The sequence below is a fragment of the Pempheris klunzingeri genome, chromosome 5 (genome assembly GCF_042242105.1).
Source record: "Pempheris klunzingeri isolate RE-2024b chromosome 5, fPemKlu1.hap1, whole genome shotgun sequence".
Lineage (NCBI taxonomy): Eukaryota > Metazoa > Chordata > Actinopteri > Acropomatiformes > Pempheridae > Pempheris > Pempheris klunzingeri.
In genome coordinates, this window is record NC_092016.1 from 11,784,415 (window position 1) to 11,856,503 (window position 72,089).

A 72,089-nucleotide genomic window follows, 5' to 3' on the forward strand; every position below is an offset into this window, starting at 1 on the left:
GGCACAGTAAAAGCGAAACACTGATGATTTAATTATGATACTGGTTCATTCAGTCACCGAGGTTAGGTTTCCAGTCAAGGGTGAACTGATATGAGCTGAGTTTGGTTTACGTTTACAGAAGCACATGTTGGATCCCAAGCAGATAACATTTAATCTCCCTGGAAGGCCAGCCAGAGGGTGTGGGGTCTCAGGGTGGAAACGTCCCGTATTGGTGCCCCACTCAGCTCTGTGCAGCTAAGCCTGTCGCTCTGCTCTCAGAGGACTAGTTTATTCATGATATATAACTATCCACTGTCTTGCTACCTGCACCGGTTCATCTCCTGCCCAGCAAAGTGAGTGACGCACCTCACTCTGGGGTATTCAGTTACTTAAAAAAATGCTTCATAGGTTCCTGACTGACTGCTTTGATTAATGGCTGATGTCTGCACCTGAGTGGGAACTATCATAACTGATAATCAACTCAACCCTGATAGTTACAGTGCTCACTTAACCTCTAACTTCATCTTACGTAAGATACTGCAATGTAACCAACCAGCTAGTGCTTGCTTGTCATTGTCTCTCGGAGCAAATCGCCCTCACACACAATTGTTCGGTCTGTTGTGACTCCAGGGTCCTCTACACTTTTTAGTTTGATGGCTTGCTCCTCCTTTAAACAACAATCAATACCTTTAAAGCAAAAATCGCATTTCTTAATTAAAGCAAGAGGGAGATATCAATCTGGAGCCATTATGCACCAGGCCTTATGGTGTCTGACATTTAGTTGTGATTACACCAGTGCGTGTATACTGTCATGGAAGTCATTAGACTGCTGTCATCTCAACATGTTTTCCTGGCCTCATTAACACTGCTTTCATATTGCAACGAGACTGCTACCTATAAACTCAAACTTGTAGGAATGGTTACTTTTGCTATTAACATTTTTACTGAGGAATCATTCTCGATGGAGGACAATAATGTTGGATTGTGGTCCAGACTGACATATCCCAAAAACTATAGAATGGATTACACTTAAATTTTGTGAAGACATTCATGGTACCTTGAAGACAAATCCCACTGACTTTATTGATCACCTGACTTTTACACCATCAGCATGGCCAAATTTCACTATGTCCTATAATACTTTGAGCTTGTGACCAAATACCTGCAAAACTAATGACATTCCCATCAGCCTCAGCTGTACTATGTTTAATGCGAATCACCAAATGTTATGCTCTGTCACCACTGTGTGGCACAGCTCAACTGTACATGACTATACTTGCTTTTGGCACCAAGTACTTTTCCTAATTTCTTTTTCCGCTGCTGATAGTACCCCTTAGTGCAGGTGGGATTCTTCTCAACAATTCATTCTCAACACGACACAAAGACACAGAAACAATCTCAATACGTGCTGCTCCATCCCTTGCTGGATCCTTTCAGAGGCAACCAAACAGACCAATGTCTGCACATGATCAATTGATCACACCATGGTGTGGAGGGGGGGGCTGCTATTTTAAAGTTCTAGGTGGGTATGCGTTGAGTTGAGTCAAGATGAGCCATACCATAGAGTGGAAAAAAGGCATTAGAATGGTAACATGCTAAACTTTAAGACTACCTATTTAACATCATGTTAGCCTTGTCATTGTGCGCATGTTAGCATACTAAGGTTAGCGTTTAGCTCAAAGCATTATTGTGCCTGATTACAGCCCATGGATATATAAAGAAAACTGAATATAGTTGGAGGCAGGGCCCATGGGTCATTTTGCAATGCTCAAAAAAAGTGTATCCACCATTTTACAGTTGCCTCTTTTCCCTTGATTGCATGTGGGAAAAATGTTTTTTGGGCCCTAACTGAGTCCTAACTTGTCTGTGTTTGGAAAAATTCAACACCCTGTTGAATTACTTGGTAATGCTGCAAAAGTTGAGCCTGTATGAACGACCTTGTATTGTTTTGCTGGAGCCCTCTGTGTAAGCACCCCCACTGTGTCGACGGACTGGCTTAATTCAACTGATTGAGATGGCTGCGTTTCTACTGTTGGGCTGAACAAGGCCATGTTGCTTCTCTAGGGCCTACAGGAGATGTGCATATAGCAAGGCCACATGAAACAGTTATGTAGTGAGCCTGACAATTGAAACATTGTCCCAGTTACCTGCATCTTATTTACACTGAAGTCTGGGCTGCAGTGAATGCAACATCAACTATTCATGGTGCTTTCTAAAAGCACCCATCAAATGACAGTCATGACCCCAGTGAGAACACGGAGCTGTGTTACAAATACTCACATCTCAGCTCAACATAGAAAAGAGTCTTATTTTAAATTTAAACTTTTTTCTCCACATGGTCATTGTTTTCCTCTTTTTCTTTTGTGAAACCTTTTGAGGCATGCTTTGCAATATTGGGATGTAAATGAAGAATAAATAAAACCTGACTTGTCTTTAATTGAAAGGAACACCATCTGCTGGGCTAATTAAAGACCATACACACTATTCTGTTCAACCACTTCCCTGAAAGCCATTTTATAACACTAACTTGTGAAAAGGACAGCAGAGAACACACATCGAGATCTTGACACAAGTGTAAGACTGGGGAATTATTTTTAAGCAGCATTATGGTTCCTGAATGACTGAATTTAGGTTAACATTGGTAAAATGTTCGGTTGAAACTAGCTTGTAAAATAAAGCAACATATTTCTCATCTAAGGTGCAGTTTGCAACAGTACATATTCTTTTGCAAGCACTAGTTCTCCCTTAGCTGTTTTTGTTGTTGTTTTAATTAAAAAGACACGTGGGTGAGTTTAAAAAAAAAAGTGTATTTGTGTGTATTCAAACAGTCCTCTTTCTCCGTGTAACTGCATGCAATTCTGTCTGACAGATACACAGAGAAAAGCCCAATAGACCACATGGCAGAATTACTTTCCAGGAAAGCAATCTAATGTAATATCCCCCATGACCTGCTCCATACAAATAACCCAGGCGTAGCGGTCAGCCTGGTTGGGTTTTTGCAGGAGTCGCTGCATGTACATGAGGTGGAGCACAAAACAAATTATAAAACAGGTAAATGGCCACAAGGCTCGGCCTCACAAGCTATTCTGAACACAGTGTTGCACGCTGGCTGCATGCAGTGGATACATCCCACACAATATCTATCCTGTGGAGGCCACTGGAAGCTAAATGATATTGCTGGAGTTAATAATCAATTTTGTGGGATTAGTTAAAAGTGGAGGACAAAACACCAACAAATCAGGTGGCTTCTTCTAAAACAGCACCATAAAGACATAGAGCTGCAGAGCGTATAGATTTTCCATGGGGCTCAATTGTGTGAGAAGTTGTTGGGCTTGCATTATTGACTTTCTCAGTATGGTGGAACCGTGGTAGTTAGGTGCCTTTCCTCAACTCTAATTATGGTGTCATAAACAGGAGAGACCATTAATGAAACCCACTCATGGCTTTAAAACCACAGATAGGATTTGGAGAGGAGAGGGGAGGGGGGCTAAGAGAGGTCTCAGAGTAGTCATGGTATCAATCACAGCAAACTGCTCCTCTGTTGAGTAACGAGCATGAGAGCTGTTCAATAAGTCAGCCAAAGACTGTAATAGAGACACAGCAGAGGATGGGAGACAGAGGTATTTGACCTGAGACCACCTGTCATGTTCACGAGGCGACGGCTGTGCATCATCGAGGCGAAAAAGTCAGCATGCCAGATGCCTGTCTGCAAAAATCAATATCATACAATAACACTGCATGCCATGTATTTCCTAGAACAAAGTGATCAAAAATAAAGTGAGAATTTTCTGCTTGTTAGTCTTCTTTTGGTTTGCAAAGTACTGACCTTACAACCCGTTCTATTATATCAACTTCTACACAAATTACATTTAACTAACAAAGGAAACTTGCAAAGGTCAAGCTGAATGATTTATGTGCCGAGGACATACCTCTCCACCTCAACACATTAGAGCAGGAAAGCCTCAAGTTCAGCTGCGATGAGAGGTTGAAGATCAAGATAACATTCACTTTACAATAAAACCATACATCCAGGGAGAAATAGCTGACTGACAATCTAGTAACAATTTTGTTTTGGGTAAATTTATTTAATCTGATTTTGATTAAAGTCGTTAGGACAGAATTTGCTAAACATTATGTGAGAAAAGGAATATTTTGTTAGTTTGTACATAGAGAATCACTAGACACTGTTAAGGGTAGCACCAGAAAAAAAGGTGTTTGTGCTGACTTTTTATCATCTGGTCAAACGCCTCTGGTTAAGAGCTGTTTTATAAGAAAAAAGTAATCACTGTCTTGGCTGCTGACAAAAAGCAGCAAAAATCAATGGCAGTTATGAATGTACTTCCACATATGAAGGAAGATAATACGGCCACCAATAAAACATTGTCAAAGGTGGTCATTTTCCACCGCTCCATGGCTACATTTCTACAACTATAAAACTACTTTGTAAATAATATAACTGACCAAGTGTAAAAATAATAATGTGAAAAAGTGCATTTGCTCAGCTTGTATACAACGTGTGAAAATCTGTTGAAAAAAATCCCCTGCAATCTTTCTCCACAGATGAGATCTGATGATAACAAAAAGCCTGATTTACATATTATTCCAAAGACAGCAGTTCAGTACTTAGTCTCTGCAACTTAACTATATCATTGTTAATGATTATTGATGAAATGGTCTGAACTTAGCTATGAGCAGAAAGGTGACATTTTTGAGCCAGTATTGGGGCGCATTCAAATAATTCTTTCCTTATTTCAAGATGTAATTTGTAACTATTGCAGATTAGGAGGGGGTTTAAGGCTACCTGCTACAATGCATCTTGTAGGAATAAACCACAATGCTGGTGAAAATTAAAAGATAATATTTCACTCTGAAAACCCTTTAAACAGAGTTTTAGGTAAAACCTGAATTGCAATAACATTCACTAAGGTATTTCTTTGAGTGCCTCCTCCACTGATGGTGTGACACGTAGCACGTCTACATGCATTTACAATATGATGGCCGCAGTAAAGCTATTTTGATTTTCTAGAGTGAGAGGCAATAAAATGTAATTACAACATGTTTTACTATTGACTTCAAGACGGAGTCACAAACAGCCAAAGCAATTTAATGCTGCCTGTAAAAACAGTATCCAACGAGAAGGAAAGGCAGAGTCATGGTTGAGTGGCAGAACAGAGAGAGAGAGGCATTGATAGCCCTCCGTGGTCTAACCATAGACCAGACACACACACTGTATGCCTAAACTAGACAAATCTATTTCAGACACATATTAGATAAATATTTATATACCATAAACTGTATCAATAAATCCCTCGGGGGAGGGAAGCTATTCCGCAACATGTCAATAACTGATTTCACCAGCAGATAATCATTTTTCTCTCAATGGTGGAGCTTGATATGACGTCGATACATGCTGTCAGAGTCCATTTTGGCTGTAGCAGTTAGAAGGAGCATCACTGGGACGATATGGCACTTTTCTATTCAGGTCCATTGATTGGGAGGCTGTGTGTTAGTGGGGGGGAGAGGAGCTGGCTGTCATGTCTTATGTCTTATTTTGTGGGCTGTATCAAGATGGAGGGAGACTATGAGCCGTGTGGAAGGTCTACAGCTCCATCTGACCACGGTGTTACCAGGACACAGGGGAGTCGGCCTTTTAATTGTCTCATTGAGACTTGGCCAGGTTACATAGGCGAAGGGGGGGGCAGAAGAGGGTTCATAGGTCTGAAATGGCAATTGCACAACAGTACTCTGATACAATGAACATATACAATCAGTCAGGATAAAGATCTCACCCTTGGCGGCATGAAAGGGGGAAGTGAGCAGCTCTCAGGAAAAATCAATACGGAACCGCTCATTTTGGAGGGACATGTGTGTCACAGTCAATAGGAGTTAATAGGCTGGGTTGTTCAGTGAAGACAGGCGGCTTGGGAGAGCAGCCCACTCTGACAGCTTAATACATACTGAATGGCAAGCTGGTTGCATGTAACAGTCACTATGGACACATCAAGTGTGCAATGGAACCTGATGGGTGCAGGCAAAAGTTAATTATAGAATAGAGCTGAAGGTCTTACACACAGAAGTACAGAATTACCCATCCAGTAATCAGAACAGACACATGCAGCTGACCCACAGTATAGACGTAACACAACACATACGCTTATTCTCTATTATTGACAATGACTGTAATCACTGGTTCTCACATCTTGTACTTAAGTAAAAGTAAAAGTACCACAGTGTCAAAACATACTTAAAGTAAAAGTAAAGTAAAGTAAAAGTGCTTTCTATGCAGACTGGCCCATTTCAGAATATTATATATCATGTTATTGGATTATAATTATTATTGAATTAATACGTACATCACTTTAATGTAGCAGCTGATAAAGGTGGAGCTCATTTTGATTGCTTTGTACACTACTGTGTAGTTTAACTTATAATACTCCCTCATGTATTAGTTGATTTATAGTTTGTATTAATCATCTAAATCCATAAAGCAACTAAAGCTGCCAAATAGGTAAAAAAGTGCAGTGTTTCCCTCTGAAATGTAGTGGGGTGGAAGTACAGTATTAAAGCACCAAAACTGTACTTTAATACAGAAGTTCAGTAAATTATTATACTTATTTATATTCCACCACTGACTGTAATACACACTGTGGAAGATAATTTGTTTAAATCTGATGAATGTTTCAAAGCATGACGTGCATCATACTGTGTGCATGACTGAGATGACTCTACATGAACAGTGCAGGTGCTCGTGTTTGGGTGCACACACGGGGGAACAAAGGCATAAGATAAAGGCTAAATACCAACTTGATGAGCTCTCCACAGCATCACGTGTAGATCCCTTCACTGCTCTAATTAATCAGCGTTGTACCAACAGGCTCATCGCAGGTTAATTGGCTCAGAGGACGGGTGAGGGACCTTGCAGCAAAACAAACAGAAGCATATTTTAACAGTTTTGTAGCATATTTTGCCTTCATTGAACGAGCTCCAGCTCAGCCAAACACAAGGAAATGGCTAATAATAACTTAATTAATTGGGGTCTGCAGGTCATGCTGTTTGATTCCATAAAGAAGGATTCTCCTCTTAATTAGTACTCATTAAGATCTAATTTGGATTATTATCATCTCTTAATTTTATCCAGCTAATTAATAATTAATTACAATTTCAGTATAGAGTAGAGTTCAAATCTGCTACATTTTTATTTTACAAATGACAGGAGAAGTACAAGTCATGGATAAATACAAAGAAACATTAAGAAGCTAACCATCTAAACCATTACTACTCTTCTGAGTTGTGAGTAAATAAGCTCTGTGAGACAAATCACTACAGGAATAAATACCGTTTGGAATCAAATATTATGAAATATCAAACGTTTATCAAAAGTTCTCTCCTTTCAATATGGTTAGGACAAGCGATGCAGTCATACTGAGAAAGAGTGAGAAGAGAAGTAAAAGGGTCTCGGCTCCAATTGACATTTCAATAAGTGGAACAGAGCGTTAGCAATCCATTCCCAACTTTTCTGAAACAATTATTGAGATGGTACCTCCAGGCAATGTGTGTTCCTGGTCCCCGGAGTCCTGCCGGCTGAAACAGTAATTGACTAAATTGTGGAACACATCGGGGCCATTTACAAATTTGCCAAAAATGAATCGTTTAAAATGAAATGAGGGTGACTCTCAAATTAGCAAGGAGTATGATTGAGATGTGGCTCTGGGAATTAAGAAACATGATTTAGAGCTCTGCAGAAAGGAGCATCTGTGAATAGTCCAGTGTTACTCACCACCGTGCTCTGACTCGTATTTAAATATCACTGTGGTTTAACAGATGCTCAGTAAAACACGACAATTCATATTTAAATGTTTGAATTTACTAGAGATAGATAGATAGATAGATAGATAGATAGATAGATAGATAGATAGATAGATAGATAGATAGATAGATAGATAGATAGATAGATAGATAGATAGATAGATAGATAGATAGATAGATAGATAGATAGATAGATAGATGAGCAATCAAATTGTATATACGCATGACATCAAATGCCTGACTGACATTGAAATGAAAAAACAAAGCAAAACAAATAACAGAAACTGCTGAGCTGTAACACTGAGATAAAAAACTGCAAAGAAATGTTAATATTCAAACACATTTGTAGGGGGAAGTGACTTCAGGCTTGAATTGAGAACTTTGAGCTCATGAAACAGTTCCTTAGCTAAAAATAACAATTTTTCTAAGAGCAGTGTGATAAATTATATGACTCAGTTTATCATTGGTTTAAAAATATTGTGCTTCAAGGTGTTTGGGAACATGATCTTAGCTACATTTTACAAGGTGTACTCATTTCTGAAAAACACCAGCAAATTACTCTGACTGTTAAGGGCCTGACAGTTTTGATTGATTGTTGTGCAGACACTGTGTTGATTGTTGCCTGTTGTGCCATTCCTGTGGCTCCCAGCAGCCACTGCTTTCATCTCACCCGGGCTAAACTCTTCCAACCAGTGATGAGTAATTACTAAGTTCATTAGCCACGCTAGTGGCCTAGAGATTTATTAAGACAAGATTTTGCCACCAACTCTCACCACTGCTTTTGATTACCCTGTCTCCATTTGGCATTCATGTAGGTAAATGATATATTTAAATATACTCATTTCACTAGTGAAACAGCAAAGATATCTGATTTAGGAGAATTGGAAGACAGTAAAGGTTAAACTAAAAATGCTCTGATATAATGTCCAGTGTCAGAGAAAATGTGTGATAATACTATTTATTTGGCATTATTTAGTGCTGTCACTCAAACTGCATAATCAGGTCACCAAATAAACTGCCTATAAAGTTAGAAATGTACATTTATGTACTGTGTTGGTCTGCTGAAGATCTAATGCTGACATGATGCATTGTCTCAGTGCTTTAGGTCATTTTCTCTCCTGTTGTAATGTGGATAAATCAGTAAAAAGTTAGGCTGTAACAAACAAAATATCATTTTCATTATCGATTTAGTTAGTTAATCATTTAATCTATGAGGAGTAAAAAAAGTTCTTAAAACCAAAGGTAAAGTCTTCAAATGTCCTGTTTTGTTTGACCGACAAGAGTCCAATAGTCAACGATATTCAATTTTAAATGATATAAAACACAGGAAAGCAGCAAATCCTTCATTTAAGAAGCTGGAACCTGCACATATTTGGAATTTTAAGTTGAGGATATTTAATTTTTCTGTTTTTCTGTTCCAGCTCTAATAATTACAGATGGATGGAGATAATCAAGTCCGGTCAAATCAGATGAGACATAATTGGTAAAGATTTTTCTACAGTACATCTCCCAGTAAAAAGACAGTGACGTAGCTGACAGTCAATCGTGTGACGACTAAAGATTTGTTTTTGTGGTTTTGTGGAAACTACAACCTGATGCAATATTTGATGTCATGATATTTGTTTGCATATTAAACATTTTTTAATATATATTCATAAAGCCTTTATTTTGATAAATACCATGGGATCCAAGTTCAAGTTTCTTTCTCCCGTCTCCGCTTGGGAAGAAAAGCAAATAACACAAACCGTCCATCAACAGGAGACCTTTCCCCCATAGCTGGTGTGAAGTGAAAGAGCCACAAGCTATCTTAGTGCAATGTCCAAGTAATTTTTCTTTAATAGGAAAATTGTTACTTATTGATCTGCACTTTGTAAAGCCTTCAAGCAATGCTCCAATCACCAAAGCTGTCAAAACCATGGAAATACACTCCGTTCCTTTGCGATTTGATGGCACACTGATTCCCATTACTGGCACATTTCCAATGTTAATTACCTTCAACATAACATCATCTCCCTCAAAAGAGTCTCGTACAGGCCACTAGCGTCCCACCAGAGGACAGCGGGGGGTAAGAGTGATAGGGTGAGAGTGGAGATATCATGCTTTGCCTGTCTAGAGCTTGTGTTGAATCTGTGCACCACTGAGTCTGGCCATTAGGCAGCATGATGGGCTTTTCTTTTCCAGACCATTTCCCGTGGTCAAAATAGCATAAAAACACCATTTTGGTTCAATAGCAAAGACTTCAACTGAATAATCACAAGGGTGAAACTGTAACTATTACAGAGGTACCTCTGGGATAACCATACATAACAGGGGTGTCAAAAACACTGTAGGTTTTCTGGAGGGCAAAGTGTTTAAAGTGTACGCTGTTGGCTCTTGCTCCAACATCTGCTTTTAATTACTCAATTAGCGCAATCATTTAGTCTCCTTGACATTCATCCAAATAGCAAATCATAGCCGGAAGTTGTTCTGTTTAAACAGAGCGTTAAGAGGAGTCATGAAAAATGCATGGACGATAATGTATATGGATACTTAACTAATTGAACCAATTAAAGGGAGGGTACTGGTTGGATTGAGAACAGCGCCGGCATCGCCCTCCGGGATGAAGCTTTGACACTTCTGATCTACAGCCTCCCCTCTCCCTATTCACAGCCCTGGGCCTGAGGTCATATTTCAGCAGACAAAAGGTTTTTGACTTCAGTCATACAGCAACAATGAACCAAAAATGTAAAAGCCATGCAGAGTGAAGGCTGTATAGAGCATCAGACGGGCCATTATAGTACAAAGTAATAGCGTGTCTAGATTCTTGAATTGGTGTTTAGAACACCTAATCTGTCCTCAGAACCTGGAGAAAAACATATGCAGGATTTGTTAATGCACATACAAATTACATGTCTGTCTTAATCTCCATGGAAGTCAATGCCATTGCTACCACTGAAGTGAACTGTGAAGTTTGAAATGCACATTAAAAGCAAAATCCTTTCTTTGTTTGAACTTTCGGGACATTTGTTTGTGCATCACAGTGAGACTCCTCTCTCAGATGTGAATATATGTATATTTCAGGACAGACACACCAACAGATCAACCTGAGGGTTAAATGAATATCTGCTCAATTTAAGATGAGCTAGCTTACCTCCTCCCAAAGTTAAACCAAAGCAATCCCCCCACCAAAAAAAAAAGAAAAGAATGATTGTACCCCTGCGGTGGTGATTTCCTGCATGCTATGGATGCATAAATAAACATAGGCATAAATACACAGAGGACATTGACTGGGACTAGCTGGCCAAGTGGGGCAGCTGTTATTAAAAGGGCTATTTATCACTGTCACCCCTCTCAGGTTCCATCCCTCTCTGCCCTCCAGCGATGTCACTAGGCCGCACAGGAACAATGTGGCTCATCCAACCAAACCTACCCCCTCTATCATATATACACAAATGCATGCAAACACACACACGCTTATGGTCACAGACACACACAGAGTAAACATGCATGGCTTTACCTGCTTGCATGTGTTTATTGTGTGCAGCATAAACTGGAATCGACTTCTCGTTTGATGACTTGGCTGAAACAAACACAAAAACAAGAACCTCGCTCCTTTCGATTTCCGTCAAATATCTACAACACAGCTACACAGCACACACCGTTCATTTTCTGCTCTGTTACTTTATTGATTGTGGCCACAATTATCCACTTTTCTGAAGCACTGCATTAAGTGAATTCCCCCTTTGTTGGACAATAAGTACAGAAGGTTGGCTAAGTCATGCTATTCCTCAGCCTAAGGGGACAGTCTACTTCTCCTGCACCCTCATCATCATTAGCAAGCCCAGATAAAAACACACCTCAATTAGTCCACCTCTGCTAGGGGAGCAACATCAAGTAACGCAGACGCCTCCAACTGACCCATGCCATAACTTCTCTTACGGCCGTTCACGCCATGTCCACACTCAGGGCCGACGATTACATTATCGAACAGTCACGCACTGCTTAAAGTTGTCAGATTGAAATTAAATAAAATCCCTGCATTTTCAATGTGTCTTGCAGTAAGTTGGAAAATATTGTATGACTTATACAAAAGACGAGATGCGTGTTTTACTGTAGTCAGCAAGGCTCTGAAGGACTTTAAATAAATAATATTCATACCAAGGTTATGTTAGAAAATAGATACATTAATGAGCATTTGCCATAACATATACAGCACAGTTATTCCTGATAAACCTTTCACCAATTAGTTATTTGGTCTATGAAGTGTCAAAAAATTCACATCCCAATTTCCCAAAGCTGAAGGTGACTTCTTCAAATGTCGTGTGTTCTCTGACCAAAACTTACAAGTATTATTGTACAACGATATATAACAAAGAGAAGCAGCAAATGCTCCCATTTGAGTAGCTGAAACTGTAGCACTTTCTAGCTATTTTTGCTAAATAAGTCACAAAAATCATTAATCACTTGTTAAAATAGTTGCAGATTATTTGTCTATCGGCCGTTTCAGCTGTCTTTTATGTAGTTTATATATGATTTCTTGTCTACATCTACCCAGCACCGACCAGCTTTTTAATTCAGATCACCCTCCTTTTCTTTCATCTAAGTACAACTGTGGTCTACACCACCTCTAAACCTCTCACCCAAAGCAATCCACTCACGATTAATGAAGTGCTTACTTAACCAATTTAAACCCTTAATTCCTATTAATTCAACATAATAGCCACCCTCTCTGCCAGAATTAACAACACTCTAGCAGAAACTCACAAGTCTCTGCAGGCCAGAAAGAGTCCACCCAGCAAATTCTGTATTCTTTGATAAATATGTAACAGTATGTATATCACAGTTAAAATGCATAACCCTCGTGTAAGACCCCTATCAAGTCTGCTTTACACCTGTATTACATTTCTCCCTCAATCAGCAGCTTTTCTGAGACACCGGCCTCCCACGAGGAGCAGAAACCATTACAAGGGACTGCAGCTCATTTGCAGAAAGATTGGAGATCACGCTGCATCAAAAAGTATGTGAAGCATTTCTGAGAACAAAATTGATTTATTCCATTTCTATGTTTGTATGCAGCATCAGTATCAGTGTATTTAATGTAAATCCCCAGTCTAGTATTGGGTTGCTGTGTAGGTTGCTGCTTATTGTGCAAGTAAGAAGCAAGGCAATCAAATAACACAAGTAGCCTGCTCTGGTGCTAAATCATGGTACATGCAATATTTTTCATATAAAATATTTTGTCATGAACTGAATGATAAAACATATGTGCAATGTAACAAATGATATCAATCAAACAAAACTATGCATTTTGCCCTTTTTCTGATTCACTGATGCCGCTTGTTTAAGCTACAAAGACATTAGGCTGCTTCTTGGTGAAATAAAAGGCCTAAGCAAATAAATAAATATTTCTGAATATTTCAATTTTGACTTAGGAAAAACAGATCAAGCAGAGCCCGTGGCTAGAGGAGCCTGACTGCATGCTCGTGGGGGGTAAAAGACAGCCTGGGGGGTGTGGAGGGCGTCTGTTTTTTAATGAGCTGAAACTTTAAATACTGCATAATATATAACAAAAATGGATAGTTCATTTAACTCTCCCAATAAGTCATGGAAAAACTATTAAAACCCATTACTCTCTTAATGTCAACAGAGTAAGCATTAAGTATGAATGAAGTGAACATGATACCACATCGTCGACAAGATAGAAAAACAAAACAATAATCAGCTTTGACTGAGAGAAAAAAAGGATATGGGGTAAAGTTAAGTGGACAAGCTTAAGGGCATCAGCTAAACACAGTAAAAGCAGTGACGATTTTATATTAAACTATATACATTTGCATCCACTATAAGAATACAAAACTAGCATGTTTATGATTCTTTAAGCGTGAAGTGGAATTTAAGGAATCTCAGTAAAATTCTTCCGTATTTTTATTTACTGCATTTACGTAGTCCTTATGTCAGCTGGGAGTGGCCTTACACCAGAAAAGCTAGAAGAGATGACTGACAGACATTTCAGCCACCCACTGGCAGTAGCTTTGGCAACACTGATTGGCACAGCAGGCATAGTGTTTCAATACTCCCCCTTCCCCCTACACACACACAGAAACACACACACACCCCCGTCATAAAGATAAAGAAGGAAGAGGGGATGTAAAGAAAAGAATTATGGTGCGCCTTGTCATCCCTTGGGTGAAGAAATGTACCATAATAGATTTTTAATGGCTTCAGTACGCCAGCCCCACTCCAAAGAAAAAGAAAAGGTACTGATTCAAGTGCCAATGACAAGAGGTCAGCCATTGTTAACTACTGAATTTTCTAACAATCACAAAAAAAATCCTTTTGATGCATCTCACTCTGCTTAAGTGTTAAGTATTACTCCTTCAGAGCTGCATATGTCTGCAGCTGGAGATGTTTCTACTAGAAAAGTAATGAGCTTTATGTTTCAGTTGTCACATTATAATTCAGAAAGTGCCATTTCACGGTGAATATTGTGACAATGTTGGCTGACACCTCTGCATTAACATGTAATTCCAGTGTGATCCTTAAAGTGATCTGAGTGATGGCTCAGGTACCCCTGCTGCTCGTGGAGCAAGCACGGCAACGGTGCTGGTGGCCGATCCAGAGGCTTAATAATGATAACCTCGCCAGTATTAGCTGCAGGGGTTGTTCACACAATAATTGTTTCTGCCAAGCCATATATCTATATGACAGAGAAAAAACACTGGCGTGACTTTCCTGCTAAATAATTGATTTAAGAGTCGGATACATCAACTATTTCAAGGAGATGAAAATGGTTTGTACTATTTTTTTTTTAACTGAAGAAACTGAGAACTTATGAGCTAATTAGAAGATAATTACAAGTCTCTGCAAGTTGATTAGCAATTTCAGTGGTGAACATTAACAATTTACAGCAACACTACGCTCAATTTCAGCACTTGTTTTGCTTTACTTACCTACATTCTAAACAGTACAAGTATTTAAAGATTTCACCTTGACAAAACTTATTACCAGCGTCAGCATGCAATTAAACTTGCCAAACAGGCATTAATTCTTTGGTCATTACCACATTAGATGTGTTGGGTAATTTAGAAACTTCAATACAGGACGAGGCTACCGTGGCTATTAAAAGGCATCAATCTCGCTCCAAATGCAGATATATTTTGTTGTTAGTTGCTGCAGCAGCTCATTTGAAATCCAGATACCCTAGACGTGCTCTGCTGGTGACTGAGGTTCAACGTGTAACGCTAAGCCTGTGCCCGAGCTGGAGGGGTGCCCTCCCCTGCAGGTTAGAGTGACTCAAAGGTGAAGCCCTGAAAATGAATACAATGTACTCACATGCTCCGCAGTTTAGATTTCACTGGCTCACATCATCCTGTAATAGCCGCACACAAAGCTGCGGCCAGTTGCAACCCCATGACATTGTGCCTGGCTGCACGGCTGTATCAATGCAGCTCATGGGTCAAAGGGTCAATGAGTAATTAAGACATGGTTGCCTGAGCATTCCCCATGCACACTTTCAGCCCTGATGAAAGGTTTGAAATGAAAGGAGGTGGATTTAAGTGCAGCCTGATACTGTGGATCAGATTTCCATAAGTGTGTCTAAATGTTCCTTGTTCAAGGCAATTAGTATGATTAACAGATAGTGTAGTGTCATCAGGCTAAGACAAGCACATGAATTCTGCATCAGGTTTAGACATTTTTTACACAACAAAGATTACATTGCAAGTATAAACATTTACAGCAGTCGACTGAAATTTTGTTGAGGTGTAAATTACTGCACATCCAGGGAGCTTAAATATCATCAGAAATAACTCTGATTACTTTCTGTATTTCTTGATAATACTGCTACTGTAAGTGCATTCACTGCATTCATTTGTAGAGTTAGCCCTACAAAAAAGGATTCAGACTCCATCTAAAGAGGAGGAAGGAACATTTCTTTCATAAATTCAATTATGCAGTTATGTGTTCTTTCATAGGATAAGCAAGTTTTACAAAACAGCACATTCATGAGGAGGCTGTACATCCTGAAGAGCATCTAGGCCAATATCACTGCCTTCAAGTGCAAAAAAAGGTCGAAAGGTGAATTGATTTACATGCACAACAAGAAATTATTTGTTCTGCTTTATTGTTGCTAAAAATGAAGAGGCCAAGGCCAGAAAATTGAGGTTGCTGATAAATGCTATTAGTAGGAGATGCTGAGGGAAGAAATCAATATGGCAGTTTGTCACCCTGCCTCTCAGAGGGAGCAGGACTCCGCTGCGGAGGTAAGTGTGCCCTGTCAGCAAAGGACATTACCAGAAATCAAAGGCCACAGAAGGCCTGAAGGAAGGGATGTAGCTGTCTCTACACAAAGGCCACACTTTGGTAATTAAAACCTATTTTATCAGACCTGTCTTGTCACTGGTTTTTCTCTAACAGTATTGACTATCTGCTGCATGGAGAGTGATCACTAATTCACCTTTAAATAAATGAGCTGGGGTTATTTAAATTCCTGCATTTGTCACACAAAATTAAGCCAAGGACATTGAAGTAGCAAATAAATTACACCACTTGTATGAATTATCAATAATTCTGAAGACTTGGACAATAAAGGAAATATTGTCTGTCTTATTGGACTCATACTGTCTTACGCTGATCAACACTTGTTAAACCCTTCTGCAATAAAAAAAACATCAAAGTCAAATCTTCTGCTGCACTGTCAATTTATACGCTTTAATATTTGTTTCAAATATATACTTTTACAATGCAGTGACTTTGCAAACACACACACTGAAGACTGTTCACGGACTCTGCTGTGAAAACATCCAGGAAAAGGGTGTGGTGTCAAACAGTGTATTCTTCCAGAAATCCTACACTTTACATTAAATTTTAATGGAAAGTTAGCTTTCCGAATAAACGCTGTCAGTATTGTATGTCAGTGTGATAACATGCATAACCGACTCCTCCAGTGTAACTTTTGAATCTTAAATAATTAAACACAAATGAACCTGTGCAGTCAGACAACAGGATCACTAATAACACAAGATGGCACTTTTGTCAATAGCTCCACGGGAATATCACCTTGGTAACTGTCGTAAATACAGCATCCTGGCTGATGAGTTTCTTGAAAACACATTGAAAACAGTGTTTTCTTCACTTTTGTTAGTACTGTGCGCCTTCTTCTTCTTTATAGGCGAAATAGACGGTGATGGGTCCAACACTTGTCTGCACTGTTTCTGCAGCTCCCACTACCATCCAGCAACCAATGCCATAGGCCAAACAAGGGATCCCTGCAATAAATGGGTACAGTGATTATGAGGTGTCTGCAGTGTTTAAAAACTACAATCACCATATATGTATCTTAGAGGAATAAGGTAGAACATTTAATGAATTTACTGACCCAGATTAATAACTTTCAACAAAGTGAAAAACTTGTTCTCAAAGTCCAGGTCCTGTGGAGGCGCTTTGGTACAGTGATATTTTATGAAGGGGAAGCAGCCTGTTCTCAGTATTTGGTAGTTGGATCCCTGAACTGCCCAGTTAAAGTTGGACAGTCCAAACTGGTCATTGTGGACGGAGCTGTAGCGCACACAGTATGAAGTCCATGGCGGGAGTTTACGCTGCTGCAGGTGGCAGGTCAACACCTCTGAGGCAGCTGGCCGCGGGCCTGTCCTGCTAAATGTGCTCGGAAACAGGGCGACCCTTACAAAGATGCTGTGTAGCTTCCTCAAAAACTCCTTCATGACTTATGTAAAAAGAAGAGCGATTCACCTTTGCTGCTGTTTGTTTGTTTCTCATCTGGACTGCATGAAAGTCAGTCACAGGCAGAGCTTTGACTAACCATAGATTAAATGTACCGACATTTAAAAACCAGCTGATATACAATAACACACCAAGCTGCCTTCATGTCCTTCTAAGCAGTGGAGAAAGGACGATGTTGCACATAGGACAATTTACATGAGCAGCTAAGCTAGGGTTAGCAAACAAGCTAGTCCCCGTTTGCTAGCTAAATAAGTTACCCAGTTGAGGATAGTCAGCCACACAGGCTAAAAGCACACTCATACAATTTGTCTTAACCCGCTAAAGGACCTGAAAAGTGCAGAAGTGCGGATTTCTCTGTGCTCAAACCTGCTGTAGTGTTGGCTCTGACCTGGTACACCTGCTAAAGTCATCCGGCTGGAAACACCGCGCCGTGCAGTTGTTCCTCAACAGCAAAGCGACTGTTACCTGCATTTAATTTACACTGTATTTATCCAGATATCAGTCAGGTGTCCTGTGTGAAGTGACGACCGCTCTGCTTGCACCACACGCACACCTGACAACGCTATTAAACAACAAAGGTTGAATTTCCGTCTGCTTTTTATACCGTACTTTTCAAGATACGCATGATTAATTTAGGTATCAGCTGCCGTAACCATCGCTGCAAGTAAAGTGTTTTTGTTGGTCCCACACCACATGAACACCACCAACACATCCCCTTGTAAATGCAATCTAGATCCACTCAAAGGCGCTGCACCATTTACTCAAATATTTCCGATCAACACTCAATGCTGCAAATCAGCACCATAGACAGTAGCCCACAAACAGCCAAAGCAAGCAAGCAGCAAGATTTAACACTGAATACGGGCTGAAAAGGCAAACATGTTAAGTCAAGCTAATGTGCAAGCACATATATTATGAATATACTCTGGATTTATGTATATTTTGCATATGGAGAAGTCTGAGTGGTTTATGTGGGCTATAAGCAACTGATGGCCCATCTACAGAATATGAAGATCATTTTGTCTGATTTTAACTGTACAGTAAAGATTCATAAAATTGTTTGTTTACCCTGATTAAGTCCACTTCAAGTGATGTCTCTTTTGTTTGGATGTCAAGAGATGCAGGAGAAACAGAAGAAGCCCTCTGGACCAACTGAACTATGTCACCTCATCAGGCCCTGGATGAAATAAAACACACAAACATCCCTGCTGCAAAAGTTTTTAACTATGTCTACATTTATGATAAAACACTGATTTGATATCTTGACTATGCTATCTTTTGCTATCTTAGTGGCTATTTTGCACTGGTACTGTAGTTAAATGTGGAATTAGAAAACAATAACAAATTGTAATAGTGGATAATTAGGAACAGCCTACATCAAGTTAGCATATCCCTCTGTACATTTTCAACAAAATACTGTATTTCTGAAAACATGTTGTATTTCACAATATACTGTATGATAAAGAAAAAAGTGTCCTTTGACAATCTGATTTCAGAAAGTACCACTCACTTTCTGATCAACTCACCAAAATGATGTGTGGTCACAGGTTCACAGAGGTAAAGAATTATTAAAATATTTCACTAAACAATAACAATATAATCATAGTCATCTATGTTGTAAACATCTAGGCAGCGCATACACATCACAAGTTAATTTCATGTCACATGTAATTTAAGCAAAGTAAAACTGGTTTATATGATGTAAATGCATGAATACCTCATGATACATGAATCCAGTCTTTAATTATATTCAAGCCGCTAAAACAGATCCCAAAACCATCTATTACAAAGGGTCATGACACATTCTGACAATGTTTGTCTTGAATTTATTTGGTTTTCTGTGTTTGATCAGCACTGATTCATCACTGGGGTTCATGTATTCACAGAGTACTCTAACATCAAAGCTGGCAAAAACATGATGACTTAATTTGGCAAGAGTAAGTCAGGTTTGTCAGTGAAGCAGCTGTCTAAGCAGCAGGTTTACTCTCCACCACCCGCATCTTGTTCTGAGCAGTCATCTGCAGTACATCCTCTATGTCCTTGGTTAGCTCCTCCAAAAAACAAAAGATGAAAGAAGTGAAATTGAATTCCCATTATTCCCATTATTATTCCACTTGAGCACAATCTTTCATTCAAAAAATATATTCATGTTATTATAATATACTAAAAACATGTATTTGGTGACACACTCTTCAGCAGAAGCACTCCAGCTGACCAGAACTTATATATGCAAGTTTCATGATGAGGAGAGATCGTTAAGTCATTAACATGGTACCTTAAAATTGGTTTCTCCTTGCAGTTTAGAGGCTGATATTTCCTGATGAATGACTGACAGACCCCGAGTAAAGGTCACCAGAGCTCCCTGGAGATCTTCTGAGACCGTTCTATTAACGACACCCCAAACAAATGAGTTTACTAATGTTTCCCATGTTGCTAGCTAAGAAACAATCATCTTGTTCATCTGATGGTGGTGTTTAAATGAAACCTTCAGCAGACAGCTTCTTGAGACTTTAGGGAGATGAGCACAGCTTGATTTAACTGTTACAGCACTGTGTAAGCTAAAGGATTTGAGTGATAAATATGTTAAATAACCCTCTACTTAACAACTTGTAGAGTTCTTAACAACAACCACAAAGCCAGAGGTGGCATCCTAATCCTCTAGAAGAATTGACTTTACTCTCAGTCTGTGGAAGTCTTTCATCTCCCTAATCCGGCACTGCTTTTTATGTGCTTGTCTATTTGAACAGACAGAAGTAAAGAAAACTTAAATGTGCTCAGAATTCCTTCTCCTACTAATGAACAGTAAATTTAATTAATACTATGGGTATATGAATTTGATGCAATAAGAAATACTTACATCAGTCCAATATTGCATCGCTTACTGTTGTCGTAAAGAACAAAAACGGTGCCTTGCTTTCTCTGAAATTCAAAAAACACACAGTCAAAAGATGAGCTTTAAGATCACATCGTGTAGATTAAACCATTTAGCATTCCAGTGTCATACTCGCACTTTACATTTTCAAAATATTAAAATCAGTGCAGTCAAAGATACATCGTTTTTATCCCATGCATTTTTATTCCTTGTCAACATTACTCCCAATGCAGCTTGACTGCCTACAGTCTGGTGGAGATTTGGGTGTAGCAGCTAATGCAGCCTGAGCTGCAGCCCTTAAAGAGGAATGAGAAGCAGCCTACTTTGGTCTGATAGCATCATTTCTGTCCACATCCCTGGATTTTTTTTTGTTGTTGTCATTTTCAAACTTGTAGTTTTCAATCGCAATTGTGCTGACCATGTGACATCACTCAAGGTAATTTAAAGTTTGGGTTTTTACCTTCATGTTAAATCCTATGCCATAAGCCTTGCACATCTTAAGGAGCACATTATGGTAATACATGGAAAGGTTAGAGTGAAACAAGTGGGTCCCAATAACTGCATAGCGATTAACCACAGGAGGCTGTAAGAGAGACAAAAAACAAGAAAAAAAAACATAGAATTTAAGTGTATAATTATTGGCATTAGTCTTTCTGTTAATCATGCTATGTTCTATTATATTTGGGGTTGAAGTAGTAATAGGTGGTGGTGTGTGTAAAATGGGTGGAGTAGAGATAGCTGAACCCCGTACACATATCCTTAGGGTCACTGCTGAGTTTGGGGAGTGTGTGTGATTAGTAAACATGATGAGTGTGGGGCACATGTGGTAAACTGTTGGGCCTTTCTTAATTAACTGCAGGGAGGAACAATTAATGTTTAGAAGACATGCCAAATACAAGATGAACTTAATTGTATGATGCCAATCAAAGAAACTACAGTTTTGGGACTGCAAAGATTCGCATTCAGTTTGAGACAAAAGCCCTACTGAATGCACAAAAGGACTACTCAACGCACAATGCACATCACCATAATAGACGTTCTGGGCGTGTGAGTGTCGTAAGTAACATTCGAGAGGTCGATTACTTAAAAGTGGCAAGGCTCAAGAGGATAAAAATGTTGCTGGTTCTCATGCACCTTTGGGAGACAAAAAGAGCAGGCCTAAGCCCATGTGAGCCCAGGAGATAGACCATAACTCGCTGTGATGGCTGCGTGTTTGCGGTTGTCAAACACAGGATGCTCACACAACAATAAAAGTGTCCAACAGGGATTTAATTGTGTTTGTAATATGCAGGCCCCTAATGATGGCCACTGCTGAAGCCATTAACCACTGCGGTGGCTAAACTGCTGCACTGAAGCACCAGGCCACCAACTAAATGAATGTTTGATAAAATAATACAAGTCGCAGATTAACAAGCGTAAACTCAGGCATACTGCTAATAAAAGAACACTATTGTTTAAGGCCTGGCAGCAGGTTGATGAGGTGTTCAAGCATGCATACACATGCATAATGAAAATGGTATGAATTATTAATGTGTTGATTATTTAGACTCATCTATCAAAATGGTAATGAATTCAGCACCTAAACACCAATTGAGCTCAGTGCGTAATTACAGTATTTAGTTGTATTTAACAAAAATGAAGAGCAAAACATTGATCTATCTTCGTGATTACTGGAATGGTATAATAATATCCTCCAAAGTCTCAGCATGCTTTAGATCTGGTGGTTTCTTTGTTGTTGTTGTGGACAAAAATTATTTATCATTTAGGGGATTAAAAACACAGCATACAGCATTTAAAATCAAGCTTTTCATGTTCAAGAAAATGAACATCATCAAGACTGTTATTAAAAGCAAATATAAGAAAAGTACTTTGGCTGCAATCTGGTGTTCACAGCATTTCTCTCTGATTGGCATTGGCACTTCTAGACAGCCGGCGCGGCAGTTCAGCGTTCCTCCAGTCATCATCAGAAGCATCTGGGTCATGGCCAGCTGGTCACTGTATGTGAGGTTCAGATCAATAGCCCACACCTGCAAACACAGACATCACGAACTCTGAGTCACAACAGAGAAAAACAGACACTAAAAACATAATATTTCCAATTTAATCACAAAAATGGAACATCAAAGGATTCCACCCACCAATCCTTATAAAGAGATGGGTCTGTGACTTTTAATCCTTACCATGTTATCCATGTTGAGAGGCAGGGGGAAGGAAAAACACGGTTAGTGGTGCATGCTCGACACATTTAGGTAATTCAGTTGTAGAATGACACGTGCACAAAGTAGATCCTTCCCTGCGTATTTAGAGTCTGCCCTGGGCTACTTTGTTTGGCTCAGGTCTGATGAGAAGCTAAGTTCAGATATGTATGGTAAATGGCGTCATTATAAGTATATTAAGGGGTCGGGTATGGTCATAGCCTTCTGCTTAAAAAGGGCTAATTTTCCCAATAATAACCTAATAGCTCTGCCCTCTCTTCAAAAGTGGCAAATAAATCACTAGTGAAGGAGTTGTTAATAACTAAGTGGCAGTCGGCTGCCTCCTTTTGCTGTTCCTATTTGTCAAAGTAAACGCTCCTGCCACTGAATGCAAATCACTGCCTGTCTGAACCACGCAGTCTCTGTAACCTGAGCACATTATCTTCACAAACACATTTCATATGAACTGCACTTTAAGTTTTATTAAATTCAAATATACTGTGAAACGTAGGTCATTGTCCAGGGCTGCAACTAACAATTATTTTCATTATCGATTAATCTGGCCGTTGATCTGATCGATTAATAGTTTTTCTATTAAATGTGGGAAAATAGTGAAAAGTGCCGTTCACATTATGTCATCACGTCATCATGTCATCACATCATCACATCATCATTACGTCAAGGAGATGTTTACAATGATAGAGGACAAAGAAAATCTTTGTTTGGCATTTTTTTCAGATCAAGATGATTAATCGTTTACTATAATTTACAAATAACTGGCTAATAGCTCATAAATTCAGATCATCAAATTCAAAACACAATATATTAGTTTTACAGCAGCAGTCATACGAAACTTCAAAACACCTCTATTGAACCACTTGAAGAAATACCCAAAATAAAATATTAACATATTGTAATGTCTTTTTCTTTATCTTAATATGCAACATGTTATGCCTTTCACTAAAACGTTCTAGTTAGTAATATAAAAGTAAATATTGTAATTTCAACATTATGACTAAGCCTTAAAATTGCATACGTGGTATTTTAGAAAGGAATAACAGAATACACAGTATATGATAAGTGTAGAACAAGTGTAGAATAAACAGTAGACAGTAAAAAAGGTTCAAAGAATTTTAAGCTGTGTGCAGTCATGTTTAGCGACACTTCAGTAGTATGTACTGCACTCAGCCACCTTTACTGTCAGTAGCTACCACTGGATAGATGCTAGTCTCTATGCATCAGGTTGGTACCTGGGTCTGAGTGATGGACACACTCCACAGCGCCATTCACTCGACTCACTAAAAATCATACTCTGATGTCTCATTGTTACTCTTAACAAAGCCGTGGGAAATGTAAGCCTGGATTGTACCTGTTTTCTATTGCCTTGCATTTTCATTAAAAACCTTGATGCTGCAGCTGGGGCCCCAACGTTCCACAATGTGAGGAACGACTGCAAGGGCAAACATATGTGACCCACTTCTTCCCATCAAATAAAGTAGGCAGCTTTTAGCAACAGGTTTGAATCTAAATTGATGTTTAAATCCAGACAGGTTTGCCCATGTGGCTCTCCTCTGTCTGAGCTGTGTGTGTGTGTGGAGAGATGGTTAAGAGTCTGTCTTTAATGTTCCTGCCTCTATTGAAGCACAGGCTGTTTAGAGTCTATTCTTAATTATGCTGTCAGTGAATCCCATTCAATTTCAGGTCAACATTGAGGCTGAAAATTAATTCTAAGGCTGTCATTATATACACTACACACTAAACAGTTAAAGAAAAGGGCAGCTTCTGTCCCTATGATGAATTTGAGAAATAACACATATGGTCACTAAAATGACAATTTAGTTGGACTGTATGAAATCCTGAAATGTAAGAAATGTGAGACATCATTTTACCATATAATGTGGTAAAATCATCAGTTCATGTAAAGACTAATGACAAAAATTATTCTGGTATTTTAGGTCTTAAACGAATCATGAATACTAGTTCACTAAAATAAATAGTAATTTTAATACTAATAATTCTAATACAAAATATCTAAAGTTTGAACATACAAATTGCATAGTCTGAACAGTGCTTGATCACACTGAGTTAACACGTAATCCATAAGATACTACCCTCTAGTGGCAAGCATGTCCTTAGCTAATGTCTACTCCAAATCCATTTGTTATACTGAGAATCCATTATGAATGCAACCATAAATAAAACAAAAGAAAAAAAAAAAACAATAGATTTATTAAAATGTCTTGAATAAGCGGAGGATGTATTCCTATCTGATGTATTTCTAATGAAAGAAGGAGAAAAAACACATTCAGTGTCCTTTTTCATACCGCTCTGTGAACTGGTAAAATAGCTCTAGTGCTTTGTAGTGCAGGTTTAGTATTTTATAGACCATATTATAAACAAAGCATTTCATTTTACAGCCCTGGATCAATAAGCAGTCAATGTAGCCACATGTTAGGAGCAGAGGTTAAACCATCATAAACCAGTCCATTTCCAATATCATAAATCAAGAGGGTTTCAACAAAACTTAATCCTGACAAATGAAATAAGGCTTTGACAGCGCCTTGCTGCAATAACGAGACAAATTTCAGTCGACCACTGCAGGTAACCAGCTAGGGGTTAAACACTGACAGGGCATCTCAGTGAGGCTGCCAAATCACTTTAGAATGACCTATTGTCTGAAAGATAGGTGCCTCTGAATTTCTCGGCATTGTAAGGTTAAAGGGCAAGCCTTAAATGGTGGAATCAGTGTATCGACACAATAAGACCTGACAGTTTATTAGATGGCCTTGTGACACATTTGGTCCCTGTGCCCACTGTTTGCCTTGCCTGTTTTCCAAATCCCAGGGGAGCAGTAAAGGAGGCACCTATCTGCTCATATGGATCCCTGATCCAGCCTAAAAATTGATCTCTTTCACCACGATGCTGCAAAACAGATATGGACCACCACATGTTCCAACAGCCTGGACCAAAACGACAGTGGTAGCATTAGTTAAGGCCTTCTCGTGTCCTGCCTATGTCTCACCTTTTGCTCCATGGTGCTATGGTCCAGAAATGTAACCAGGTCCACAGAGACATAACCTATGATATGGCGCTGTAGACAGGCCTGGCCCACTCGCATGCAGGTGGAGTGCAGGGTCTCTGGGTTTACAGAGGTCTGAGGAACAGTAGAGCCCATAACTTCAAGCTGACAGGAGCCATGAAGCTGGTCTCCACAGGAGAGCATTCTCACCTCACCCCCGGGCTCCAGCAGCAGATCTACTGTCAGACAGGTGACACTGTCTGAAGGGGGGTAGGCCTCCACCACACCACCTGGACACACAGTGAGAACAGAGGAATGGCTACAGTTCAGGCAAAAAGAAGTTGCCACTGTTACAGCGTTTTAAACTCTTCTGACAGCTGTTTAACAACCAACAAGATTAACATGAAAATTATCAAATATATAATTTGTCAGAGGCACCATCTGGGACCTAGGATGGACATAGGAAATGAGTGTTAGCATATTCCAAAAGGCTGTATTTGCAGATGAATAGCATTCAGTGCCTGACAATAGGTATCTGACCTTGCCTGAGGAAGGTCTTCAGGAAGCAGGCCCAGTTGGGATAGCAGGAGGTTTTAGCAGGCCGGGCGTAACGGTCAAGCCACTCTGGGATCTCATCTAAATATCTGAGCATTACAGACTCCTGCAGAGAGAAAGTTAAGGTGCATACATTGGGGATCCACTGAAAATGAGCTGTTCACAGACCTGAGGACATATGTATGTTTGTAAATTCAAACACAGTAGCTACTTTATTTTGTACCATTATCAAAGCTTTCTCTGTGTCGACTACATTATTGGAAATGCCCTTGTGTTATCCGGATGACTCCAGTGACTGCTTGTTATCCTTGAGACCTTTGGTGGCTGCTTCAATTTCTGTGTGAGTGTCTGATGGATGCTGCAGGAGGGTCTATCCGTGAGTGACAGCCTATTATCAGAAGGCCTCAGGAGTCTAATGGCTTTAACTCACAGCCACAGACAGCACCTGCCCTCAATAACAACTCTCTCCACTGGGCAGCTGATGAATGCCTAAGCTAGCCCCATCTATCTGGGGATCAATCAGAGCTTGACCGGGATCGATATCACTCTTGTTTCTGTAACTAGGAAATGCCATAATGGTTTCACCACTTAATTATGCTGTTAATTTCTAACTTTTGTTTTAGGTGTCTCTTAAACAGTTTGTCAACTCATGTACACTGACAATGTTGTGATATAGCTAAGGTAACGGCAATGACTCTATTAAACCTTTAGCTGTCATTTTACAACACATATATCACATTATAAAACTACAATTGAATGCTTATGTTGACTCTTCATTTAAATTAGATTTCTGTATTTAACAAAGTCTGTGTATGACAATTAAGAAATAATTTAATTTATATATCACTGTATGTGAAACTATTCTGAAAGTTGACTAAATTCTGAATGTAAACAATGTCTCTGTCTTTCATCGTTCCATCTAGAGCATTACTTTGTTTTGAGTATGTGCTGTCTGGCTTCACTGGCGACAGGACTGGAGATTATGTTGTTGATATTCCAGTCATGTAACAGCCATCATCATATTCAAGTACTGTAAGAGGCGAGGTCAAATGCTACACAGTGATTCCCCCTATACAAACCATAAAGCACACAATGGTGCGGCAAAAAGTGTAAGGGAACGGTTGTCATTTTCAACGGAAGAGCAACCTCACCCCAGGACTTTGCCTATGCAGTTCACAGAAACAGCAGGACAGGAGGAAAAGAAAGAGGGGTATTTTGCAATAAATTATTTGGACTTAAACTGCGTACAGTACCCTGTGATAGGATTCAGGTTTTGCTTGGTGTCCACATAAAGCCAAGCAATCTGGTCATAAATAAAACAGATGTTATCCTGCCTCTTTGATTGCCATTTCTTCTCTACATTACATAGTGAAACAACCAAGAAGCCACAGCAGGTTTCTGGAACAGAAGGATATAATCTGACTAGTCATACATTTTGTATCAATATTCATTTTTTGCAGTACTGTCCTTCTAAAGCTTCAATTTACTATAGCCAATGAATAATTTCACATGTTACATGAAATGAAACATTAAGCGCTCTCACAATATTTTTGTCCGTGGTTAAATTAAATATCTTAGTCCGAGAAACAGCAAAAGAAGCTTAAAGAAGCACTTATGACCTCCAGTGAAATAAAAAAAGACACAAAGCGAACACTTATCAAACGTGAATCAAAATTTTTTAACTTCTGATTAAGGTAATCAGGTTAATTATGTTAAGGTGGAAAATTATATATTTAAACTCCTCCAAGCAATCACAGGCTGTGCAATATTTAGACAGAAAACATCTGTATAAAATGTTCCCGTACCTCTTCAGTTGTAGTGATTATTAAATGACCCATTTCGTTGACAAACTTAACCTAAATAAGGTGTTGCTCAAGATCTGTTTGTACACAGCGTGACAAAAAGAAATACTCCATCTGTTGACGCTATTAGGTGTAATTTTTACCCTCTTGTGCCTAATGATCCATATGCAAGCTGTGTGAGCGCTTAAGTGTGTGTGTGGCACCCTTCAGGCATTGCATGGGTGCAGATCTACATGTCTTTAACCTCTCTCTGTGTAAATGCTAAAAGATGCCTGGGGGCTTTCTGCAGGCTAGAACATTGTGGTGGAGGCTGTGGGCCCCACAATATTCAGAGAAACACACTAGCTCCTAGACCTTTGTGGAAGCTTCTATAACTCCCTCCTCCCTCATGTCGTACGCTATTACACGTTCTTTAGCATAGCCAGAAGGGATCTGATTGTTGGTATTATTCTGAAAGACCACATGGCATTCTTGTGAATCAGGCTTCTTCATGCTGAGCCCTTCAGAACAAGCAATAATTAAAATAATATGCACACAGTTTATGTAGACTACAGCCAAGTATACTCTCTATTTTTACAGTGATTATAATGAGTGTGAGACATTCCACTGAATTGTAAAACGTATTTGTATAATATACACTTCAATCATCACTTATTTGTTATTTTTAGGTGAACAATGGTCTTGGTGAAGAACTGTTTATTATGAATTAATATTTAAAATGCCTCATTTGATCATTTATGTTTCATTAATAGTTAATTCAATTGCTGCTATTTTCATAAGCATAGCTTTTAACATCTATTGCTTAAACGCTCGCAAACATTCAGCAGTGTGAGTATTCATCCTATTCAGTAGCTGCCACTGCCGTTGCAATTAGGTCTACTTTTTTTCAGCAAAGTGCTACAATAATGAGTGTTATAGCTCAAAATATGCTGCCATGTTTGAACATCCATCTGCAGTTTCTGCTGTGAAGAGAGGATAGCATGAAGATACACTGACATAAAATATTCATATGCTTAATCGACAACATTGTTTTGTAATCTTTCAGCATTTAGAGCCACATTGCTATCCTCAACATACACACGTACAACAGCAGAAGGATGTTGTAATAAATGTAAGGGGTTAATACATTTTAGGGGAAAACAATGTCATAACAAAAAAAATCATGCAATGAGAAGCACAGGATGTGGGCTTTGCTTTGATTAAAAGAGCAAGGTGTAGAATAAAGGCCAGTTAAAGTGTTGTGTCCATATGGCCCAGAAGCCCCGAGGCTGTCGGCCTACACTGGGGGCCTCGGCACTCTTCCCTCTCCATGGGACCCCAGCTGGTGAAACAAACCCCATTTACTTTCCTCTGCTGCCTCACCACCATTATGGACCTTGGCTGTGGCTCAGCCACTCTCTGCCATAATTAACAGCACTGATGCCACAACAATTACAGCCCTGCACCACACACTACACTATGAATCAAAGAACGAGCTAATAGGAACAAAACAGAGTGAGCCATAAGAAGCTTGAGATGACTGCTGTTCTTTCAAATGGAATAAAAAGTAAAATCGTTGTGCTCCAAGCCCACAATCATTAGCCAGTAATTAGTTTACACAAAGCTCCTAGTTAAATGGCAAAATACGGTAATTAACACATGACAGAAAATCAAAGGCTACTTTGTAAGCATATGAGAAATAAGAGCCAGGGGCTCAGAAGCTGTGTACAGATTGCATCTGTACTAAATGAATGGTTTACCAATGATTAAGCACATTTTATTTGTTTTGAATAGGTCTGAGATTAAATCTGCATTTATTTTCTGAGGAGAAAGCAAATATTGATATTTATAGAATAATTACGTTGTTACACTTTTAACGCTAAACATGGTATTTGTACTAAATTGTTCTCTTGGGCTCAGATGAATCCAAAAAGTGTTATGGATAGACAGACACAGAAAATTCAATGTTATGTACAGATCAAAGCATCACCATCAGCTGCAATTAAGGATTCAATTGTTTCGTGTCATTTACTTCAATATACTTTCAAGACATTTGTAATAAAAATTCAATCAGCCTTGAATCTGTGGGACATCACTCTGCACAATGGATTTATAAATATATATACACATGCGCAGAGAAAGAAATGCTGACCAGATTGTCTGTATTGTGACTTAACTGTCACTGCCAGGTGAGTTAGGGCATTAATACTATTAGACAGGCATGTGTTCTCCCCAACACACTGACACTAGTTGATGTGTATGCCTCGCAGAATGGATCATGGCTGCGGTATGAACAGATATTTTATGTATTGATTTAATGTTTTGTGGCTCTGGGGATGATGCTCAAAATACTGTACTACAGGGACCAGCATTGTGCCCAGGCTAAATGATGACATCTCTCTGACCCCAGTCTGACCTAAGCTTTTGTTCCATCAATGACAAAAGTGACTCTAACCCTTTTTGAGCTGTCCCACCTCAACAAGGAGCACAATTTCCATTTTAATATCTAGCTCTTACTCCAATGTTATCTGTTAAGCATCTAGTTGTTACCATGTTAACTACAAATGGCCAATTCCTCATTGGTATGGGTGTAATAATAATAGCAATAAACTTTATTTGTATTGCGCTTTTCTAAAACCAGTGCTTTGGAGCGAGCCATAATAACAAGACATAATGGTAAAAACATCAATTTAGGAAGAAGTAATAAGGGAAATAAATAAAAAATATATAAAAACACACACCAAAACATCAAGAAAATTCAATAAGACATTGCCTAAAAGTAAGTCTAAAATGTGCTCTAAGAGGTGGTCGTATAGGTAGTGACAGAGAGGGAATGACATAAATCTCGGAGTCACATCTTTACCTGAATCCACTCTGTGTTCCATAGCTCCGGACCATGACGACGGTATTCCTGCTGGGCCCAGTTATAGCAGCTAAGTTGGTATGTATCACAGAAGGCTGTACCACGGCCACCATGCTCAGAGTCCATCTTGAAGAGCCAGCGCTGCACATCAATATTTTGAGGCATGATCTCAGCCAGTGTTTCATGAAGCTAAACCAAGAAAGAGACATGTGAATCACAAACTAAATCATATAAATAATTACAAGTACAAGTAAAAGTCAAAATGCGTCCTGTGTTATCAGGCACTGACAAAGGACCTCACGCTGTAATGAGCTCTCTGTGTGCATTTGTGTTTTTGATCTCGAACCTGGTTTAGTGAGAAGATGTCTCCTTGACTAGGCGGCACGCCAACCCCTGCCCCAATGAAGATCCTCCTCCCTCCAGACTTGGTGCTGTGAAACTGTGCAATAGCCGGCTCTGGAGCCAGGACTGGCACTCCAAGCTCATCAGCCACTGCCAGGTCATCCACATGGGCCACTCCACCCACAATGTAGGTCTGCTTCCCCTGGATCAGGCTCCTAATGCGCTTCAGGGTGCGTGGACTGTACTTTAGCAGAGTGGACAGGCACATGTTATGGGTCTGGAAGTGAAGAGGGGAAAAAGATTACCACTGGAGCTAAGAGTTCTAAATGTGTCTTCCAAGGGTTGTTCCTTGACCTGATTTATCACTGTGTACATACAACAGATCTATTATTGTAATAGCCAGCAGGGTTTTGACCTCTCCTGTATTCCAGCAGGTTGAATTGATAAAAGCCGCCTGTGGGAGGCCTCCCCTATCCTTCACATCTTTAATGTGTGCTAGCAATGAGCTCCTTGGGAATATAACTAATTACTTCACATCTGTATTTATTTGATCCACATGGAATTATCCCTTCTGTCACTGGCAGAATGCGCTGCCAGCCATGGGTAGCAGTGATTCATCTCAGCAACACGTCTGGCACAGTTTAACAACAAAACAGCAGGAAAATCAATAGAAAGAAATGAAGAGGACCATGTCATGTTACACATTCAATCTAGTGCAAAAGGATGTAAAGAGATGGATAGAATAGCTGGATGTAAAAAGACAATATAACAACATCTTGATTTTATTGTATTGAGGTAATCAAAACAATTGAGATTTTTTGAAAGTGCAGCAGTTAGATGGAACAAACAGTTAATGGAACCAACTAATTTGTAATTTAATTATATATTCAACATCAGCGAGAGGCCATTAAATGTATTGTGATTAAGTATAATTTAATACAGCTCTAGTGTGTTTACTTTGAAATTACACAGATGTTTAATTTCAAAAGTAGTAAAAGGGAATAAGAAATATTAGTGAAGCTCTCACAAAATAACTGAATAGTAACAATCTCCTCTAGTACCCTCTAGAGGAGAATTCACAAACTACAGATGCGCTAATGCATCACTACAGTACAATACAGTACTGATTTCTCTACGATTTTGCACACAGAATGGGAATGTGATTGATCTTACCGGGAAAAAATCAACAGCCTCAGGTGTGATGATGTTAAAGCGTCTAACGCAGGATGAGGCCTGAGTGGTCCCCGTATCAGCTCCATCTGTGGATCCATCACACTTCAGCAGGCTGGTGTAGTAGTGCAAGATATCGTCCCCCAGATGCAGCGGACATATGTAGATCACCTCCACATTTTCGTCTAAAAATACACAACTAGGACTTCACAAATGACATATTTGCAATGAAGTATACAAAGGAGTTCATGTTTGTGCATGGAGATGAGGATGTGAAAAGCTCCTACCTCTAATATCACAAAGTCTGCCTATTTGTATGTTCTGTAAGATGTCAAATCCCCTTAACTTCAGTCGCTGGCTCTGAGAGTATCCTGTCAGAACAAGGTCATAAGAATTTTAAAAGGCCTTCAAAGAGAGAATCATATGTTCTCTAATTTGCTTTATTCAGAATCTGTTGCTCTGCACAACTACCCTCAGACATGGGAGCTACTAGACTTGGGTGTTAGGTAGTTAAGTCTAATCACACAGTAGAGCAATCTGATGATTAATTTAGCTTAATAACTAGCAGGTGCGGTGTCTGTTGTGTGCTGGGAGTCCTGTTGCACCATGTCCAGCCGCCACTGAGCTACATCCACGGTACCTCCAGGATTTTACTCAATGTCTGTCTGGATTCCTGCCTGAGAGAGAATCCTCAACTGAATCAAGGTAATTAAATGATTGGATTCATGCTAATTAACAACAATGGGGTTCAACTTTCTAATTATCCTTGCTCACACAGCACTCTCTATAGCCACCCCAAGTGCAAATAAAGCATTCCATCTGCTAGTAATTAGGCTTAATAATTTTAGACAATCGCACAATGATTTACAATGCACATGCCTGATTACAGTCTAAATGTGAGAGCCATGGTGAAATTAGAACAAGAATAGATCATAGTTAGCACTCGTCTGGTGCAAAAATACAGCAGCTTCCTCCTCTTTCGAGTGTTTTTTTTTTTTTGCACAGCAATAAAATAAGACCTTTGTGACTCTTGCAAATATTCAACATAATGGCTTTTCATTTGCTTAATCTGCAAATTAAATGGCGATTGAGACTAAATTGTTCAGTTCCCTGGCATGGGGACTGTCATCATCCTGTGAGTGCTTTCCTGCAGAGAGTCATTTGAACGAGACAGAGTGCCTCCACCGGGGCCACAGACTGGGGCAGCGGAGTGGTGAGACAGGGGATGACTGCTGCTGGATCAGATGTGTGTGTGTGTGCAGCAGGCAGAGAAAGCTACCTAATGAAGGGATGTGGATAATGGTCCTCTTGGAGGACTGGATGTGTTTCCAGTTGGCTGCCAGATGCTGGGGATGGAGAAAAGGAGTGATCAGAGAGGGGACCACTTGAGCGTGTACACACACATACACACACACTCACGCACACACACACAAACACGCACACACACACACAAATCATCACATCACTGCATAGCTAAAACACATCAAGCCAATATCTCTCTGGGCTAACAGAAGCAAACCAAGCATAAAATACCACCTTAATTAAATTAAGCGTTTACTTAGAAACATCTTCTCACAATTAATTCAATCAGCAAGGTACATGATGCTACTGCCAGGGGAAGATTAGCAGGCTTAATTAACAGGGTATGAATGTTTAAAGAGTGAAAACATACATTTAGTGCATGTATACACACACAGCGATGTTAAAACTAAATGAACTTGTAGGCACTAATTAATATTGTGTCAGCGCTCTAAAAGATGTTCAGCCCAGATGACAGCACAGACATGACATCTACGCTGAATGGGAAAAAATGTACAGAGCATTATACATCTAGGAAAATTGTGCTGTCACACTGCTGTCTTGATGAGCTAAATAGAAGCGCATTTTAATTTACTGAGCTTAAGACTGTGAGTTTCTGCTTTGGCAAAAAGACGTTACAAATTTCTCGAGGTATTGAGCATAAAAGTCACGACGCCCTGGAAAACGCAGTAATGTAGTCTTCACAGTTCACAAGCTATGAACAGCCAGTAAATCTAAAATCCAGAATTTAATTATCTAGTCAAAGTGGAAGGAAAATTGCATCAAAATTAATCAGTTTTGGCATAGTTTGTAAATTTTATAATTTCATCAACACTCTTTATAAACAATTTCAATAATTGTCTGTTTTCATTCTAAAACCTAATATCACCACAACACAATTTCAAATTTAAATATTTAAACTATTACATTTATAGCATGTCTTATATTAAGCTATGTTACATGTTCTGTAATTAACAATCTGAACTCTTTGAGTACCTTTTTCTGCTCTCATAATCACAGTTTCTTCATTTATCTTCTTTTGCAATAAATGTGGCGGCAGGTTTGTTTTGTTCATCTGTATCTTTCTGTCTGCTGTTCCCCTCACTCAAATGTTTTAAGTTTATCTCTCTGTTGTTCCACTCTGCTCATCTGTCTCACTGCTCCCCTCTGCTGTTCTGTGTGATAATCTAAAACCAGATGTACTAAAGCAGCACATTTTAGTTACACTTACATACCATGATTAATGACCCGGCATTCTTATTGACATGGCAGTGACCCATTTCTGTCCTTACTCTTACAATAATAAGAGTAACCAAACAGTAGTAGAGACTCATGGCACCTCTGAAAGTATGTTGAACAAACACAGATTTTTACTGGCCCTTTGTAAATCACTGAGGTGGTTGTCTGAATGAGAAATTTTATTGAAATAAGCGGAAATGTAGAAACATTTTATTTTTATATTTTTTAACAATGAGGTGTTTTTTCTATAGTCAAATGGTTATATTGTAATTTTAAAACACACTGTAACATTTAAAGATCATGAAGCTAATTTCACTTTAATTAAAAAAAAGAACCTCAGATGGAACCATGTGCATCCAAATTTATGATTTACCTCATGTAATTTAGAAAATCATAAATAAAAAGTCTGACTAATTATGAGAAATTTGCGAAGAGAAGAAGAGAAACAAGGACAAGCTCTGAAAAGATGAGAGAGCAATATTTAAGTAAGAGAGGGGGAGAAAGCAAGATAAAGCACAAATTGGACATAAGCAGCATCACCTGGGCTCGACTGCGGTAATTCTCCAGTTGTCTGAAACGCTGGGCCTGCAGGGCCTTCCTGACACGTCGTCTCTGAATGTGCATCAACCATGAGATAGCGATGGTCCCTGCCGCCCACTTGCGCTGACAGTGGCGCAGGTAGGCTGTCTGTGCTGAGTAGCGCCTCCAGCAGGACTGGATGTGGATGGCAGCCGCCTCAATACCTCCCTCTCCCTTGTAGCGCTGACCTGGGCGGAAGACCAGACCCAATACCTCCTCCGAGTTTTCAAGCACTGAGACGAGGTCTTTCACTGGAGGAGCCTTCCTCCAACCATTATCCCAAACATAGCCAAACTCCACTAGCCGTTCCCCGCTCACTTTGGCTAAAGGCACAGCAAAGTCTCTGAGCAGCTTTTCCAAGGCCTTCAGAGCATCTACCACACTACTCCAGCACAAACTAAAGCTCTGCTTGAAGTGACAGAAATCTGTTGCCATTGGGTTGATCCGTCCATTTATGATGGTAAAAGGGTATTTGCTGATGTTAACAGGAAGTCGCACAGGTAGATTCTACAGGAAATGGGGAAACAAGTGAGCGGCAACCAAACCAGACTTTACCAGAATTGAATACAGTTAAAGAAACTGAATCTTTGATGCCCTTCTCTTTTTGACATATCTTAAGAACATTACAGTACTCTTACCTGAGGGCTTTTAGGGATAAGACAGTTGGTGCTTTGGATCAAACCCCTGTCGTCCATACTCTTGGAGGTTGTGGATGGAGGCGGTGTCTTAGTGGTCCAGAGGGGTGTGGTTGTACATTCTCTGACTTTTCTTTTGTAGGTGGATCCAGGTTCCCATTTCAGCTGCTTCAAGCCTATCAGACCCAAAGCCACAGAAAGACAGCTGCATTCTGCATCAGTGGCATCACTGTCAGATCAAGTGACAGCTTTCATTACTACAACAGAGCCAGTGAGTGGTTAAAACAATCAAAACAATGAGACAAATGGCGAAGAGCAAAATAGAAGACAAAATGCACAATTGTTAGTGTTCAAAGTGTTAAAATATTGGATTACCAACATTGGCGCTACCTTTTTTAAATCAGATTTCAATGCCAATGTTATTTAAAAAAAATGAAAAATTGGATGTAGAATCCTGTAAAATGTGAATCCTGTAAAATTATGTTTAGTAGAGTCTTTGGAGAAGCACTGACCTATTTTAGACGAACATGAATCCTCTCTGGGGTGAAGAGTAGCAGCCTTGGATTGGATCGACACATGAAGCAAACTTGCATCTGGCACAGATGAAAATAAGATACCATAGTTTCAAAACATTGTGCTTGCTCTCCTTTGGAAAACTGTCTGACTAGGCAAAAGGAAAACAGAACATTGGTATTCAAAATGTAATGATTTAATGTAACAATGTAAATTACAGTAGATAGCCAATGAATATAAAGTAGTAGCCTGATCAAAGTGCCACAAGCATCAACTTACACACACAATCAATGAGCATTTGTATGGAGCAGCACAGCAGTGAGGTGTTGGTGATGAGCTGTTGAAATGTGTGTTTACCTGTCCCCATCTCCTCTTCAGGCATTTCCAGGCCACGGTGGCCCTTTGGTTTACTGGCCTGAAGACTCAGAACAGGGCCAGTGATTATTCTGTTATGTTTTGCCTGAAAAGAGCATGTTTATAAGATCAATGATTGTACATCCGGCCCTAACCACCCATTGATCAGACTTATGCCAGCTTGGTTTTGTAAGATAAAATAACTTTCTAGAAAAACAAGTATAAAAGAGAGGCTTGGGATAGCCTACATGATTATGAATAATAGATTTCCTGTATTCATTAAGAATTTCGGAGAGCCATAAAACTGACAAAGTTGTAAACTGTCCTGCAGCCCATGTCCTGCAGCAATTAATTACAAAGTAGCCAAGATTCAAGATTAACCATAAAATACTACACTAATAATTCTGTTCTGATAAACATACATCTCTAATGCACACTACTGAATCATAATAAAATGACAAGTACATTTGATAGCCTTGTTCGATATAAAGAGATTCAAATGTCTCATTACTCAGAAAACGCAAAGTTTCTGCTGCTGATCCTCCAGGCTTGTCACCTTATGTCCTTACTTTCATTCTCCTCAGACCACTGAGCTCTCTGACAGACCACAGGTAGTAGCCAGGTGCTGGGAGAATCTCCCCTCAAAGGCACACATCTGTTTCAGATGGGGTTGGGAAAAGGTGGCACCTTTTGTAAAATTGCTAAAATGCAAAAGCTCATTCCCTGGCATGGGTATGGAGTAGAGAAGAGCTGGCCTGAGTTGCAGGAGAAGGCAGCAGGCAGAGAGCCAGTGGTTAGCAGTTGGGGAAGCTACGGCTGTCTTATTGGCATGCTGGACCAGGTACCCACTTCTGTCCTGAGACAGCTGTAAACCAGTAGCCCATAGCACAGCAATCAGGCGCCTGTTTCTTTAGAAGAATGCTGATGTGCTGCAATCTGCTGCTTTCCGCTCTCTGCAGCCAGCACTTCCATCTCTCCTATATCAGAGTGACAGTCTTGGCCGCTATTTCTCATGTAAGGTATAGATTCCCAAAAACATATTGAAAAAGAAAGTGTGTAAAATATATCTAAAACTAATGTCGACCTTTGCAAAGATTAATTTGTTTGCTGTGACAAGTGCTGGCTGTCATCAGTAAGCCAAGTGACCTTTATGTCCCTTTCTCTCTGAGCATGGGACTTGAAGCACCTATTAATGCACACCTGTACCATCACTCTTCATTCCAGCATAAAGTGTCTATTCTGGGGATTAAGGGAGTAATATCATTGTGAGGAACAATGATATACTGTAGCAGGAACTCATGCAATGCTTCCAAATCAAATCTTTCCTGAGGCATGTGCTCTGTGTTACAGTTAATATCAACTAGGACTCAGGACACAGGAATCAGTTTATCACTGTACAAAGCAAATAACTTGAGGACATGATTTTATAGTCTTTTATCATAGTTGATTATAATCTTTTCTAGTGGGAGAAACAATGTGTGATAAGAAAGTCTGCTGCATAACTAAGAAAGCCAAGGAAAAACTCAATTATCACCTCAATTCCATAGAGTCTGAAACACTCCAGTGCAGACAAGAGTCAGGTCGCATTTTTAAGTTCATAGTGTTTAACTTAAAAATACCTGGAGTACACAGTACACAAATAAGGTCGTCAGATTTGTTCTGTAAATCACAGTAGACTTTTAAAATGACTTTGATTAATTTAGCAATACTTATCATGATACTGATTTTTGATAGATCTTAATCACACTCTCTGTAAAGTGTTGTGTCTATGGAAATAATGCATGGCGTAAACAAATGTCCATGCATCCATTCAATATCTGTACCACTTATCCGTCAGGGTTGTGAGGGAGCTGGAGTCAATCCCTGCTGACTAAACAAATATAATACTCCCAATCCACAGCTAAACTTACATAAATGCATTCATAGTCAGATCACTTACTGCATTTGTGCTCCTCTTGTGAACATCAGGGAGTGATATCCCAAATTTCTGATGCATAATGGCTCTGTGGTTTGGGTGAGCGGGATTACACAGCAAACGTGTGGTTAACGCTGACTTGTGCTGACAGAGACAGAGACAAAGTTTCAAAAGATGTACCATAGAAAATGTAATCACAATGATTTTAATGTACACATATTTCTGGAAATCAGAAAAGTATCGATGTGTTTTCCTTTTGGCTTCTCTGTCACAACTGTCTTAATTTTGTCTCACCTGGTTTAATGTGCAATCAAACAGAATTGTTGAATCTCTAACTTATACATTGTAGCTTGTAAAAAAGGAGCACTCATTTCTGAACATGAAAAATAATGTACCTTTTCCCCAGGTGAAATCCAAGGAAGCTCTTCCTTATGTGGATGCACATCCGGGATGCTCTCCAGAGCAGGTTTCCTGTGTTATGTGTCTCTTTCAGGTTTACGAAACTCATCACCAGAATTTATGCAATTTTTAACATATTTCTTCAAAGTTATAACAGTGGAGTGGCAAAGGAAGGTCTCCCCACAGTAGAAAATTATCTAGCCATAAAAAGATGCTTCTCATTACTTACCATTTGGGAATCTGCACTGTCTTCTTTTGTAAGTCCTCAATGTTTGGAAGAACCAGCAGCTGTCTGGACACTGCTTTCAGATAGTCCTCCGAATGTTTCTATTCATAATCAAAGAACATAAAAGTTGTCTGTTTGTAATCCTTCAGTTGTTAGTATTATTGTTATCAGTGCTTATTCTGCATTAAGCATCCTCACCCTGATGCTAGTCTCCGTCTTGTGAATGGCACTGTCCAAGGCTTGAACATCCAGTGTTTTTCCTCTTTCATTGATGGAGATTTTCTCAAGAGTACATTTGAGTTTTCGCAAATCATCGTGAACCTGTAACATACAGTTGTGTGATACTGTGGATGACTGGCCTGAAACATCAATCTGGCCCTATATGTGGCCCTGGATCTCAGTACACGGTGTCACTCAGTTCACACAGACTTCTAACAAAAGACCTAATGGGGAACCACAAATGTTCATTTCTAAGCTTTTATACAGCACTTGCAATAAATATACTTATTTTCTGTACAACCTTTTTGTCTTTAATGCACAACAAAGACAGATTTTGCGGGAGAAAACACATTTCTCGGTGTGTGCTGCACGTTAACACACCTAGGTGGATCAGTAAAACAAAGTGTGATGCATCCGCCGACCAGCGGTGGTCAGTGGACGTAGAGTACAGCTCATGAGTATCTTTGACTTTTACAGTGATGAAGAGAACAGTGGAGCCATGTTTGTAGTCCTGATTCTGAAAAGTTAACCACTAGTTGACAGGGAATTACTGGATTGAAATGTTGGTTTCGCTAGAGTCAAAGATGTTCACACTCTCACCAACTTTTATATTTCCTTTTAAGATTTGCCCTGACTTGTGTGACCAAGTTATAAATGAGTGTACAGAGTGCCGAGGCTACACGGCTACCTACAAACATGAATTTATATTAACATTTAGCTTAACGCTAAACTACTTACATATTGATAGTTTAGTCACGTAAATTCCTGTCTAGCTAACGTCAACGTTAGGTTAAAAAGGTTTAAAGGAACGAGAAATGAAGCACTTTATCATTATTCATTATCTGTACTGTGGTTATAAATTTGCCAATTTGAATTAACCTCACAAAACTACCTAACGCTAGTAAGCTAGCTAACTAAAGACAGATACATTAACTAGACAGCATTATAGCCTCTAACAGTAACGTAAGATATTACCTGAAATAAAACTGCTCCCAAATCATCTTCGTTTCTAAGCACGTCAGACATTTTTAAAGTATTGGTTTTAATAATACGACTCAAACATGTTTCACCATATCATAATGAAAACTCGTAATACCTGACGCTAACGTTAAGTACTGTTACCAAACCAGTTAGCATTAGATAGCTAGCTAGTCACCGCTGAACATTTTTCAAACAATATTCGTAACCATGACAACCCGAAGCCAACTTTGAGTTGTGGATATTTGCCCTGACTTCGGACTGTCAGACAGCCGCCCGCTGCATGCATATAAACCACCGGCGAAGTTTAATTACAAATGGCAGATACAAATTACAACTAAGGCCTTACTTTTATATTGGCTAATCCTTAACCAGTACTCATTAATGTAAGTATACATTATGAATTCATTGACGGAGTTTTGATGCAGGTGCTGTGCCTGAAAGCTAAGATCAGGGCATCGCACACCCCACAAGTTACACAAAATGCTTCAGTACAGGAAGCGCATTTAATGTCACTGTCGATGTAAACACACACTACATGTTGGTACCTATTATGACAGAAAATTATCTACTGGCAACGTAGCGTTACACAAATATACTGAAAGAAGCTGTGAGCCCAGTTTCTCCACAGTAACGATGCACCGGAAGAGACCGTCGCAGCGGCTCAGTCAGAGTTGAAAGGTTATGAACGCTGGCTGACGTCACGTTAAGCTAGCAGCTGGAGAAGCTCGTCTCAAATATTATGATAATGTCGACCACAGAAGAAAGCATGGAGATCACTATTCCATGTGTGCTCATCACTAGCTGTGACAGTGGTTTTAAAGAAGAAGAGCTGATTAAACGTAAGTTTAGCAGAGCTTAACGTGCATGATTTAGCAGACAGGCTAACGTTAAACAAAGCTAACTTAGCACAACAGTTAACATTTGGTACCGTCTGCATGTAGCCAATATGGGTTAATAACACGTTTGTCTGAGGTTGTCAAGCAAGTTGAGTGATTTATTTTTGCGGGGCTGATGTGAAAACGTCAATGGCGAGGTGTAAGGGGATTAAGTAGGCATTATTTCTAACGCTAGAGGTAGTCGGCGGTCACAGTGAGAGCAAACTGCACAACTTAGCCCAACCTAATGTCTCTATTTGTGTGTGTGATCTATAACAAATGTGTTTTTGGCCTCAGAGATCCTCAGTTCGAAGACTTTACCCGAGCCGACCAAGAGAGAAGAATCTGTAGCCTGGTATCCATGGACCATCAACAACAAGTATTATACAGCAGATGTCAGGCTATGTGTTGTACCAAGCACTTTTCAAATGTCATCAGAGATTGCCCAGTCCATGCAAGCCTTCATCGCCTATTTTGACAGTACAGTGGTACGTGTCTTAGGAATGAGCCATAGCTTTAGGACATTTTGTGATGCACTTGTAATGTTTACCATGTGTGCATGGTGTTTGCAGAGGGATGGTCTGGAAAAGCTACAACCTTGGATATCAGTGGTGGAAGATCTTGCTCCAGAGGTGCTCATCCTGGTGTGCGACAGAGTCTGTGAAAACGGTCAGTCTTCCTGCTCTATGTGGAAGCAGAAAGCACTGGGATACAATTTCGCAGCGTACTATATGCCATCTGAAAATTATGCCATCTGAAAATTAATTTGTATTCTAGGAGTCACCAGGCATGAAGCACAACAGTGGTGTTTGGCACATGCCTTTGAGCTGGTGGAGCTCAATCCACAGGAGTTGCCAGACGAGGATGGTGAGGTTTACAGACAGCACATAATGCTAGTGTGCACTCTTTTTTATTTTTTTAATTTTCAACTCTCATTCACACTGTCTTTGTTGCCTTCATCAGATGATTTTCCAGAATCCACGGGAGTAAAGAGAATTGTCCAGGCTCTCAATGCTAATGTGTGGTCCAGTGTGGAGATGAAGGATGGTGAGATGATATCATCAGTACAATTACCTTTTGAATGTTCCCCTGAATGTCCAATTTATCTGTGGTATGTAATGGCGCATATCTCTGTTTGATAGGGCACAATCAGGGCTTTGGTCTGATGAGTAGTTTGGTGGCCTCCAGACACAACAACCCTCACAGCTGTCAAGATCCACCTGTCAGTGAAAATTTTGTTGTAACTATATTTTCATTTACCTTGATTGCAATTTCATTTATATTTGTAATTACCTTTCAATGTGGTCCTACTTGTTTCTCATGTATATCAATCATTTTTCATTTAAATGGGATTTTTGAGGAGGCAAGCTAACCCTTGCCTCTTTTCTGTCACAGTCCTCCAGCTTGCCAGTAGAGGGCTCACATGTCAGTGAGGATGCTAACCATACAGAAAGTAGTACAAACACAGACACACAAGGAGACTCAGTAGTTGGTAAGTGAACGATATCTGAAGTAATTTTTTTCCTAAAAGTGATATTCATGTTGCCGGCATATTTTTTTAAGTATGCTCACCCAAAACACTGATATCATGATCTCTGGAAATGTCATTAATAACATGTTAGTTTATTAATATTCATTTTGTTGATTCTCTCAGATGCGATGACTGATTTGGACATTCAGGAACTCGCCAATCTGACTGCTGGAGATGCAGATGTGGATAACTTTGAACGTCTCTTTACCAAATTAAAAGAGATGAAAGGTAACTGAGAAATGAAAAACAAACGCACAACTTGGTGCTTTTTAAAACGTACAAGATCTTTGGTGTGTTTCTACCTCGTTCTCATTGATGGTGTGGAGGTCAAATATTTGTGATTTATTCATGATTGTTTTTTTGGTTTTTTTTGCAGACAAAGCTTCTTCATTACCTCATGAGCAGAGAAAGGTTCATGCAGAGAAGGTAAGCAACAGTATTCACCCCTGATTACAAGACACCATGACTAGGATCTGTTCACATTCATAGTCTGTGTTTCCTGGTTATATAAAAGATGTATTATTTACCATAAATTGTTTTGAACTGTGCATCACAAACTGGTAATGATATCTTCACAACATTGTCAAACTAGTCAGTCCATGCCTGAATAAATGATGTGACAGACAAAAATGCTGTAGCAGGTTTCAGTGTGAACTCTTAGTTGGCTCAATAAATTCTTCAGGTTAACATGTTTATGTAAATTCCAGTATTGAGTATTTCCACTAACACTGCTTTCCAGGTAGCAAAAGCGTTTTGGATGGCCATAGGTGGCGATGAAGATGAGATAGACGGCTTATCATCGGGTGAAGAAAGCTAAAAGTAGCTACCTGTGACTCTTTTCCCCTGATTCACCTCCTTTCCTGGGGCTCCCACAAGATCCAGCGCCCTTTGGCTTGCTTCTCGCACCTGAAAAGTGGAGATGCTTACAGACTGTACTGTAGGCATAGTCATGTTTAGAAACTTTTGAATCTTAAAAATGAAATGATTGCAATGCTGGTGTATAATGAGAAGCAGTTTAATAACGTGATTAGGGAGAGAAGATAGCCAACAGATTGTCCTGACCCTCAGTCTTCTCCCCTGGATCCCTCACTATGCTTTGAGCCCAGAGTGCACATTAACACATAATGGTGTTACCGGTGGAAAAGTTAAATAATGTGGGCTTTGATTTATGTACACGTCCTTTAGGTACAGTTGTCACATATATTTGAAAGTGACATAATGTGCCTTATCCTTAGAAGAGTTGTCAGATGTTTAATGCACATCCTGTTGAATCAACATAAAGACTTGTGATTTTAAATTTTCTCTTTTCTTTTTTTTTTACTGTGTGTGTATGTCGTATTTATTTTAACACAAGACTATTGCACCACATGGGTACATACAACTCATCTCTATTAAGTAAAATACGCAGAGCAGAAAAATAGGAACACCTGTAAGCTTCAATGACCTCTGAAATAAAGAGACTGTTCAGTCCAGTCACGGCACTGTATTGGACATTACACTGAAAGGTGTTCGAAATCTTTTTTTTTTTTTTTTTTTTTTTATTAGTAGAAATGTTAAACAACTAACAATATGCCTGCCATAAACAAAACCACAAACTATAATCTCAAGTTGCCTTAGGGTTGCATCATCACCTCAGACAGTTTCATAATATTGCATTTATTACAGCACCGTAATATTGGAGTGCATTCATGTACAGGGATTTCCATTTTTTCTAGACACTATATTAAGTCATGATTTAAAAAAATACAAAACATTAACTTGGAATTCTTTTTATTCAGTTGCAATTTATTAAATTTTCACAGATAACAAAACAATGGTCATTTGATAACAAATATTAAGCTACATGAAAAAAACATGTACATAAGTCTTGGAACAGAAATCCACCATCTAAAAATATCAAGGAACACAAGTACTGATACAAATCTACCAACTACCAAACGCACTGGAGTACACAGTGTTTCAGTTTAGCACCATGTAACTGTTTTAATAGAGCACATGGTGACTCAGTCCTATGTACTGCAAGTAAGTGCAGGATAAACATGGTAGGTTCATCAACAATGATCAAGGACAGCGAGAATATTACACATGCCTTATATTGCAGAAATGTACATGTAATATACAGTATTTACTGAACAAGCAAACTACTACTAGAACTAAAGCTTTGCACTGATCAACATCGTATATTGGAAGTGCATCATTTACCCACAAGGAGCATAGTGTATTATTGGCTAACAGTTGGAAATATGTGAAAAGACCTGCATTCATGTTTTCACTCTACACGCCATCGATGGATGAACCACAGACATGGTTGCCGTTAGTGAGTACCCTTCACACTGAAGTCACACAGTGCCTAAATTCAACCAGTCCACTATGACTGCGCATACAGTAAATCATACTCTACGCCCCTATTATGAAATAAGAGTAATAGCTGGCACAGTAATCCTATGTGTCACACTTCAGAACCTGTTAACTAAATTTAAGCAGGCCAAGTTTTGAGTCATTAATGCAAAGTCTTTAGGTGAATCTACTCATGCCAGAGGTCAGTCAGGTCCACTGTTTCAAGCAATGCCTGGCTAAGAGAAATCACAAGCTATAAATATTTATGTACAATCATATTGAGGCAATAAAAAAAATATATTCCCATGCAGGACAGTATGCAAAAATAACTTATAAAATGTCTCTTTCACTCAGCAAAATAGTTTTCATACAAGGGTTCTTTTCAAGAAAGTGATGCTAATGTCTATATTTTGTTTAAAATAGATAAAATACCAATTATATGATCAGTCAAACAATTGACATTTTCATTAATACAGATACATCAATATGGGCAAAGTACCTGGTACTTAAAAATTCATTAAATATATTCTATTTAATCCCTACTCAGAGTGACACTGTTTCATGGTAATTTATGGTTTAATTGATAAATAAGCCTCCCAATTCAGTTATATATTGAAACATGTAAAAGGTGACAAAGCCGAAACTGTATCATACCTTCAACTTGGGAAACAAGCATTTCACTTTTCTTTATAAAAAATGACAACACTTAGCATAGACACGATGTCTGAATGAGTAATGAAGACAACGTGATTAGTCTTTTGAAATCTATTGCAAATACCCTGTGGCTGCCTGTAAAACACATGAGGAAATAATCAAATGGAGACACTAAATGGATACTAAGGAAAGTGCTACAGGTGTGAGGTGAAAAGGTAAGAGACAGCGAGGGAGGAGGGTGATATGTTGACTTGACGAATGCCGTCTTGTTCCTTATTATCACTGAGAGACTTTTCTTACGTGGTTTGTATACAAGTGTGTGGATGGGATGGAGGGTTTGTGGGAGGCATTTGCTGCTCCTACGACACACTGGAGCAGTGGATGCTGGGAGAACCCATCTGCGTGAGGACCTTGTCCAGCCACTGCAAAGGACCATTAAGATGCAGCTCTATCCAGCAGGGGGTGCTGGTCACTGTTTGACGTCTGAAAGGGTGCAGAGAATGAGAGATGCAGCATACATCAGTGAGAGCTTTTCATACTACACCATAGCATCATGCATTTAAAATCACTGTTGTGACGTGTCACTGTTCAACTTCATTAAAGTCGATGCAGTGGCACAGTCTAATCAGTATTTTTCTTGTCTTGGTTGAATTAGCACCAACGCGGAAGCAACTATACAAGATATTTCTGAAGTCATTCAAGTTTCTAACAGAGATGTTTTTCTCCAAGGTGCCAGAAATATAACACGCACCACTCATAGTCCAGTGGGAATCCCCCTTCCAAGGGGTGTCTGAAATGTGGTCTCCTCCCACTTCATGTCCTCTTCACCACTGCATGCCTGCTGCATTCTTCCTCTGTTACTTAGCCCTCTCTTGCCGGCTCACAGCCGCACCCTCCCCCATCACCCTCTTTTCCTTGTCCAAACCTGCTACCGTCTGTGCATAACACCCCTTCACTTTGTTAACCCCAACATTGAATTGAATTATCCTGACCACAGACGTCACGACCCAAGGCTCATCTTTTCTTGTTAAGTTTAGGGCCAACGACTTCATAAAGCGTCCTAAATGTGTTCTGTGCAACAGACTCAAGGACATCAAGAACAGTGATGAACCCTTAAAAACTATTTTCTTTTTACTGACAGCTTGGGACTTTTTACTAACACAGGCTGGGACAATTTCAACAGCTTATGGACTGGGTGTTAAGGCAGACACCAATTCCACATTGGAAAGCTAAAATAAGATGGGCATTTTTACACAAGTAATATGACACAAAAGGTGAGATGGTAGGGTGTAGCTGTTAGATGGAAAAGGTACACTATGTGTCTGCTCTTGGCTGTAAATGGCTTTATGCGCTGCTGTTACGTCTGCAGAATGACATCTTCTACCAGGACAAGAGCCCTAAGCAGAGGAGGGCAGGTTCACAGAGGGCCCACTTCATAACCCCTTAAATTCACTGTCCCCTTCAAGCACCCCGCGGCTTACTCAGACCTGACAGCCTCCCTTAACAAGCACTCTCTGTTTTAAGAAATACTTCAAGCTGAATTGAAAAATCTTGCTGCTTTTTATTATACTGCAAATTACCTCGCTGGAGAATGGCCTAGATTTGAATCACTCAAATATCTTTAGTAAACTGTACATTATTAATTTGTCTTAGCAACATATTTTGGCAATGAATCATTTGAGCATGAACTGGTTGACCTCTTCAGTGCCTTATACCCTTTTTGAAGCCTTAAAAACTGTTCAATTTCAACACACATTCAGTCAATGGCATGTAAATGTCGAGAACAAAGGTAATGCATTTATATAATTGTAATAAGCATCTGAAAGTGTGTCTATTTACCTGTACTCAGCTCCCCAGCCCTTCACAAAACTCATGCGAATGGTACACATCCTGGTGAGCTGGTAGACGGCCTCAAAGCCCTGGTTGACTGACTGAGCGAGCAGGGCAGCAAACTCCTGGTTGTTGAAGATCTTCAGGTTGCAGCCTGCAAAATAAAGATTGATTATTACCTTTACTGACTGAGAATAAAAATACATTGTTGTATTTTATGTTACGCTCTGTGTCTTCATGTATGTGTCCTCTCATGCAAACCTGGAGGTATTTTGCAGACAGTGGCAGGATGCCAGCCATAGCGCTGGTTGCAGTTGGGACTCTGGACAAAGATGGCACTGTCACTGAGACACTCAGCAAACACCTCTCCCCCAATGTAGTACAACCTCACGCCTCGTCCTGGAAAGGGAAGAGAGAAGACTGTTGCTCAGCACAGCTACCTGCTGATTATGTCAAGCACAAATATAAAAGGAAAGTAAGATCAAAGCTTATGTAGTCCCTGTGGAATAAAATGGGTACCTATGTGTCTGCGTGTGAGCTCTACTGCAGAGTTGCGGTTGACGTTGGACAGCAAGCCCAGACAGAAGCGTTCAGAGTTGGAGGGGTCTGTGAATCCATCTACTGTGAGGGAGGGCTGGGAGGCGTGGAACGTCTCTCCTACACGTTGGTTCAGCTCATAGTATGAGATGGAGCACCAGAAGGCAGACTCGCAGTATGTCACAGGTTGTAAGTCTGTGTGAGCAAAGGGTGGGGGTTAGATGGAGAGACTTCAACAGACATGAAAGCTCCAATTAGGTCCATGGAAAAAGAATTAAGATATTTATGAGAACAGATAAGTGCTTTTTGGCCAAACAACCATTTGATTGTGAAGATCCATACTGCAATCTCCCTTTGACTTCTCTTCAAAAGCGCTTTCCCACGACCCTCATGGCCAAGACATGACGCATGTATTTATTTTTTTTAACAATGACCTCCTGGTGGCTTTCCACACAGATAGGATAACCTGGCAACCGGATATTATTATTATTGCATTACCTTGAGCTGTCTGTCGCTGGCCTTTCCAGAGAAGCAGGCAGACCATAGACAAAGACTCCATTCATACCATGCTTACTCTGTTACTGCCCTGAGGCTAAGCCTCCCAGACGAAGTCCACTGCCCCTGTATATTGCTCATCTGTCTCTCTCACACATGCTCACCCCTACAAAGATATTCTAATCTGATAGTCTGTGAACTTCATATGAACAGCACCATCACTAAGACATCAGCTATTTTTGGTATACTGACTTGTTTTGACTAGCTCTGACTATGGTACAGTCATCATGTACAGTCTGGTGGGGATGGGTCCACTGTTGTAGGATGGTTCAATTCACAAATGGCGCTCGAGCTGGTCGAACACGCATGTCCTTACCATCACATCTGCAGCATACATGGCATGTGTCTTATCCAGCTGAGCCACCAGCATAGCCTCAACATTAACTCTAATTTATACCATAGCTACTGAGAATTTACACGCCTGAGTGGCATGTGTCCTTTTATTCCCTGTAACAGGACAGTATAACTCTACTAGATCTTTTAAAGTAATGCACCAGTATTTAACTGTAGAGGAGCTTGGAGTTGGTGTTTAGTTTGCAAATTTAGATCAATAACCCAATGAGAACATTGCAAATTTAATTTCAAACCTGTCTGTCTGAAAAATCTGAATATCCAAATCAATTAATATTGAGAGAAGCAAAAAGGGATGAATCATCAGATGAAATACCATTAGACACAGTACACAGTATCCACTAAATAGCGTTTTCAAAAATTACGCACTAGAATGAAAAAAGTATTGTCAATGGCATGTACATGGTCCCAACCAGACTAGTGCACATAATGAATGATATGGTCCCTAAATAAAGCTTTGGTTCGCTTACCAAGATTATTGTTTGTGGGTGACACAGGATTGGGCGACAGGCTGGGTGAACCTGAAATAAAGCAGTAATTGAGGACTAGTTCATGATCCAGATAATGCATAATTAGAACAGTGCAAGCGTGAATTGTGGTGTAGTTTTGACTCACCAGTGTCCATGCTGTGGTTGAGTTGGTGATCATTTGTCTCACCATCCTCGCTCAGATACCCCGGTGGGGGAGTTTCTGTGACACACAAACAAAGACAAAGGCTAAGCACACGCTCCTGATCAAAGGTCTGACTTGTTTTCTATTGCTGAAATATATTATTGTGACTTAATGAATGTTTGACATCTAGAACATTAGAGGCAAAAATATCAACACAACCAGAATTTACCAAGAGAGGGTTTTCTGCTTATATTCAAGTTGGTTTTTTCCACATGTTAGTACAATAACCAGCATTAATTGTAAACACAACATTGCTTTAAAGATATAACCATTTTTGGGAATTCATCTCCAAATGAAACACATGCTAAATAATCAAACATGAGAATAAGAGCTTGCAGACTTTTAAGCTGCATGTTCATAAATAAAGGCACAGTGTTTCTCACCAGGAATATAGTTACTCTGGGGCTCAATGCCAGCGGGGAAGTTGGTGTTCTCAGGGATGGATGGGCTGTAATCATCCAACGGTGGAAACTCTGAGGGGATATCTGTGTGTCGTGGTACTAGGACAGGAGGCAAAACTGGAGACAGACAGATACTATCGGTAAGGACCAGTTCGGTTCAGTGTATACTGTATGGCATAAGTATTCATTTAAATACAGTAATTTGGATCACATAGCAATTAAGTATACTAACTTGGTGTCTCCACCCTCTGATAGTGGTAGGGGTTGACGCAGACTTCATCCTTCTTGGTGTGGAAGGCAAATTCACAGTGGTCGACAGCCCTCAGCTCATGATGGGACTGCAAGTCTGGCCAGCGCCACAAGCGACAGTAGATGACATGAGGAAGGCCTTTTCTGTGGGAGACCTGGAGACGCCCATCTAAAGATCTGAAAGACACCACCAAAAAGACTGTAGCGGTACATGCAAATATTATTGAAATCGTGTGTTTGACTTATAAGGTGCAATCATTAATATGTTTATTTGTTTCTAACTGAGGACAGGACACCAGAGCCCTTGACTGATGTCAGACCAGTTCCAAATAATTTCTTACGCTGCTTATGCAAGGTTTGCTTTTTCATTTACTGCATTCAAATAGTTTAAGTATGAAAAACTGTATTTATGCCAACCATTCCTTTAGCCCCAGTTACACAGCAGCACCAGTCAGGGAAACTTCAGCTGTCTGAACCACACTAAAATGCACCAAATGCCAAATAATCGTTTTGGAATACAAACAAAAGTCAAGATAGAGCGTATACAGTACTCACAAAAAGTTAGGGATATTCGACTTTCAGGTGAAATATATGGACAATGTAAAAAGTGAATGCTACAGTGATATTATATCATGAAAGTAGGGCATTTAAGTAGAAGCATGCAATGGTAAATTTATTCATCTTAAACAATTTATTGAAAGAAAATCTAACAACAGTGGTGGGTATACCACAACAAAAAATTTTCAGTGTCTCAATAAATTGGGATGTGGCCAAAGGACGTCCACTCCTCTCCTTTCTGTGACTCTTCCAGTCTCTGTATCACTGTTACAACCTCCTGATGACACTCTGTGACCCTCTAAGCTCAGTGAACACCTCCGTCTGAGGACTTCCTGTTTGAAGCCTCGCAATGGTGAGGTGCTGCTGATCAATTGTTAGGTGTCGTCTTGGTCTCGTGATGTCAGAATGTGAACAGCACGATGAGGAGGACTGTTTAAATACCAATTCTAACTGAAGCAGGAAATGTATTGGTCGATTCATGGATCAAACCTGTTGTGAATTTTGCTGTTAAGCTTCTTGTTAGAGAACAGCAACTTGTGCAAAAAGTACTGAAACACTGAACAGTTGGACATGTGCATTCAAAAGTTTAGAGAAGGTCACATTAAGTTCACCTGGAAAGTTTAGAATGCATTTTAGGTTCATCCTGAAATTTCACCTGAAAGCCGAATATCCCTAACTTTTTGTGAGTAGTGTATATAGATTTGCGTTGTTCAAATGTTCAAAAAGTGAAAAAAATTGTCTATAATTAAAATATGACCAGAGTTAAATGTGATACAGTCCAAATGTGAAGGTGAAATTGCAGTGACTCTATAGAAGGAACCTCATTTTAGCTGCTTTTAATATGTAACTGTGAAGTGTGGGAACATGTATATATATATTCATATATTGCCATGAAAGTAAAATGACTAAACAGGAAAGAAAAGACTGTAATAGATCTCCCTTCTCACACAGACTCCAGTGCTGTGATGACTTTTTTCCTGCTGAACTGAACAGTTCAGCTCATTGTTGAGCTATCAGACTAGAAACACATGGTTCTTATTCTTTACTATGGTTTGGTCTCCTGTGAAGTGTGTCAGAGAGGACTTGAGGTTTAAGGCAAACAAGTTAAGGCTTGCTTGGTGCCACTGGTCAGTGTCCATGTCACAGATGGACATGAGCCACAGGCTTTTCTGACTGAGGCAAACAAGATTAATTACAATAGGCCATCACTTATTCAGAACTTGAAGTGACATGCTTTGCTGACACTGCTGACATTATGACTTCCAGAGGCACTCAAGCAAGAGTGCAAACATCAATGAGCAGCCATGATCATCTCGCCTGAGTAACAAGAGACACCTACAATATCATTTAAAAGAAGACAGGACGATAGAAAACTGACCAAATGTTCCAAGACAAAACAGAATCTCCTAAATCACAAATCTAAAGCTCAAAAGTATATCTTATTTTAGAAAAAAATACCATAATTGTGTGTCATTTAGATGTTAAAAGACACCAAGACTGGCCCATTAGTGTGGTTGATCTTGCTGTCTATGTGCTGCTATGTATACAAAATTATATAGTTTCCACAACTTTGGCAACTTATAAATACTCTTATTTAAATGAAAAACATACGTTGACACAATTTTCAGCAGAATAAAAAAAAAAGACATGTCTACCTCAAGTAAGCATAAAAGCTAAGTGGTACCAAAAGACATACAGTTAAGTGAAGCTTAGATAGATAGATAGATAGAAATACTTTATTGATCCCCGGGGGGAAATTCTGATTGAGAAGTGTGATACATAAATAGTAGGAAACATCTAATAAAAATATACCAGGACCACCACCACCTCTGCCTGCTATTTAAACGACTTTATTCAATCTTTCAGACTAAATCAGTGCCTGCTGCAGACGAGATGGGCTCAGACTCAGCTTCCGACACTGCTCCCTGCATAGAGGATGTATTTGTTGGGTCAGCTGAGTTTAGCATTCCCATGCCTCTGCTGAGATTGGCCTGGGCTATGTCCTGTCTCCGCGATTTGCCGCTCTGACATGATGACCGCTCTGACACCCAGGTGGACTGAGGCAACCCTCTTATGTACCAAAAGAAACAACAACTGTACAGCAGTTAGATTCACATGCATCTCAGCAGATGGAAATTAAGATTCAAGACTAACATTGTCCCATAAACTGCACAATATTTTGGTTCGACATCCAATCAAATGAAAATATTTGCTATCAACATTTGTTGACTCATTCAGATGTGTGAGAATAAAACTGTATGTATGCACAGTCCTGCTTCACACCCATAAAAAGTTACCTCATATGGCAGCAAAACTAGAGTCACTGGTGTTAGACAGATGGGTATCCCATATGGGGAATCCCAAACCGAGTCCTTATTCCAACTTTCCCAGAGTACACACACCCCAGTCTAAACATCCTCTGTGAGTCAGAGTTCTGCTTCGCCATCCCACCCCTTCTCCTATTCATCACACGTGTGAACTATTTGTTTATGTAGCACTACATGTGCCACAGCGACCATGTCAGCAGGTGAAATGTGCTTAGACATTTTTTAAACTGGCTTAAGTATTTGGGACACGTTAACTACAACCTTTCCCCACATTACTACACAATTATTATGTTTCATTTGCGCGTAGTTAGTGCTAATAAGCTATTGACACACTGCTCATGCTGGATGTGCAAACTAAGGATGGACTGAGACTTAATAGTCTACAATGACATCGTTAGCAACGTATCGGTATTTCAGACCAATGGACAGTTACCTGATCACTCACCAAAATAAAGAATTTAAGCTGAAAAGGAGGTTAAGTTTGCTTTGTTCAGCCAATGTTAGCTACACTGTGTAGGATTGTTTTTACCATGGCAGCTAAAGCTAACCGTCAGTGCAATCAAACCCCCTCCGCATAACATCAAACTTTTTATTTCTTCATCGCTGTATTTGGCAACTAAACTGCCCAGGCTAGCGTTAACAGCACAACTAAGAAAACTGCTTCTCTTACAAAAACACGGGGCTTATTGACATTAGCTCAGGCTAACTAGCAAGCTAGTTAGCTAACGTTAGCTGTCAGCAGCCCTGGCTTGCTAACTACGGGGCAGCTAACGCTAGTTAGCCGTCTCTGCTGGTGTCCTTACCTGGGTATGGTTATGCATTTCGTGTTGACATTCTGTGTTGTGATGGCTTTTTCCAATTCGTCCAGCTGTCCCGTCTTTTTCAACTTCTTCACAAGACTTTTGACAGCCTTTTCGCACCATTTCTCCTCTTGTCCGTTCTGCTCTCCTTTCTTCCAGCCGAGAAGCCTCTTCACGATTGGGGGAGTGAACGGTAATATAGACATTTTAAATTATAACTTGAACAATTAGCGGCAGTACTCTGATTTAATTTTTCCACCCAGAATTGCTAACAGCACAGCTTGTCTTTCCTATAAAAGCGACCAGTTAGCTTAGCTAGCCAAACTCCCAGACAGGCGGACGGTCGCTGCCCGGGACTCAGCAGCAGCGGCGCCGGCTTGCGTCGCAGGTTCTCTCCGATCAAGTTGGCCGTCTGTCGGAGTGGAGCAGCTCCTCAGCAGCCGGGCTGGCTGGCTGTCTGTCTGCCCCTCCTCCTGCCCCTCAGTCAGCTGGTCTGTCCTCCACCTGTATCAGGCAGCTATGTCAAGACATAATGCAGCTTAACTCCTTTTTCCCCCCTGCATATTACAGTCACAATTGGATTAAAGATTGTTACATAGGAAAAATAAATGCAACAGCTAATTGTCAAGCTCCTTTCCTTGCTAAGACTTCAAGGCAAAACAATCAAAGATTAAAACAACTGAACTAAAATGCAGTGACAAAACTTTCTATCTGATAAACTACTTTAACACCACTAGGATTTGGTCATTTGCTTTTACAACAAAATCAGATGCACCATGTCTTACATTTTCTTAAACAATGCGTGCTATTAACTTTTACTTGTGCTGGATCATTCAACATACTTAAACTTAAGAGGCAAGAAATGGAAAAAAAAAATTGTTGTAATCAGAGATATGTCGACACTGAAAAGTGATACAACTTTTGCATTTACTGTGTCCATGAATAGAAGACCCTGAGGAGTAATCCCTTTGATCCCCTCATAAAAGTGATTTAATTTCACCTCAGATGCATCTTTCCAGAAATGGACGAGGGAGGCGACTGTCCATTCAGTGTTATTTGGGGTTTTATGGTGTTATTGATAAGTGCAGGCCTGGCTGCAGCCTCCAGTAAACAGCAATGTGCCTGTGCTATAAATATCCCTGTTCAGGACCAGCCCCCTTTCCCTTCTCTCTATTTATAACCTCCATCAATGACTTCTATCTATTTTTAAGAAAGTATTTGGCATGGCTTCGAACTTCCTTCTTCTTAAGTAAATATTATAGCTATCTTGGCAGTGGCACCTGAAAAATAATATTAAAGGACACTTCATGGCTCTCTGTAGAACAGTCAGTTGGCAACTACATATATCTACAGTCAGTGGCTTACAATCAGGGCTGCAACTAATGATTATGTCTTCAAATATTTTGTTTTGTACCAACAGCGGTTCGAAACCGAAAGATAATCCATTATTATCACACATCACAAAGAAAAGCAACACATCCTCACAATCTTAAAGTAGGAACTTGGACATTCTGGGCATTATTGCTTGAAAAAAGACTTTAAAAAAACAATTCTTCCAATTCTGAAGCATTGATGGAGTAATTGATGAGTTGAGATCAATTACTCCATCAATGCTTCACCTCTACTTATAACTCATTTTAATTCAACTGCGTGTTTTTTTTAATTAACATTCAGAAATAAAAAATAATCTGCATACGTGATATCTAGACTCTCTTTGTGTACACACTCTTTGTATTAACTCTGAAAATGGCTTACTTGATGTTTTTTAATGCCATTGTCATCGGTGATGGAAACAGGCTGGACAGCAGTGAGCACTGCTTTTGTGTGTACTGTGATGGTCTGATTCAGCACCGGCCGGTACCTTTTACTGCCGGGGGACACGAGCTGGACAGCTGGCGTGGAGAGTTTTTGCGTGTCAGTGTGTGTGTCTGTGTGTGTGTGAGAAAGAGAGAGAGAGAGAGAGAGAGAGAGAGAGGGATAGAGAAATGGGGGCTCGTGTAGTATGTGTCAGACAGGGGGGCAGATGGGCCGCAGCGTGCAGGAGAAGGTCTTAGGGACGGAGTGAAGAATGATTTTGGACAAAAGGCAGGACGGCTGGCTGAATAAGTAATGACTGCAGACAATCTGATGGATAACAATGGCATTGTGATGGAGCACCCATGGGTTACGTGGGAAACAAGCAGGATGGTTTGCAGGGGCCCAATCAGCTGGGCTGCTGTCACAACAATGCTTAGACAAGGATAGAGTAACAGTTAGAGTAAAATATGCCTTTTGTGTGTCCATATGGGCAAACTGTAGTGACATTTGAAGTATTATAAGACCACTGAATTCTTATAAAGCTTTCAAGTGACCCACATTTTCAAAGCAAATATTCATCCAGTTGTGGTCACAGTTCTGCTATAAATAAAAACACTGTAGGATGAATGATAGCTTCCAGCATATTGTATGATGAAAAAAATCAGAGTAGTTCACATTTACCCTCCACAAACCTGCAGTTGCCTCAGCAGTTAATTGCAGTGTGAATCAGGCGTTGCTGCTTAGCACAGCCTCAAACGGGTGGGGTCAGGTTCTCGCTACAATCTCTGCCTTTTTTTAATCCCCTCTCACACTGCAAGCTGTTATCTGTTGCTTGCAGCCATCAATCTCTCTCCAGACAGTGGCACCGCCAAATCTGTAGCAGTAGTGACCTCCCTCATCTCTGCCTCCCTCTGGCCAGAACCAAAGCAACCCTCAAATCCTCCTCCTCTGGCTTCAGACCCGTGGAGGTGAGGCACTATCACATCCTCCTCTCTGCCTGCCTCCTCCATGCGACTCTCCCCATTCTGTTTCTTTTCTCTGGTTTGTCTCACAGGTGACTCCACTTTTTAAAACGACACATTTTATTTAAAACCTCTCTGGCTGGTGTCCATCCTTATCCAGCATGACACTTCCTTTATATTTTAGTGAGTTTTTAATTCATTTTTCTGGACCATCAAACCACTCAATTTCTGGCAAAGGTTGACAGAGCATCTGTACCAAAAGGCATTATTTACAACATAACAGTAACATTTACATGTAACACTTACTGGAAGGTGAGAATTGTTTATCCTCAGTAGGTATATGGTGCACTCATCCTTGGTAGGGTACACCCTGGACCATAACCATTCATGTTCACATTCATTCCTACGAGCAATTGAGAGTCACTAGTTAACTGTCGCTGCTTGTCTTGTCTGTGGGAGGAAGCTGTAGTGCCTGGAAAGAGCCTTTGCAAGCACAGGGAGTACATGCAAACTCCACACTAAAAGGCCTCAGATGGCCAGCAGGTTTGAGTCTCTAAGTTCAACAATTCTTACTATCTAGCTGCCATGACGAGAATCAATATATTATTCAAAACGTTTTAATGGGTTATCAACATTTTTAGATGTGTTAATCCTGATAGACAGGCTCATTGCTAACCAAAGGGACAACCTGGCAACCCAAAACCTTTTCTGATTATTGGCTTCTAAAGGGTCTATAAAACATTAGTAAATAGGTTGTCTAATAAAAACCCTTCATAAAGGGTGACTTAGTAGAAAGTGGTAGAGTTTGTCTTATTGTCAAGATATCCTGTGATCAATCATGCAGTGTCGTTCTGCACTGATTTTACATTATAATCAAGAATATTGTTGTGATATATTTTCACAGCTGTGGCGTATATATTAGATTTATCACTTCAACTCATTAAACTAACAAGTACACTGGCTGAAATACAACAAGTATCAACAATACAGATACCATGGCACCACCTAGTGGCTTTGAAGTATTACTACAGCATTTAATGTTGGACAAACATTTTCTATTGTGTATCTATCTTACCTATCTACATCCTAAATGTAAACAGTTCTATGACACTGAGGACATTTTGACATGTCACAGTAGAAAAAGCATTGTTATTTAAAAGAAAATAATAAAACTAATAAAGGTAAAATTCCATTTAGCTGCTTTAGTTTCAGGGTTCTGGTATTGTGTATAAGGCCTCACTGTCACAGTGTCATGGTTACTGCATTGACAGAAGAAGGACTACGATCCTTTAGTTGGGTAACAGTAACTATACCAATTGCATTAAAAATTTTACCCAAGTAAAAATACGAAAGTATTAACATAAAAATATACTTAAAATACCAGAAGTCATAGCACTCATTATATAAATAGAAAGGCCCATTTAAAAATATTACATATTATATTATTGTGTTATAATTATTGATGAATCAAGTGTAGATCACTTTAATGTCGCAGCTGGTAGCTTGTGAATCTACCCCTGAGGATAAAAAAAACTTGATCTTTTTTCTTGATTATATTTCATATTGTTTATCTTCAAATTAACTAGTAACTACAGCGGAGTAAAAAGCACAATACTTCAAAATTGTGCTTAACTTAAGCACAGTAGTTGAGTATATATATGTAATGAGCCATCATTGATGTTATTAGTAACAGTGTGTATTTGTGTGTTTGTGTGTTTTGCTTCTTTCTTTCTTTCTTTCTTTCTTTTTATTCGGCCTATATGCCGAAGAATGGCGAGGACTCACTGTGATTATAATTTATTTGTGAATCAGTGCCGGTGATTTATATGCTATTCCATAAACACAATTTACATGTTTATTGTGAACAATGGCCCATAACAGCATTAAGTTGATTCAGAGGCTTTGCAAAATATCTTCTCATCTTACATATGGATGGAATGCAGCACTTGGCCATGATTCATTAATTTCTCCTCCAGGCTAAAACGGCGCTCTGTATGGCCGGTGCCTCATGCACTGGGCCTGTATTTACAAAGGATCTCGCCCTCTGTGACTCTACTTTATGTGTGGACATTGATATCATCGGTGCATTTGGAAAGAAGAAGTTAGTAAATCAAAGCAGATTTCCTTTAACTGACTACAGTTTGACTTGAAAACACAGAGCTTCACGTAGATCAGACTTTTCATCTTTACAACTTCCTCCGCTAAGCTTGTGGAACTTGTCATTTTCTTAGATCTGGTAAATACACTCTGTCACTCACACCACCACCAAAACTAATGATTGTGAAATTAGTTTCAGAGCAATCAGGAGCTCCCCTGCTAAGACCCACTGTATCCATATGCATGAAATTGCTTGTGTTAATACATGCTATGAATCGTGGGTAATGCAGTGAATAATTCTGACTGCACGCAATAATGCTATCTTCTATTAGATTGGGGACTGTTGTGGAGCTGGAGCCCTGTGGCAATATGCTTGTAAATGGCCATGTATGGATAATTAAGCATTACACTTGAACATTAAAACTTGCTTATTTCAGAGAGCTGCAGGCAGTGGAGAGCTCTTATTGGACTCATCACTATTTTTGGTGCTTCCTTATAATGTCTTCTCATTAGTATTAGTATGCCAGCAATTGTAAACTTTTTGATCTCTTTAACTGTATGCTGAAAATGAGTTTTCATTAGTATGAGTATATTAACTCATTAATTCTAATCTTTGTAAAATATGTTAAATATACATTTTTATTGTAAGGTGTATTAGCTGTTGGAAAACTCACTAAATGGGGATTTTAATATACTAAACTTATTGGTTTTTACTGTGTTCTCTTCTGCGGTTTTCTGATCTTCAGAGGATTATAGTTAAATTAAGAATATTTGTATAAACATTTCCCAAGGAAAGTGCTGTATTCTTTTATATATCATATAAATATAGATGTTTGATATTATACCTTCGTATAATATTGCATTAATAGCAGAGATGCATTTGACCAAGTAATAAGCCGGTGACCAACCTTCAGGCAGTCATTTCTGGGCTGAATGATCTGCAGTAGCTACAGGAGGCCATGTTTCAGGGAGGTAAATAAACACATTCCTCAGATCTGGACGATGACAGGAGAGACCCCTCGTGTCCCTCCGCTGTTGTGTTTAGATAAACCTCATTTGCATCATCTGCTGCAGTCAAACCCATTGTGTCTACCCATCATCCAGTCCACAGGGGTTCATAATGTCAGAGCATGGCAGAGCGTCTGCAGGCCTGGACCACCGGGCCTTGATGAGCGTGATGTAGAAAGGTCACAGACGGTCTTTAAGAGAGGGTGTCTTCATGGGTGGAGGGGGCAGCAGCAGGTGTGTTTTAGCAAAATTACAGTGGGTTTAGGTAAGAGTGATGTGATTACTGTACATTTGGATCGAAGGCTGCAACTGAGGCAATGCATCTGTTTATCATTTTCACTTTTTTTGTCAAATGTGTGTTTGGACTGTTTCTTAGGCTCAATAACGGGTACATACTGAGAGCCACAGATGTGGGCGATAAAGGGGGATTCAATTTAAAGGGGGGTAACCATTTAAGGACCAAACTTCCTTAATTATGTGTCACATAAAATACTGTCTTTAAAAAAACTCCCACACCACAAATCCCCTCTGCTGTTTTAATTCAGTGGTTGAAGTAAAGAATGTCTGTGACACTGAGGGGCTGCCAGTAAAATTTTAATTACTTTAATTTACACAAAAACAACACTTGAGTCATTTGTTGCTGATCAGGTTCCTAAGAATATTTCCATGTACACACTCCACACTGAATTTTACAAAAAACCCCACCAACTTTTATTAAATAATACGTATGACAGGGTTTTATTCATGTATTTACATCATCTTATTGATCAAAACAGCTACTGTACAGTTTGGTCAGAAAGCCGTTCACTGGTCATTTCGCATGTTGCACAGTTTTAGATATTTTGATCTCTTTTTTTCTTCAGCTCCACAAAGCTTTAGCTTTTCATTCAATTCTGTACAACATGAAAATCCGTTTGTATCCTGATGAAATGTGTCTGCATTCATTTTTGCCAATGTTATCATTGTGGTGATGCAGTTTAAGTGCAGATTTGAACATTTAACGCAGACTTGATGTTCGCTGTGATCGATTGTGATAGACACCATGTATGCTTCTTATTGATGCACAGTGGACAGACATGAATGGAAAACAATGGCTGCCTGGAACGGTTTAAAAATACATTCAAAAAATCTAAAATGTAGCAGATTTGCATAATGTTTAAATGTGACTTGAAGGATATGGGACTGTCAGTAAAGGGGCTACCACATGTGAAACCATTGGTATGATCTTTTAATATAATGAATGTAATGAAATCTGATTGTAATGTGATTAGATTTTCATATTTTCGCCGCTTTAGTTTGCTATACTTTGCGTGCAGATGAGGCATCTGAATGAGCCTGAAACATTTATAAGGTCTAAGAGTTTTATTGTCTTCCAGGTACTGCCACTCATTATTAAAACACTTGTGCCTTTGAAAACTATTTAATGGGCCCTCAGGAGAAGAAAGCTATCAGGCTTGTTGGAGTCTTCAGCAGTCTTTTACTTTTATCTATCATACGTTTTCACATGACCTCCGCTCAGTCCATTCTTAGTTAAGCTTAAGTGGTAGTTTAACCACAGAGACTTAGCAGAGAAATGATTTCTAATGATTTGTTTTAGTGCTGGTAGCCTCAGAAAAGTCAGACATTGTTGTTCTAAGAGAGATGCAGTCTAAGTGTTGGTAAAGGGATCCAGTACACTGTAAGAGAGTCAAATAAAGGGAATGCTTACAGTATGACAACATTACAAGCACTGTAATACTTTTCCTTGATACAAGCCTGGTCAAAGTGTATTACCATTATCTGATATTAACTTAACCTACTCCTTGCAACAAATGAATGTGTTTAAATGTGGTACAAAGGATAAAACAGAAGTGTTAGTGTGACAGAGGAGGGGCCGGGCAGCAGCAGCAGCAGTGGAGAGAGACATGTGCACTGGGATTACTTTGCTTCATTAAATACAGAACATAGCTGTGATGCCTGCGCTCTTTCAAATCCATATGTAAACCATTTCCTCCCGCCGCCTCCTCCTCCTCTCCCTCTCTTAAAACCTCCGGCTCATTAGTGTTGCCTTTATGACATGGCTTTACCTAAATGCCGTGGATTTTTCCATTCCCTTCTCTGGCCCATTCTCAGACGGCTCAGTCTCTGCTTGGTAGCTGAAAGAGAGGCCGGGACGACATTTTCTTGTTTCAGCAGGATTCTTCTGCAGTGATCTCTTCTTAATAAGCAGAGAGACTTGGTTTTAAGCTGTGTAATGCACTTAGTAACTGGGGAATTGACACCACATAGACTGGAAGTGATGGAGTAAATTGGTTACGGCAGTGCCTTAGACCTTTGATCTTTGTTGCATAATGACTCTCATTTACACGCAGAAATGACAAAATAGAGTAATTAAGTGAACATAGTGACAAACAGCCACTTTACTACACCAGAACTAAAGAGCCACCTCTCACTCTCATCACCCACATGTTCAATAACTACATACATGTACTTTATTTACTTAAGTATTGTCTTTAAGTACAATTTTGAGGTACTTATGCTTTACCGATGTATTTTCATTTTCTACTTCTGCTCCACGACATATAGCTATAGTTAGTAATAGTTATTAGTTACTTTACAGATTAAGATTTAGAAAAAAATACATTGTAAAAGATTAAACCAGTGGCTCTCAACCTTTCTGGCATGTGGCTCCTTACAAAGAAGCTGTGTCTAGCTGGGGCCCCTTGTCATGTTTCCATCAAACGTTTGGTTTCCCCTCTTCTCAGATCAGACTGTTCGAGGCCCAAAGAGGTAAAATGATCTAATATTTCACTGGCAATTAAACATTACGAGAATAAATAAATAACGTAAAAGCAAATTTGTGAACTTTTTGTGCCCATTAATCATGTTTGACTCACACGCACAGAAAGAAAACACATACAAAGTACACACAGCTTCAGTATGTTTATACGTTTTAAGTGTTTTGTTTAGAAAATGGTTCATTTTGAAAGCGCAAACTTAAATCTTATTGCAAGTTTATGCCTACAGGATAATACAATTAGAGCCCACAAGGTGGCAGTATAACATGGTCTGAATGAGCTCCAAAAAGGTAAACTAAAAGTGTAATTTACTACAGTGGGTGCCTCTATTAATCATATATTGACATTATTACCATGAGACATTTACGATCAGCAGACCACATGATCTGTGAGGACGTCTTGATTATGCTGCGTTTTATTCTGACATTTACTGACATGTTTTAGTGTGATGACCCATGATCATGTGTGATCACCCAAAATCCCAGCATGTCATGTCTCTGATGTTGTTATATGAAGTCAAACTCAGACAGGGTTGTCAGACAGAGACAGACGGCAGGAGAATCACAGGCTAAAAGCCGGAGCGGCGATGACTGAAGGCAGTGCAGAGAGAGAAGGAGGGGGGGGTGAATGATCCAGTTTTCCAAACTGGCTCCTGTATTTTACTGAGAGAGGTTTAGGGTGAGAAGTTTTTTCCTGTTTATCCATTTGGTGGAAAATAATATCCTGTAAAAAGCCAATAAGTTTCTGTCTTTGAACTCGCTGAGAGTTTTTCTTCCCCACTGGCTCAGGCTCTTTGGGAGAAATGAGGGTGAGCCGCTTGACGAAGGACTTCCCATCAGCCGCCTCCAACCCTCCACACATGTTTCTGATAGACCTCCACAAGCCCCAGTAATCCGAGGGCAGCTCATTCAGAGAGAGAGGGAGTGATAAAAAACAGGGGTGGGTGAGAAGGAAGAGAAGGAGATATAGGAGGGAAAGCAGAGTGGGAGCAGGCCAAAGGGGAGGGAGGATAAAAGGAAACATTTCAGAGCGCATTATTTGCTCCTCTAGAGACAATAATGTAGACATCTCAACTTAAAATGAGAGTGCTCTTTGTTATTCTTGGCCAAATCCTTTGTCTCAAGGTCATACAATATATATTTATATACATTTTTGTTGCTCTGAGAAGCCAAAGTACCAAAAACAGACTGAGAAAAAAGGGCTTCCAGAAAAGTACTAAAGTGAAAAAATGTAACTCTGATAAACCCATAAAATCCATAAAAAAATCCTCCTCATCGTTAGAGTGTGACCCCTGACATCAAAATCATCTTCGGCTAAGTGCGCTTCAATGATTTGATCACTTCCTCTTATAAAAGTGCATGTCACCATGTGTTTATAGAAGTGTTTATGTGTACAGAATATGATCCATAATTGTTCAGGCTGAATTGGTCTATCAGGGGAGTCACATTTGCAGGCCAGCAGCCTCTTAGAGAGAACACCACACACACTCTGCAGGTCTTGCCGGTGTCTCAAACACAATGTAATCCTTCATGCTTAATTTCCTCTTGTCCCTCATAAATCACCCTGAAACCTGTGTGGACAGACAAGTGAGTGTAAACACCTGTTGTGGTGCGTGTCGCTATTTTAACATGTGAGAGTAAATGTGAGAGAGTATCAGAGTGTAGTATAGGGGTGGTAATGGAGGGAGAGTCCGTGTGTGTGTGTGTGTGTGTGTGTGTGTGTGTGGAGAGGGGGGTATCCATTCTGAGATGCTTGCTGCGAGAGAGGAGGGGGATGGACTGTGAAATCAAAAACAGCTGCAGCAGGCTACAAAGAAGCCTCAGCTGGAATAACTCACTCACAAAAGTTACTCTGCTCTCCTGAGCGCAGGCAGACTGGCGCATCCCAGACACAGGAGACCAGATCCATCCTGCAGCCCTCCTCTCCTCCCCGTCTATCCCTTCAGACTCAAAGGAGCGTAGTACTGCTGTAAAACACATTTACAACAAGCTTGTTTTTCTCACAGGTGAGGACAAAAGTGGGATTACATTACTTGAATCGCAAAATACACAAATATGCACCAAAACAAGCAGCAGCAGTAGGTGAGTCAGTCATTGCAAACCCATGTTGTGCAGCTGATCATTTTCTAAAAATTGCACAACTTCAGTCAATGGAGATCTGAAATTTATACAGATACTAGAATTGTCGGTATAAATTTAGGGGAAAATGTGTATAAACGGATGCCTGAGACAACTAGAATATGTCCAAGTGATGTAACAGTGCAGCTATAAAAAACATGGAGACATGGTATAAATATTTCACACTGATTGTGTGATTATTAGTACTGATGCATTACTGTGTAAGCAGAATTTTCATGTTGCAGCTGGTCGCAAGCTGAAGCTAATATTATATAACAGTTTAACAAGGCACCATATGTTATCAATTAACATTTCATCTATGTAGAATCTTAAATAGTAAAGGAACCAGTAACTATAGCTGTCAGACCCCCAACTAAATGTTGTGCAGATAAAAATAGTAGTCTAACTGCACTTATGTAGAGTGCTCAAGTAAATACACTTTCCACCACTGGATTGCATTCCTATCTAATGTATTCCAAATATTTATACACGTGTTGATATGATGGACAAAAATATTGGAAACACCAACATCAGTACTACCCCACAGACGTGTGAATTCACTCGCAAACACTGTGATGGTATGCCACCATCATGTGTCATCGCAGCTCTGACGGTTGGTGGTGTTATATGCATGATAACATACAGTGCTGCTCTAATTAAAATGCTACGGCATGTAAAGTATGTGGATGTTGGCACAGGGAGCAGGTCAAACGATGGGCTCTCCCCGGAGTTAGAAAGGACAGAGAGGCCATTGACTGCAGGACAGAGTGACACTGCAAACACAGACACAGACAACACAAACACGAGACTGACACTGTTGCCTAAGGTAGGAAATAAAGTAAGTTATCTCGAGTGTGTTCAGATGTGCACGTGTGTACAAGGATGGAAGAGTGCGTGTGCACATGGCTGTGTTTAGGGCCTAGAGCCTTGTTTAGCTGACCTCAGTGAAAGCAAACCTCATGACAGAAGGTCTGGCATTGTCTGTGTGCCCGGGCTGCTCTGGAGCCAGACGGTCTGCCGGCCGCCAGCTTTGCTTGCTTATAACGGCTGAGAACATCCGATCCCCTTGGGGAGGACAGGAGGGGAGGGGGGGTCTACTGCACCACTCGCCACTTTCCTCTCTGTCTTTATCTCTGCTCTTTAGACAAGGAACAAGCATTAGCCAGGTCATCAACTTGTATGTTTATTATGTATGTGCATGAGTGCATGTGTGTGGGTCTGTGAGTGTGTGTGTGTGTGTGTGTGTGTGGGTCTGTGTGTGTGTGTGTGTGTGTGTGTGTGTGTGTGTGTGGGTGGGTGGGTGTGTGAGAGAGAGGGAAGAAAACAACAAGGGCTTAGAATTAGAAAAGGACAAGTTTGGATACACAGGCTTGAAATACAAATGGAAAAATTGGTCCATGAGAGCACAGAACACACACACACACACACACACACACACACACACACACACACACACACAAACAGGAAAGAAAAACAGACTGAAGAGATTTTTCTTAAATTTGATCTGGAAACACATTCCACTGCAGGTAATCGCCAAACATCTCCGTGTCAAAGTATTTCATTGATGAGTGTGCCCCCTTTTTATCCTTTTATCCAGTTCACTTCCACTAATTCATCTATCACGCAGAGAGAAGGCTGAAGCTTTGTGCTCCGACAGAAACAAATGTTCTCTAATCACCACCAGACGCCCATGTTCAACCATGACAGAACACTTCCACTCCCTCCCTGAGCTGTGTGTACGCCGTGCCCGTCCAACAAACCCTTCATGGACTCCACACGTGGCCCTCGAGGAGTGTTGGCCATTCTTGAAAAGCCCATGAAAGAAATATGGAACATTTTTTATGTTTTTAAATTGCATAACTTCTGGGTGGAGTATTTTCCTCCCTGAAGTGTCTCAAAATAGCAAGGTTTCATTCTCAGCACGTCGTGTAAGGCGGAAAGCAAACAAGGTGGTGGGAAGGTGGACGAGCATTACCTCTGCTGCTTCGGCTCTCTGTTCACAAGTCAGTGTGGGAACAGGTAGCCATCTCCATGACCGCATGGAAAAAGGCAAAACCAAGGCAAGAGGAGGACAAACTCACCAAGAGTACAGGGAAGGGGAAAACCTTTTTGACAGTGGAATAGTTATAATGTTACAGATATACATCCACAATTTGGGTTTAAGCCAGAAACATTTTACAACATGTCAAAAGATGAAGAAGAACTACAAAGGAATGAAAGAATTAGAGATTGATTCCATCTCCTGATAAAGAACATAACAGAACATGAGAAAAGTAAGCCAAGATGGAGTATTTCTGATTTGGATTAATCACAGCCGTTTGGTACAAGGTGTATGCAAGTATACCCTCAGAGCATTATTACTGCATCCTCTTCCTGTTAAGCGACTTTATACTGTTTAGATTTGACTCTCGCCTCTGTCATAGAGTTGTTTTTGACGACAGCAGGCTGCTGTTTTCAGTGAAAAAGCTCTAAAATCTCACTGCACACTACCTGCTCAGCACCACATGGCATTAAAGCAACTAGCCGGCGAACATATTAGAGCGTTTGCCAGCTGAAGAGCCACATATTTAGTACTTGTGTTGCTCCGTAACTTCTAAATGTGTAAATAAGCACTGATAAGGGGATGATTTGCTAACGTGGAGTTCATGGCTACAAGTGGCCCCAAAAACTGATCAATGCAGGCAGCAGTGACACATATACCTGCTCCCTTACACTGTGCCATTAAAAGAGAAACTGTCATGGTGTGATGGTATGCACCACAGCTAACTATCTAATCTGATCATCTTTTTTTGCTGACGGGAACAAACGTGTTCAACACTAAACCAACCGCAGGCCCAGCTATATTCCACAACATGCCACACAACCTTGGACATCATTGGATGAATTTGTTTCAGTTTGACATGATCAACATTAACATAAAATGTTACTAATAATGATATTACTTCAAAATAAGAGCGGTTAATTTTCCCACATTATTGTGCGAGTGTATGTTTTTCTAACACGCACATCTTCCTTTCTCACTGACCTGGGATTTCTTTCTGTTAGCATTTTCACGTTGTAAATCCTTAATAGCCGACAGTTTATCTTACACGCCAGGAACAGTGAGCCGTCATCTGCTGCCCAGATCCCTCAGTGTGTGTCCAGTAGCTGGCTCCACACTACACACTTACAACACAGGACAAGGCCCAAACAACGCCGCACATCTGGGGCCTCAGCTGGCCACCAGCCACAAGCACTCCCTTCTCCTTCTCCCCTGGTGTACATTACAGCTCACTGTAAATGTACATTTTCATACCTACAGCCTGAGCCACAACTCATAGGGACGTTCTTTGTGGACAGAGGTCAGAAAAAGTTTACACATAGCATGGGAAGAACATTTTGCCTCAGTGCAAATACTGGTTTGTTTGAGGGTGTATTTCAAGCAAGAATAGCACTAATATCCAGCACATCTCGATTGTCACTGGTTCATGTGGTCATGAACATGAAAAAACACTTAACAGAGACTGAACTCAATGCACGCTGGTGTGGTAACATGGCAGTGGTGACTTTAGGCAGGATCAAGGATCAGATATAGAATAACTTCAAAGAATGCACAAATACATCGTAGGTTGTTCATCCTCAAGATCAAATGATCACCCTCTCTGCCGTGACTTCATTCCTGCCTCTACAACTGTGGGAACAAACTAAATATCAGTCCTTGAATCAGCATGACGATCTTTGTCAAGCGGCCCATCAAAGCCAGCACGAGGTTGTTCATATCGCAAACAGGAACATAAAAGTACTGTGGTATGTCACAAGAGCTGAGAGCATTTTATTTTTTCCATAGCAAGAGCATAGTGAGAGAATTCTTTGGAAGAGGTTTTCACAACATTTTTGAGGATAGCGGCTGTCTTTTCTCACCCTTAACTTTACCCCTGAAGCAACACTGGGCCGACTGTGTTCTCTAATTTACTGGATATCAGTGGTGGAGGAAAAACTCAATTTGCCTGTGAAATGTTGTGAAGTAGAAGTGTAAAGTAGACTAAAATGGAAATACTCAAGTAAAGTATTAACTATAGTCCCAGTATTAACTGTACTTAAGTGTTGTACCTGAGTAAACGTGCTTGGTTACTTTCCAGCACAGCTGGATATACATACTGTATGTAGCCTCAGCATCGAATAACAAGACATTAGTGTTAACACCAGGCAAGCCGATTTTATTATATAGTATTATATTTTCCCTGGCTGTGGTTGTCGCTCTGTTTTCTGGCAAAGTCACAAGAGTCTTCCCCCTCTCCCACAGACACAGAGATTGTGTCTCTATTATGTGTGATGATATTAGATATAAGGGGAATCTGAAAAATGAATAGTGTTTTCATATCTACAGTATGTCTGCTCCTTAATAAGCTGAAATTAAGTTATTCAGTTTCATACCCACTGCCAGACACCTAAATAATCTCTTTTGTACGTTGTAGAAGAGCCAATTCTGTCCTGACCCTTTTTCCCTCTCTTCATCTTCCTTTCTAACCGAACAAGGGTTGACAAGTTCTTGTCGTTCCTGGCCGGTTGGAGGGAGACCCAACAAAAGAGCCCTTGTTTGAGACTTACCCCTGTCAGACAGCGCACTTTGATATTAAAAACTCTGCTGACGGGGGGAGGAGAGCCAGAGTAGGGAGGGAAGAGGGGGAGCAGTGAGGGAAAGATGAAAAGGATGAAAACAAACTCCTACTGTCTCCTAAGCCCATGTCTGTAGGTGTAACCTCATAATGGACTCACAAATATTTGTCCAGTCAAAACAAAATAAAACAGCTCTTTGACTCCTCGTGTAGTAAGTCTGATCAGCCTCCACCAGTGTGTCTCTAGCTTGTCCTGCTATAACAACCACCTACCTATTCTCTTGTATTCTCACACAGTGATCACATTGACACAGGGGGCCTCTTTTAGATGTGAACAGGCCTCTTAGACTGGACTGGAGCCATCGCCAGAGGGAAGAAATCCCCTGATACTGTACCTCACCGACTAAGGCCGTGCCAAAGACCTGAAATACTAGCAGATGCGTGGTTGTGCCCAAAAACGTGCGTGTGCCAGCAAAAATAAACCAACACTGAGGACCAAATTTACCTTGCCCTCAGTTTAAACCTATACCCGAGAGTGAGAGCTTGGCAGGAGAGTTCAAGACTGCATCTTGGATTCCTGGAGAAGAACTGAACTTTCACACCAGAGCGCCACGGGACATAAACACATTACAAAAAATATGAATTTCATTACATCCCTCACAAACACATAATTCAGTCAAATATGGGCCTCCCCCTTCGCTTTGCAGCCTGTTCTTGGGCGCAGGAGGAATGAAGGGCAGCAACACAGATAAGTCTGTACACTTTCCAAGCATAAGTGACAAGCCGCAGCATGTCGGCCCATCGGGAAGAATGCAGAAGCAAGTGTAATGAGGATTTTCTTTTTCTTTTTGCTCGCAAGGCGCCTGCTATTATCCTGATTTTGAGTAGCCCTGCGGGCAGTTATTACAGCATTTATATTAATTCCTCTGGATTGCTTCATTTTGTTCATACAGGCCAAAGAAAAAAAGACTCAAGCAATTAGAGGAATGCCAGTGGAGAGAGGAGATGCGCTCAGTGAAGGCTCAGAGGCTGCATTGATCTGTGTGCTGCTTTATGTTCGGCATTGTTGTCCTCCTAACGACAATGGTTGTCTGATACACCACTGTACTGACGCTGACCTGGCTTCTGTAGCTGGGGGCTCATTCCTATTAGCGATTGTTTGCAATGTTAATGGCTGTAAGAACATCATCAGACTCGTCAGCTCTAACAGGCTGCCGCCACTCGTACCTGCTGCCACAGGCGAGGGGATGGGCGTTCACATAAATCTGCAGAGGAATCTGTGAGAAGCACCCCGTCGCGCTCAGGGGCAAGCTATCAAGAGCAGATAACAAACCAAACAAACAATGGCATAGAAAAGGAAGAGATATCAGAGAATGAATGCATGTCAGTCACTCAGGTGTTTGATCTATATGATAAATCATAGCAGGGGGAACATAAATATCCATGTAGGGGAGGTGGAGCCAATGTTTGTAGTAAAACTAGCAGACAGGTTGCTTTGAAATCATCTTTTTTTTAACAGAAAATGCGTACAGCACATTTAACGGTGAAAAGTTACTACTTATACTTGACCAGTGTATTTATTCTACTTTATACTTCCTCTACATTTCAGAAAGAAGTATTGTACTTTTTAATCTTACCATTACTTTTACCACGATACTGTAGTTACTAGATGCTTTTCAGACTTTACATGAAATGCGCAAAACACATTAATAAAATATGATGCATTTTTAACGATTAAGCCATTGATTTTCAGCCATTTCGACTTGTGAGCCCGTTCAGTTGTCTAAGGGTTATCAAGACTTCCACTTGAGAGTGATTTCCTCTCAAAACTCATCAGATGATTTCATTGAAATGTCCAGATCCAAAAAAGGTCAAATTAGGATATATTCAGACATATCTTGGGACCCTCTAAAGAGGCCTGATCCCTGGACTGAAATACTGAAAACTTTACGTAAAGTAGGTAAAAGTAGCTCCACCTCGACCAGCTACAACAGAAAAATGCCTGTTATGAATTGATGCATCAGTATTAACTGTTAAAAATACATTGCAGACATTTTTCTGCAGAATGGGAACTCTTACTTTTGATATTTCTGTACTTTGACTTAAGAAGGAGTTTAATTGCAGGACTTGTTCTTGTAATAGAGTGTTTATACATTGTTGTGCTGGTGCATTTAAAGTAAAGTACCAGTACAGGACCAGAATCCTCCTTCCCCCACTGAGAAAACGTGTACTCTCTCCACTCTAAATCCTCCATTCCCCATCTCTCTCCTGCCGGCTCCGCTCCCTCTCGCCACCTCTCCCCTGCTCTCTTACAGCCAGGTGCTGACAGAAGTTAGCATTCACAATCTTTCTGTTAAGGCTTTAACAGGAGCCAGATGAAAGACAGCAGCAGATTAAGATG

General features: G+C 40.0%; 4 protein-coding genes across 4 annotated transcripts; 1 reads left to right on the forward strand and 3 right to left on the reverse strand.

Moving 5' to 3' along the window:
• Positions 1–16,464: 16,464 nt before the first annotated feature.
• Positions 16,465–17,896, reverse strand: c5h15orf61 (chromosome 5 C15orf61 homolog). Its single transcript, XM_070831229.1, has 2 exons — positions 17,141–17,896; positions 16,465–17,030 (listed from the first exon to the last, which is right to left on the reverse strand). Exons 1-2 carry the CDS (start codon positions 17,481–17,483, stop codon positions 16,903–16,905), a joined length of 471 nt encoding a protein of 156 aa, XP_070687330.1. The 5' UTR covers positions 17,484–17,896; the 3' UTR covers positions 16,465–16,902.
• A 1,477-nt stretch (positions 17,897–19,373) lies between these two features.
• Positions 19,374–40,703, reverse strand: iqch (IQ motif containing H). Its single transcript, XM_070830498.1, has 20 exons — positions 40,653–40,703; positions 39,657–39,779; positions 39,462–39,559; positions 39,229–39,304; positions 38,858–38,977; positions 36,922–37,024; positions 36,055–36,227; positions 35,378–35,923; positions 33,579–33,645; positions 32,587–32,670; positions 32,303–32,484; positions 31,134–31,406; positions 30,788–30,976; positions 26,129–26,249; positions 25,592–25,878; positions 22,243–22,401; positions 20,835–20,957; positions 20,360–20,421; positions 19,778–19,886; positions 19,374–19,553 (listed from the first exon to the last, which is right to left on the reverse strand). Exons 1-20 carry the CDS (start codon positions 40,701–40,703, stop codon positions 19,470–19,472), a joined length of 3,030 nt encoding a protein of 1,009 aa, XP_070686599.1. The 3' UTR covers positions 19,374–19,469.
• A 643-nt stretch (positions 40,704–41,346) lies between these two features.
• On the forward strand, positions 41,347–44,492 carry aagab (alpha and gamma adaptin binding protein). The gene is made up of 10 exons (XM_070830888.1): positions 41,347–41,497; positions 41,831–42,021; positions 42,106–42,202; positions 42,311–42,400; positions 42,497–42,580; positions 42,676–42,755; positions 42,929–43,025; positions 43,188–43,292; positions 43,441–43,490; positions 43,804–44,492. The coding sequence occupies exons 1-10, from the start codon at positions 41,398–41,400 to the stop codon at positions 43,879–43,881; spliced, it is 972 nt and encodes a 323-aa protein (XP_070686989.1). The 5' UTR covers positions 41,347–41,397; the 3' UTR covers positions 43,882–44,492.
• Positions 44,493–46,013: 1,521 nt separating this feature from the next.
• Positions 46,014–54,739, reverse strand: smad3b (SMAD family member 3b). Its single transcript, XM_070830621.1, has 9 exons — positions 54,339–54,739; positions 50,634–50,827; positions 50,384–50,518; positions 49,944–50,018; positions 49,799–49,849; positions 48,405–48,617; positions 48,147–48,284; positions 47,895–48,039; positions 46,014–46,538 (listed from the first exon to the last, which is right to left on the reverse strand). Exons 1-9 carry the CDS (start codon positions 54,539–54,541, stop codon positions 46,415–46,417), a joined length of 1,278 nt encoding a protein of 425 aa, XP_070686722.1. The 5' UTR covers positions 54,542–54,739; the 3' UTR covers positions 46,014–46,414.
• Positions 54,740–72,089: the final 17,350 nt, after the last annotated feature.

Excerpts from the sequence above, each read along its gene's own strand:
- c5h15orf61 (XM_070831229.1), bottom strand. The coding sequence starts at position 17,483 with ATGAAGGAGTTTTTGAGGAAGCTACACAGCATCTTTGTAAGGGTCGCC. Across the intron at positions 17,031-17,140 it reads GTTGAAAGTTATTAATCTGG|GGATCCCTTGTTTGGCCTAT; the intron begins GTCAGTAAATTC and ends CATTTATTGCAG.
- iqch (XM_070830498.1), bottom strand. The coding sequence starts at position 40,703 with ATGTCTGACGTGCTTAGAAACGAAGATGATTTGGGAGCAGTTTTATTT. Across the intron at positions 39,560-39,656 it reads AGACGGAGACTAGCATCAGG|AAACATTCGGAGGACTATCT; the intron begins GTGAGGATGCTT and ends GATTATGAATAG. Across the intron at positions 32,671-33,578 it reads TATCCACATCCCTTCATTAG|GATACTCTCAGAGCCAGCGA; the intron begins GTAGCTTTCTCT and ends TTGTTCTGACAG.
- aagab (XM_070830888.1), top strand. The coding sequence starts at position 41,398 with ATGATAATGTCGACCACAGAAGAAAGCATGGAGATCACTATTCCATGT. Across the intron at positions 42,203-42,310 it reads CGACAGAGTCTGTGAAAACG|GAGTCACCAGGCATGAAGCA; the intron begins GTCAGTCTTCCT and ends TTTGTATTCTAG. Across the intron at positions 43,026-43,187 it reads ACAAGGAGACTCAGTAGTTG|ATGCGATGACTGATTTGGAC; the intron begins GTAAGTGAACGA and ends TGATTCTCTCAG.
- smad3b (XM_070830621.1), bottom strand. The coding sequence starts at position 54,541 with ATGTCTATATTACCGTTCACTCCCCCAATCGTGAAGAGGCTTCTCGGC. Across the intron at positions 50,828-54,338 it reads AAATGCATAACCATACCCAG|ATCTTTAGATGGGCGTCTCC; the intron begins GTAAGGACACCA and ends GGTGTCTTTCAG. Across the intron at positions 48,618-49,798 it reads ACCCACAAACAATAATCTTG|ACTTACAACCTGTGACATAC; the intron begins GTAAGCGAACCA and ends TTGCTCACACAG.